This window comes from Pseudophryne corroboree, chromosome 12, assembly GCF_028390025.1.
Source record: "Pseudophryne corroboree isolate aPseCor3 chromosome 12, aPseCor3.hap2, whole genome shotgun sequence".
NCBI lineage: Eukaryota > Metazoa > Chordata > Amphibia > Anura > Myobatrachidae > Pseudophryne > Pseudophryne corroboree.
Window position 1 is genome coordinate 123,958,875 of NC_086455.1, and position 72,089 is coordinate 124,030,963.

The 72,089-nt window shown below is 44.5% G+C and overlaps 1 protein-coding gene across 1 annotated transcript; it reads left to right on the plus strand.

The window, feature by feature from the left end:
- Positions 1 to 8,836: 8,836 nt before the first annotated feature.
- LOC134980438 (KRAB-A domain-containing protein 2-like) lies at positions 8,837 to 25,963 on the plus strand. The gene is made up of 2 exons (XM_063947271.1): positions 8,837 to 9,105; positions 23,893 to 25,963. Exon 2 carries the CDS (start codon positions 23,980 to 23,982, stop codon positions 25,153 to 25,155), a length of 1,176 nt encoding a protein of 391 aa, XP_063803341.1. The 5' UTR covers positions 8,837 to 9,105; positions 23,893 to 23,979; the 3' UTR covers positions 25,156 to 25,963.
- Positions 25,964 to 72,089: the final 46,126 nt, after the last annotated feature.

A 72,089-nucleotide genomic window follows, 5' to 3' on the forward strand; every position in this document is an offset into this window, starting at 1 on the left:
TTTGCTTCTGGGTTGTTCCGGTCACGTGACCGCGATGTTCTCTCAGTGTAGGGGCTGCACCACAGACTATTACATTCATCCTTATTAACTTCAACAGAGCCTTAAGGTAGAGAAATACGAGGACGGGTGAAAAAGAACAGCCCCTACACTGAGAGAACATCGCGGTCACGTGACCGGAACGACCCGGAAGCAAAAGGAGGACAACATCGATGAGGAAGAACGGAGCAGGCCGCCGGCAAGAGGAGAACAGACGGAGCTACGAGGATAAGGTAAGGGACTCTGTAGGAGAGGAGAAGGCACGGCAGACAGCCCATTAGGGCTAGAAGCAGTTGTCTTCCTCCCTCTCCAAGACGGTGACCGCTTCCCAACTGCACGGATAACCACGGTGCGCTCACAAGAGCGACGCCGTGATTTATCGGAGCACAGGGGTGGACGGTATGTCCGGAGCCCTAATTACCTGACTAGTAGCCACGATCGGATCCCGTGCTGCCAGCAGCCCTCCAGGGGTACCCCTATTTAATTTGGGAAAATTTCTCTGACATAATATTGGACATCATAACGGACACCCCCCAGAAGCTCTGGTTATTACAGCAGGACAGTAGACACTACAGAGGTGGGACGCCACCTATCTGAGTGTTTTCACCACAGTGTGTTTTTGACCATAATTTTCACATTAACAGACTTGTCACTGTACCTCTAGGTACACGGACGTTATTTTCATCCCCCCCCCCAACCCCCTCCTTCTTCCTTTTAACTATAATCATTTTACTAGAACTGCATAAGTTCCTATATGCATGCAGCTGATGCATATACAACATCATTTTGAATAAATAATATAAATGGAAAATTACATGATTATTAGTCCGAATATTAATATTATTATATTAAGCATCTTTTGGTAATTGTTGTTAAAATGGACATATATACGATACCAGGAGGTGAGTGGGCTGAACTGTGCATGGTTCAGCACCACTATCCACAGACGGCCGTTTCACGTGGAGGTGGCTTGTTCACTGTGTAATGATAGTGGAAAATGCTGCCTTATTTAAGGTGGAGGTGGGGAAGTGGTCTCTTAATAATAACCACTCATAGGAGAGTGTTGGAGCATGAGGTATGGAAGCCGCGTCTAGCGTGTCACTTCCGGTTCCGGTAAATATGTAGAACCGGAAGTCGCGTCAAATCGCGTCACTTCCGCTTCCTGTGAGAGGCCGATCGCGGCTTCACATTAGCTGTAATAGATAGCCTTATTTAAGGTGGAGGTGGGGGAGTGGTCTCTTAACAACAACCACTCATAGGAGAGTGCTGGAGCATGACGTACGGAAGCCCTGTCTAGCGCGTCACTTCCAGTTCCGGTAAATACGTAGAACTGGAAGTCGTGTCAAATCGCGTCACTTCCGCTTCCTGTGAGAGGCCGATCACGGCTTCACATTAGCTGCAATAGATAGCAGCTTGAGTACCAGGGTATGTCACTAGGGCCGCGTCACTTCCGGATCCGGAAAAAAGAGCCAACGGCGGCCATTAGGGTTCGGCATCGAAGTCACGTGACCGTGTTTATGTTTAGGGTTGCCTGGTAACCGCATCCGTGTTCAGGCAGCATTTTCCACTATCATTACACAGTGAACAAGCTACCTCCCGGTGAAACGGCCGTCTGTGGATAGTGGTGCTGGGCCGTGCACAGTTCAGCCCACTCACCTCTTGGTATCGTATATATGCCCATTTGGGCTGCAAAATTGTTCATCATTTTCCTAATTTTCTATTGCTATGATTTACCTATAAGTTCAGAGACTTATGTTCTTATCTAAAGTGTACGTACTTCTGCACATACTACTGTTTCTCTCATATGAAATAAACTTTTTTGGAAGCAACTATGCATTGTTCAAGTATATTATCAGTATAAATCCACTGTTCTCAGAAACTGTCATATATTTACAGAAGTAGCAATGTTATAAATTCTTTGAACTACTGACACTTGCTGAATACCATTAGCATAAATCCCTTGCTCCAAAGTTTTACCATGTATACTCACTCCTTTAAGTAGCAATGCTATAAATGTATTCTATTATTTGAGTAATTAATCAATTTTTGCTGCACATAATTTTGTCTCTATCAACTGCTTCAATGAATACCTACCTCTTTTAGTGGATACGCTATATTTGAATTTAATATACGGCACTGGTTACTGATTGGTTTACCAATACTTAGGAAATTGTAAAAGTGCCAGTCTCATTGATATTACTTTCATACTTTCAAACTTACTTAAATTCAATAGGCCAAGGCAACCCGCCTCTCTCATCCACTGTCCGCTATATTCCTATATGACAGTAGACAGCAGAAGACGGACCCTGAACCTATACATTTCTTTGTATCAAATCCTTTTCAGTACTCTCTCATCCAAATGCCAGCCAACTATCTCTCTGGTATGCTAAGGTAACAGAGAATCTGTGCATAAATATTGGACAGCAGAAGTACCTCTTTTCTTGGTATGCGCCAATAACCACACACTCTCTCATTTACAACCCTTGAGTTATTACTGCCATATTTCACTGGCTATGGCCAATCTTGCCTTATCTTGGAAGCAAAGCAGTGAGACGCCCAATTAGTAACTAGATGGGAGACCACTAGGGAATATTGGGTGCAGTAAAAAACACCCTATATTCTATGTGAAAAGCAGAAGTGTTGGAGCAACCTTTGACCCTTACCTATTTCATCTATCCATCTAGACTATAGATTCTTTGACTACATATCTATATACAGCAAATCAGCTTCTAGATCATACACTTTTTGATTACAGATCTACAAATAGCAAATTAGCCCATACCAGGAGAAATTATTGCAGCTGGTATTTAATATTGGACTATTTCTACAGTCATGATTATTTCGATATATGCCACTGTTTTTTATCTTTGAATTTTTCTGTTATTTGTCTGAAATTTCTATTTCTGATATTTTCACCTCAGGTGCTACTGTCACCTAGAACATTTAGTTCTTGGAGAGTACTTACCTCTAGATTTTTGATTAAGAATTTACGATATCAGATGTGGAAGGGTAAACCTTGTAACCTTCCTTAGTGTATCGTTATGTGTGTTTGTTTGTGTACAATACTTTTATCAGAAATTAATTAAAAGTTAAGTTTTATTAAAAAAGAGTGCCCCAACACAGAGTCTCTCTTTTCTCTTTTGACATATCAATACGTACCATTGACTCTGGGTGCACCACCAACAATACCAATTCCTTGGATACCTATTTCAGGCATCTCTCATGTATATGCACTGTTGGTTTACAAGGGATATATTTTATAAGAGCGCGCTATAAAGATTACAAAAATAGTCCTGTGCGGTACCAAATTGAACCCCTTCAGACCCACGGAGTTGTCAGAGCATCTATCGCCATCACTTGTGGGTCCCTCGACCTGGAACAATACCGCTTGAGCTTCTTGTTGAGTCGAGTGGCCATCATGTCCACCATCGGAACACCTCCGAGTGAAGGCCCCACTCCGTCCTGGGTGCAGGTTGTGTCTGCTGAGGAAGTCTGCTTCCCAGTTGTTTACTCCCGGAATGAAGTCCGCTGACAACGCCACGGCGTGTTTTTCCGCCCAGAGGAGAATTCTTGACACCTCTGACATTGCGGCTCTGCTTTTCGTTCCGCCCTGTCAGTTTATGTACATCACTGCGCCACATTGTCTGACTAAACCTGAATGGCCTGATTCTGAAGAGGAGATGAGGCCTGCAGAAGGGCGTTCTAGATAGCCCTGAGTTCCAGGATGTTTATCGTAAGGATGACCTCCTGACTTGACCATCTTCCCTGAAACTGCACCCCCTGGGTGACTGCGCACCAACCTCTGAGGCTTGCGTCTGTGGTTAGCAGAATCCAATTCTGAATCCCGAACCTCCGACCCTCGACTAGGTGAGAAGTCTGTAGCCACCACAGGAGGGAGATCCTGGCTTTTGGTGACAGACGGATCTTCTGGTGCATGTGAAGATGCGATCCGGACCATTTGTCCAACAGATCCAGCTGGAAGGGCCTCACATGAAACCTTCCGTACTGAATCGCCTCGTAAGAGACCACCATTTTCTCCAGAAGGCGAATGCACAGATGCACCGAGATCCGAGTTGGCTTCAGGACAGCCCTAAACATCGACTGGATTACCACTGCCTTTTCCAAGGTAAGGAACACTTTCTGATACTCTGTGTCAAGTATCATTCCCAGGAATGGAAGCCTCTGTGTTGGTTCTAGGTGAGATTTTGGTAAGTTCAGAATCCACCCATGATCCTGGAGTAGTCTGGTTGAGAGTTTAATGCTGTCCAACAACCGCTCCCTGGACGGTGCCTTTATCAGAAGATCGTCCAGGTATGGAATTATGTTCACTCCTTGTTTGCGGAGTAGAAACATCATCTCTGCCATCACTTTGGTGAACACCCTTGTGACGTGGAGAGACCAAATGGCAGGGCCTGGAACTGGTAGTGACAGTCCTGCAGTGCAAACCGTAGATAAGCCTGATGAGTCGGCCAGATCGGAACGTGAAGGTACGTATCCTTGATATCCAGAGACACAAGGAAGTCCCCCTCCTCCAGACCTGAGATCACCACTCTCAGAGACTCCATCTTGAATTTGAACACTCGTAAGTACAGGTTCAACGACTTGAGGTTTAGAATCGGTCTTACCGAACCGTCCGGAATAGTTGGAATAGTACCCCTTGTTTTGCAGATGAGGTGGAACTGGAACAATTACCTGAGTCTGTACCAGTTTTTGAATTGCATCCTGTAAGTTATACTTGCCTCTTGGGAAACTGGTAAGCCTGATTTGAAGAATCTGTGAGGTGGGAGCTCCTGGAACTCCAGTCTGTAGCCCTGGGAAATAAGATCTATGACCAAGGGATCCTGGCATGAACTTGTCCAGATGTGACCGAAGAATTTTAGTCAGGCTTCCACCTGCCAGTCTTCCAGGCATCGCGGTCCACCGTCATGCTGAAGGTTTTGAGGAAGCAGAGCTTGAGCCCTGTTCCTGTGAACCGGCAGTTGATTGTTTGCCTGGTTTACCTCTAGCGCTTCTGGTGGCTGTAGAAAAACTTCTGGATTTGCCCCTAAACTTGGCAGTCTGAAAGGACTGTAAATTGGGACCTGAGTAGGCCTTCCTAGCTGGGGGAGCTGCAGAAGGAAGGCATGTGGACGTACCCGCAGTAGCTTTGGAGATCCATTTGTCTAGTTCATCTCCAAATAAGGCCTCACCTGTGAAAAGTAGGCCTTCCATGCCTTTCCTGGAGTCCGCATCTGCCGTCCACTGGCGTAGCCATAGATTTCTGCGTGCAGACACTGCAATAGCCGTAGTACGTGCATTAAGCAAGCCTATTTCTTTTATGGCTTCCACCATAACATTCACAGAGTCCTGTATATGCTGTAGGAACAAGATAAACTCCTCCTGAGGCAAGGTGTCTAACCCTTCAATCAGGTTACCTGACCGTTTGGCAATGGCTCTAGTAATCCACCCACAAGCTATAGTGGGTCTCTGCGCCACCCCAGCAGCTGTATACAAAGATTTCAGCGTAGCCTCAATTTTACGATCAGCCGTGTCTTTTAGGGAGGCTGCACCCAGGACAGGCAATACAATTTTTCTTGAAAGCCTGGATACTGATGCTTCCACTATTGGTGGATTTTCCCATTTTTTCCTATCCTCAGGAGGAAAAGGAAAGGATGATAACAACCATTTAGGGATTTTAAATTTCCTATCAGGACTTACCTACGTTTCTTCAAACAGGGTATTAAGTTCCTTTGACACAGGAAAAGTGGCTGAGGATTTCTTTTTTATATTAAAATAAGATTCCTCACTCTCCTTTGTCACCTTATCAGGGATTTTTAGAACTTCTCTGATAGCTTCTATGAGAGCCTCCATTCCCTGCGACAGAGTACCCACCCCCACCTCTGAGTCCACCTCACCTTCCTCCATTTCTGACTCCTCATCATCCGAGTCAGACTGCAGGATATTGGCCAAAGTGCGTTTTTGCGGACAAATGGCAGGGGACTGAGATGGTGGATTGGGTACTGAGTCTCTTTTCATAAACTCAGTCATAGATTATCTTAAGTATTGCATCTCTTTCTTGGTTCAAGATAACTTTGTAGAGATTGTGGAAATGATTCCTCTAATGGAGTCCAGCCATGCTGGTTCTGCCCCACTAGCATGGAAAGGGACACTACATTGAGCACCCACTATTGAACCCCCTGGGGAAGGGGAACACTGTGCCTTATATGAAACACACTCTTTGCCTGACATACTGTATAGTGACAGCACACACACACAGGAAAAAGTTAAACGCACAATTAACCCACAAAGAGCCCTTCCAGGGAGAATCAGAGGGAGTATGGAACCAGCACACGGCGCCCTTAATGCTAATGCCAAGCTTAGCCGGGTCGCAGACTAAGGTGGTAATTCCAAGTTGATCGCAGCAGGAAATTTTTTAGCAGTTGGGAAAAACCATGTCCACTGCAGGGGGGGTAGATATAACATTTGCAGAGAGAGTTAGATTTGGGTGGTTTATTTTGTTTCTGTGCAGGGTAAATACTGGCTGCTTTATTTTTACACTGCAATTTAGATTGCAGATTGAACTCACCACACCCAAATCTATCTCTCTCTGCACATGTTATATCTGCCTCCCCTGCAGTGCACATGGTTTTGCCCAATTGCTATCAAAAATCCTGCTGCGATCAACTTGGAATTACCCCCTAAGGGCCTAAGTCAGACCTGATCGCTCGCTAGCAGTTTTTTGCAGCGCTGCGATCACATAGTCGCTGCCTACAGGGGAGTGTATTTTAGCTGTGCAAGTTTGCGAACGCATGTGCAGACGAGCAGTACAAAAAGATATTTTGCAGTTTCTGAGTAGCTCAGTACTTACTTAGCCGCTGCAATCACTTTAGCCTGTCCGGGACCAGAATTGACATCAGACACCCGCCCTGCAAACGCTTGGACACGCCTGCATTTTTCCAACCACTCACAGAAAATGGTCAGTTGACTCCCACAAACGCCTTCTTTCTGTCAATCTCCTTGCGATCGCCCGTGCGAATGGATTCTTTGTAAAACCCATCGCACAGCAATGATCCGCTTTGTACCCGAGCGACACGCCTGCGCATTGTGGTGCATACGCATGTGCAGTTCTGACCTGATAGCAGCGCAGTGAAAAAAACTAGTGTGCGATCAGGTCTGATTCACCCCCTAAGTACCTAGATTAGGGATTTAGTACACTAATAAGCGCTTCCCCGTTGCTATGACCCCCTAGTACCGCTGAGGTAATCTGGAGTCTCTCCGGAGTAGCTGCGTGTCCCTGTCAGTCAGGGTCTGTGTCAGCCGCAGAGGGAAAATGGCGCTGGTGAGCTGCTGGATCCGCTCATAGTGAAGCTCCGCCCCTTCAATGGCGCACAGTCTTCCCGCTCTTTTTTATACTGGCTGTATGTGTCTAAGTGCATAAAATGGAGACAGACTCCTTTTATGGCTTTGTTGCCAGTCTGGGTACTGTGTCCGCTGTTCAGCGTCTGTGTCCTTACACAGCGGGAGACGCAGTCTGCCCCATTTAGAAGCCGTGCATCTCCATACCCTCATGCTGCCATAATAGCCGGCGATCCACTAACCGGTTTAGTACTCACCACTTTTCTTTCTTCTGGCTCTGTTAGGGGTGGCGGCGTGCTGCGGGAATGTACGCTCATCGTGGTGGGGCTTGCGTATAGTTCCCTCAGAAGCTAGTGTCCTATCAGCGGGGAACGGGACCATTAACCCTGAGAGAGATTGGGCCATTCCTCCCCCTAAGTCCCACGAAGCAGGCAGGCTGGTGTCTTCCCAGTCCTGCCTGAAAATAACAAACACAGAAAATAAATGCAGAAAACTCTTGAGGAGCTTCCAGAGACGTGACCGGCTCCTCCGGGCACATTTTCTAAACTGAGTCTAGTAGGAGGGGCTTAGAGGGAGGAGCCAGCACACTCTATCAATTTCTTAAAAGTGCCCATGGCTCCTAGTGGACCCATCTATACCCCCATGGTACTGAATGGATTCCCAGTATCCCTAGGATGTAAGAGAAATATTGATACTCTAGGGCAGTGGTTCTCAAACTCGGTCCTCAGGACCCCACACAGTGCATGTTTTGCAGGTAACCCAGCAAGTGCACAGGTGTATTCATTATTCACTGACACATTTTAAAAGGTCCACAAGTGGAGCAAATTATTTAACTTGTGATTCTGTGAGACCTGCAAAACATGCACTGTGTGGGGTCCTGAGGACCGAGTTTGAGAACCTGTGCTCTAGGGTGCAGTGATTTTAGAAAGCTGGGGAACTGCTGGTTTATAATGAATGAAAAAAGTAATGATCCAACATGAAGCAAACTAATAAACGAAGCAAACAAATAAACGAAGCAAACACTGGCCTTGTAATTTAGCTATAACAACAGCTTTTGTTACTAAGGTGTATTTGTTAAGCATACTCCTCAGGGTCAGTTTCTCATTGTAACAATAGTAAGCTATCGCTTTCCCCACTCCATAAATAATTAGCTAGATTGTGCTGAATAAATTAATTTGTGATATAACACATTTAACATGCTGAATTCACTATTAACTAGAAAATAAATGGGACTCATGTTACCATGACTTTATCATATTACATTTCTGACTTTTTTGTAATACTGCTTGGGGCATGTATGTATGTATCTATAAACTGTCCCACCTACAGCAGCCATTTTCTTGCAGCAGATTTCATAAGTGCACATATGATTTTATCCCCAGAAAAATGGCCGCTGTCGGTGAAAGCAGTGCATATAATAATCACTCGTGTATTTATAATAGCTAAATAAATAAAAAAAGAAATAGTTTCCTGTCTCGGGAAAGGAAGTGGTGTGCAGCCAGGGAGAGGCTTTGTGTGTGTGTCTGTGTGCTAGTATTATAGGCACAGGCAGCAGCGGACAGTTTAGCAAGCTGCACTCTCACCCCCCACCCCCCGATCAGGAGGAGTCTCTGCTTGCTGCTGCCTGTGTGTGGTCCTAGATTAGAACAATACAAGAAGATCTGTGTAACTGCATAGAGCAGTGATGTGATTTCAGGCTGGAACTAAGGAGCACAATGCTATTAGTGACTACAGGTAACAGCACTCATTTATTTACATGTATTCTTTAAATGAGATAACACACTGCTACCCTTAGTAAATCCTATGAAGTCATTTGCAAAAATATATATTTACTTTCTATTATTTACTGTACTGCACCTTGAGTTCTTCTTAAACAGAATAAAACTGTAAATGAGTATTATTATTTATACTCTCCCACAAATAAAACATGCTTTTTTGTTATGGTTTGGGCAGTAAGGTGGCCCTAGTTCTTTCTGTCTCTTTTTTTAGCTGTCGGTCGCTTTCTGACACCACTTTCATTGTATAAAAAAAGAGCAAGGACGCGCACCTGCACAATTCTTACCATCACCTAAATGTTCTTTTATTAAATAGGCATAAAACATATATACAGGTGCTAAATGCGAAAAGCAAAAGGTCTGCTGAGTAAAGACTATCAATCTTTGCCCCAACTAGGAAAGTTGCTTTTCATCATTCAGACCTTTATGTTTAATAACTGTAACCTAGAAAGGAGATTGCAGACATCCTCAATGTGCTTGCTTCAGAAGTGTTGGTTTATTTTATCCACTTAGAAACAGAATTTGACGCTTGATAAGTACCACTTTGCCTACCTAGTCTACCCATGTACAAAAAGCTCCTTATCCTCCAGATGATTGGTCCATTCCTACACTAAGCCTTAAAGAGGATCTGTTGGGGGGGTGTTCAGTTGTTAGCACCTGCAGCTGTCTTTATTGCGCGCCCGACGGAGCTATTCAATTTTTGCTTCTGTCGGTGCGACCAGCTGCTGGTGCTGACATTTCAGCTCCCTGGGGGTGGCAAGCTTAAATGTTCTAAAAGTGACTGTTTAGGCACCCAAACAGAACATTGCGCCCATTAGTTTAGTCGGTTTTAGCTGCTTTACGTGGCTAAACCCAACACTTATGTGTGCGATAACCAGAATCAATGGAATATCGCCCCTGCGATCTCCCATCACTTTAGATGGGAGATCAAGCGGCGATAACAATTGAATTTCCCTCTTTGACTGAGAAGGTCCTTTTTGGTGACTACAGACCATCCAAAAACCAATAGAGAGAGAGAGAGAGAGAGAGAGTGAGAGCGAATCCATTTCTTTGATTCGCTACAGTGAACACCTTGTCATGGTGAGTGCAAACTAAGCATTGTTCTGCTTCTATGTGTGTGTAATAAAAAAAAAAAATATATATATTATATATATATATATATATATATATATATATATAATATATACATATACAGGTTGAGTATCCCATATCCAAATATTCCGAAATACGGAATATTCCGAAATACGGACTTTTTTGAGCGAGAGTGAGATAGTGAAACCTTTGTTTTTTGATGGCTCAATGTATACAAACTTTGTTTAATACACAAAGTTATTAAAAATATTGTATTAAATGACCTTCAGGCTGTGTGTATAAGGTGTATATGAAACATAAATGAATTGTGTGTATGTACACACACTTTGTTCAATGCACAAAGTTACAAAAAACATTGGCTAAAATTACCTTCAGGCTGTGTGTATAGGGTGTATATGTAACATAAATGCATTCTGTGCTTAGATTTAGGTCCCAACACCATGATATCTCATTATGGTATGCAATTATTCCAAAATATGGAAAAATCCCTTATCCAAAATACCTCTGGTCCCAAGCATTTTGGATAAGGGATACTCAACCTGTATATATATATATATATATATATAGCCTCATTTCTCATGGTGTTGCAGACCAGAAGTTGCCCATGGCAACCAATCAGCTGCTCTGTATAATTTTATAGTATGCAAATTTTAAATGTTACGTCAGTGCTGATTGGTTGCCATGGGCAACTTCTCCACTGGCTCACTTCTCCATACTTTTCACTGCTTCATGAATAGACCCCTAGGTGGGGATCTGCTCCAACACACATTTTGTTGGGAGCACTGAGTAGACTTCTACCACAATTGTGTGCTGGTGCTGTAAGTATCTGTTTTTGGTGGATGGAGGTTGAAGAATAACATATAACATTGGGCAGTGAAGGGCAACAAGATACACTTCCCTTTAAACTTCAAAAGGGCTGCGCATTACCCTTAGTCATAATGCACAAAACATTTAATCAAAGAAACAGACATCACTTTATAATACTATATTAATAGGCATTTTATTACAAGATAAACAGTATAACGAGCAAAAACCAACACCTAATAATTGAATGAGACTCTGGGTTGTCGAGTTTTCCACCGGTTTTCTTGTAATCTGCTGGTGGGCCGCCTATTGTCGTCACTGGCGCAGGGTCACAATGGAGGGTTTATTTTTTTTTTTAAATATTCAAAATAATGATAATAGTGACGTCATACCTACTTAACTAAGCCAATGATCCAGTGCTAGTTTAAGAATTCAGCGACTCAGCTGATCCTGGGTAATTTTTTGAGTTTTATGCAAACAGGCAAAAAAGATTATTGAAACTGTTGCCTGAGCGACATGGACTACAAATGGCTGCTTTGTGCCCAGAATCTAGAGACCTTAGTACAGTGTTTCCTTAGCGCTACGCACATGCGACTGTATATTCTAACACCTAAGATGAGGCAGCAGTTGTTTCCCACCAATCCGATATTTAATCACATGTGCAGGGTCAGAAGTTGCCGGTGCGGATCTCCCAGGACCTGCAGCTCCAATCTCAGGTTCAGCGTTTGTTTGGTCTCGGTATTTGCTTCATAAACTCTTTGTTTCTTTCATATAGAACCGCTCTAGTCTTGTGCCAGGCACAACTCAACCTGGTATTAGAATTCCTTGGCAGCTTACAAAGTTGACTGTTTGCATATAGTGTAATGACCTAACAGGTAGCACAGAGGATGGTTTCACAGTCAGTGCAGAATCGGCTGGTTCTTCTGAACAGAATTGTCAAACATCTGCTGTTGGTGCGTCCATTCTCCTCATCCTAACAACAGCTGCTCAGCGATATTGGAGGATGGCGCTGAAACAGTGGGACGCCAACCTTGAGCATCCCGTTCAGAGATGTGCGCTCTGCAATTTTCTATTCTGTGGTTTGTTCTGTAAAAGTGGTAAAGGATGAGGTGAAACTAGAAAATATTGGCATACAGTGTGTGGCTAATCCTGCAGTGCATTTAGCAGCCATGAAGACCTGTGTTGATGACAGTCAATGGTTTGGGATATCCTTTTTTGTATGTACATGAGGTAAGACATTACAATAGAAAATAGATTAATTTTCAGCATTGCAGATAGTTGTTAATACTATCTCAAGGGCCTTTCGTGAGTTTAAAGTGGGTTCAATGATAGGTTTTACATTGGTATTTAGTGTGTCCGACTATGGTCAGTACTCCTATATTCTCTACTTACTTACCTGTTTTTGAGATGGACAGTGACGGCTTGATCTGCAGACAGGTTATCAGAAAGTGCACAGATCATCTAAGTCAGGGATGGGGAACCTTCGGCCCTCCAGCTGTTGTTGTGCTACACATCTCAGCATGCCCTGCAACAGTTTTAGCATGGCCAAATAGCAAAACTGTAGCAAGGCATGCTGGTATGTGTAGTTCAAGAACAGCTGGAGGGCCGAAGGTTCCCCATCCCTGATCTAAGTGAACGAATTAGCCAGTTGTGTGGCATACAAGGAGCTGTCCATTTGTGTGGTTCTGTACATCCCCATAGGACTTCATGTGACCTGGGCACTGTATTGGGAAGCTACAGTGAAAGCTCTAAGGTGATATGAATCTCCTGTCCAGCTGATGTGGCAAGCTAAGAAATGACTCTCATTCATCCATCCTGTATGAACACAACAACGAAGTCCCAGCGCTTCCAAGCCTCCAAGCTTAACCAATTTTTATATAATTATAATTGTAATTCCGCTCCCAGTTTAGCAGTACGGTCCTGCCAATAGTATACAAGAAAAAAATATAATAAAGATCAATTTATCAAGCGAGCGCATTAGCAATTTATTATATCCATAAATTTCCATAAAAATGACACCGTTTAAAATACACGCACAGTAAAAATGACATACAAAATTACTCTGTAATCGCAATAAAAACTATGGCTCCTATAATGAATAAGGAGAGGTTATAATCACCATTTGTTTATAAATTCCTTAATTCAGTTTGATCCAGTCCTTTTGATGTGCATAAAAGGGCTAATTGTTAAATGCTTGTAACAAACAGTATACCGCGTACTCTTACAACGAACTATCTAGTTTCACACAAGGTCTAGCGAAGCTTTTCAGTCGCAATGGCTGCCGCAGAGTGATTGACAGGAAGTGGGTGTTTCTGGGTGGTAACTGACCGTTTTCAGGGAGTGAGTGAAAAAATGCAGGCGTGCCAGATAAAAACGCAGGCGTGGCTGGCCAAACGCAGGGCGTGTTCGTGACGTCACAACAGGAACTAAATAGTCTGCAGTGATCGCAAGCTAGGAGTAGGTCTGAAGCTGCACAAAATTATTTTGTAGCCGCTCTGCGATCCTTTCGGTCGCACTTCTGCTAAGCTAAGATACACTCCCAGAGGGCGGCCTAGCGTGTGCAATGCTGCTAAAAGCACCTAGCGAGCGATCAACTCAGAATGAGGGCCTATATGTGATGAGGAGACACACAGTGTAGTACGATTCAAAGCCCTGATTGCGGTCAGATAATGGGGGTCATTCCGAGTTGTTCGCTCGCAAGCTGCTTTTAGCAGCTTTGCACACGCTAAGCCGCCGCCTACTGGGAGTGAATCTTCGCTTATCGAAATTGCGATCGAAAGATTAGCAAAATTGCGAATACACACTTCTTAGCAGTTTCTGAGTAGCTCCACACTTACTCGGCATCTGCGATCAGTTCAGTGCTTGTCGTTCCTGGTTTGACGTCACAAACACACCCAGCGTTCGGCCAGACACTCCTCCGTTTCTCCAGCCACTCCCGCGTTTTTCCCAGAAACGGTAGCGTTTTTTCGCACACACCCATAAAACGGCCTGTTTCCGCCCAGAAACACCCACTTCCTGTCAATCACATTACGATCACCAGAACGAAGAAAAAACCTTGTAATGCCGTGAGTAAAATACCTAACTGCATAGCAAATTTACTTGGCGCAGTCGCACTGCGGACATTGCGCATGCGCATTAGCGACTAATCGCTCCATTGCGAGAAAAAAAATAACGAGCGAACAACTCGGAATGACCCCCAATGTCTCTAAGAGGCAGAGCAGGGCGGACGCTGTAAGCGCTGGAAATTACAGCGTTATGCCTGACCCATCTCTGCAGAATGCCGCTGCACTTGTAATGTATAGGAGTTCAACGTATTACTTCCAACCGAGACTTCTTGGTTAAGTAATTTAGTGTACTTGCCGTTCCTTGGTTCGCCGGCGTGATGGTTGGGAAGAATGAACTCCAAAATACTCTGTGACCCGCTGAGAATAAGTTCAATGCAAGTCGAAAATGCCTATTTCTCTAACGTCCTAGTGGATGCTGGGGACTCCGAAAGGACCATGGGGAATAGCGGCTCCGCAGGAGACTGGGCACAAAGTAAAAGCTTTAGGACTAGCTGGTGTGCACTGGCTCCTCCCCCTATGACCCTCCTCCAAGCCTCAGTTAGATTTTGTGCCCGAACGAGAAGGGTGCAATCTAGGTGGCTCTCCTGAGCTGCTTAGAGTAAAAGTTTAAATAGGTTTTTTATTTTCAGTGAGACCTGCTGGCAACAGGCTCACTGCATCGAGGGACTTAGGGGAGAGAAACGAACTCACCTGCGTGCAGAGTGGATTGGGTTTCTTAGGCTATTGGACATTAGCTCCAGAGGGACGATCACAGGCCCAGCCATGGATGGGTCCCGGAGCCGCGCCGCCGGCCCCCTTACAGATGCTGAAGCAAGAAGAGGTCCATAAATCGGCGGCAGAAGACTTTCCTGTCTTCATAAGGTAGCGCACAGCACTGCAGCTGTGCGCCATTGCTCTCAGCACACTTCACACTCCGGTCACTGAGGGTGCAGGACGCTGGGGGAGGGGCGTCCTGGGAAGCAATGAATTTACCTTAGTTGGCGAAAAATACATCACATATAGCTCCTGGGCTATATGGATGTATTTAACCCCTGCCAGTTTTCCAGAAAAAAGCGGGAGAAGAGCACACAGCGCCATTTTCCCCACACAGCTCCGCTGGTAGGAAGGCTCCCAGAATCTCCCCTGCATCCTGCAACTACAGAAACAGGGTAAAAAAGAGAGGGGGGCACTTATTTGGCAAAATAACAGATATAAGCAGCTATAAGGGATAGACACTTATTGTAAGGTTGTCCCTATACATATATAGCGCTCTGGTGTGTGCTGGCAAACTCTCCCTCTGTCTCCCCAAAGGGCTAAGTGGGTCCTGTCCTCTATCAGAGCATTCCCTATGCGTGTGCTGGGTGTCGGTACGTGTGTGTCGACATGTATGAGGAGGAAAATGATGTGGAGGCGGAGCAATTGCCTATAATGGTGATGTCACCCCCTAGGGAGTCGACACCTGAATGGATGGCCGTAATTAAGGAATTACGTGACAGTGTCGGCACGTTACAGAAAACTGTTGACGACATGAGACAGCCGGCAGCTCAGTTAGTGCCTGTCCAGGCGTCTCAAACACCGTCAGGGGCTATTAAACGCCCGTTACCTCAGTGGGTCGACACGGACCCAGACACAGACACTGACTCCAGTGTCGACGGTGAAGAAACAAACGTATTTTCCAGTAGGGCCACACGTTACATGATCACGGCAATGAAGGAGGTTTTGCACATCTCTGATACTGCAAGTACCACAAAAAGGGGTATTATGTGGGGTGTGAAAAAACTACCCGTAGTTTTTCCTGAATCAGATGAATTGAATGAAGTGTGTGATGAAGCGTGGGTTACCCCCGACAGAAAACTGCTAATTTCTAAAAAATTATTGGCACTATATCCCTTCCCACCAGAGGTTAGAGCTCGTTGGGAAACACCCCCTAGGGTGGATAAGGCGCTCACACGCTTATCAAAACAAGTGGCGTTACCGTCTCCAGAAACGGCCGCCCTTAAGGAGCCAGCAGATAGGAGGCTGGAAAATATCCTTAAAAGTATATACACACATACTGGTGTTATACTGCGACCAGCAATCGCCTCAGCCTGGATGTGCAGTGCTGGGGTGGCTTGGTCGGATTCCCTGACTGAAAATATTGATACCCTGGACAGGGACAATATATTATTGACTATAGAGCATTTAAAGGATGCATTCCTATATATGCGAGATGCACAGAGAGACATTTGCACTCTGGCATCAAGAGTAAGTGCGATGTCCATTTCTGCCAGAAGAGGATTATGGACGCGACAGTGGTCAGGGGATGCGGATTCCAAACGGCATATGGAAGTATTGCCGTATAAAGGGGAGGAGTTATTTGGGGGCGGTCTATCGGACCTGGTGGCCACGGCAACGGCTGGAAAATCCACCTTTTTACCCCAAGTCACCTCGCAGCAGAAAAAGATACCGCCTTTTCAGGCTCAGTCCTTTCGTCCCCATAAGGGCAAGCGGGCAAAAGGCCACTCATATCTGCCCCGGGGCAGAGGAAGGGGAAAAAGACTACAACAGACAGCTTCTTCCCACGACCAGAAGCCCTCCCCCGCTTCTGCCAAGTCCTCAGCATGACGCTGGGGCCTTACAAGCAGACTCAGGCACGGTGGGGGCCCGTCTCAAGAATTTCAGCGCGCAGTGGGCTCACTCGCAAGTGGACCCCTGGATCCTGCAGGTAGTATCTCAGGGGTACAAATTGGAATTCGAGACGTCTCCCCCTCGCCGGTTCTTGAAGTCTGCTTTACCAACGTCTACCCCCGACAGGGAGGCGGTATTGGAAGCCATTCACAAGCTGTATTCCCAGCAAGTGATAATCAAGGTACCCCTCCTACAACAGGGAAAGGGGTATTACTCCACGCTGTTTGTGGTACCGAAGCCGGACGGCTCGGTGAGACCCATTTTAAATCTGAAAACCTTGAACACTTACATAAAAAGGTTCAAGTTCAAGATGGAGTCACTCAGAGCAGTGATAGCGAACCTGGAAGAAGGGGACTACATGGTGTCTCTGGACATCAAGGATGCTTACCTCCATGTCCCAATTTGCCCTTCTCACCAAGGGTACCTCAGGTTTGTGGTACAGAACTGTCACTATCAGTTTCAGACGCTGCCGTTTGGATTGTCCACGGCACCCCGGGTCTTTACCAAGGTAATGGCCGAAATGATGATTCTTCTTCGAAGAAAAGGCGTCTTAATTATCCCTTACTTGGACGATCTCCTGATAAGGGCACGGTCCAGAGAACAGTTAGAGGTCGGAGTAGCACTATCGCAAATAGTACTACGACAGCACGGATGGATTCTAAATATTCCAAAATCGCAGCTGATTCCGACGACACGTCTGCTGTTCCTAGGGATGATTCTGGACACAGTACAGAAAAAGGTGTTTCTCCCGGAAGAGAAAGCCAGGGAGTTATCCGACCTAGTCAGGAAACTCCTAAGACCAGGCCAGGTGTCATTGCATCAGTGCACAAGGGTCCTGGGAAAGATGGTGGCTTCTTACGAAGCGATTCCATTCGGCAGATTCCACGCAAGAACTTTTCAGTTGGATCTGCTAGACAAATGGTCCGGATCGCATCTTCAAATGCATCAGCGGATAACCCTGTCTCCAAGGACAAGGGTGTCTCTCCTGTGGTGGTTACAGAGTGCTCATCTCCTAGAGGGCCGCAGATTCGGCATTCAGGATTGGGTCCTGGTGACCACGGATGCCAGCCTGAGAGGCTGGGGAGCAGTCACACAGGGAAAAAATTTCCAGGGCTTGTGGTCAAGCATGGAAACGTCACTTCACATAAATATCCTGGAACTAAGGGCCATTTACAATGCCCTAAGTCAGGCAAGGCCTCTGCTTCAGGGTCAGCCAGTATTGATCCAGTCGGACAACATCACAGCAGTCGCCCACGTAAACAGACAGGGCGGCACAAGAAGCAGGAGGGCAAAGACGGAAGTGGCAAGGATTCTTCGCTGGGTGGAAAATCATGTGATAGCACTGTCAGCAGTGTTCATTCCGGGAGTGGACAACTGGGAAGCAGACTTCCTCAGCAGACACGATCTTCACCCGGGGGAGTGGGGACTTCACCCGGAAGTCTTCCACATGATTGTAAACCGTTGGGAAAAACCAAAGGTGGACATGATGGCGTCTCGCCTCAACAAAAAACTGGACAGATATTGTTCCAGGTCAAGGGACCCTCAGGCAATAGCTGTGGACGCTCTGGTAACACCGTGGGTGTACCGGTCAGTGTATGTGTTCCCTCCTCTTCCTCTCATACCAAAAGTACTGAGAATCATAAGAAGGAGAGGAGTAAAGACTATACTCGTGGCTCCGGATTGGCCAAGAAGGACTTGGTACCCGGAAATTCAAGAGATGCTCACGGAAGACCCGTGGCCTCTACCTCTAAGACAGGACCTGCTCCAGCAGGGACCATGTCTGTTCCAAGACATACCGCGGCTGCGTTTGACGGCATGGCGGTTGAACGCCGGATCCTGAAGGAAAAAGGCATTCCGGATGAAGTCATCCCTACCCTGATCAAAGCCAGGAAGGATGTAACCGTACAACATTATCACCGTATTTGGCGTAAATATGTTGCGTGGTGCGAGGCCAGGAAGGCCCCTACGGAGGAATTTCAACTGGGTCGATTCCTGCATTTCCTGCAAACAGGACTGTCTATGGGCCTCAAATTAGGGTCCATTAAGGTTCAAATTTCGGCCCTGTCGATATTCTTCCAAAAAGAACTAGCTTCTGTACCTGAAGTTCAGACGTTTGTCAAGGGAGTACTGCATATACAGCCTCCTTTTGTGCCTCCAGTGGCACCTTGGGATCTCAATGTAGTGTTGGGATTCCTAAAATCACATTGGTTTGAACCACTCACCACTGTGGACTTGAAGTATCTCACTTGGAAAGTGGTAATGCTGTTAGCCCTGGCTTCAGCCAGGCGTGTATCAGAATTGGCGGCTTTATCCTATAAAAGCCCTTACCTAATTTTTCATACGGACAGGGCAGAATTGAGGACTCGTCCTCAATTTCTCCCTAAGGTGGTTTCAGCATTTCACTTAAACCAACCTATCGTGGTGCCTGCGGCTACTAGGGACTTGGAGGATTCCAAGTTGCTGGACGTAGTCAGGGCCCTGAAAATATATGTTTCCAGGACGGCTGGAGTCAGAAAATCTGACTCGCTGTTTATCCTGTATGCACCCAACAAGCTGGGTGCTCCTGCTTCTAAGCAGACGATTGCTCGTTGGATTTGTAGTACAATTCAGCTTGCACATTCTGTGGCAGGCCTGCCACAGCCAAAATCTATAAAAGCCCATTCCACACGGAAAGTGGGCTCATCTTGGGCGGCTGCCCGAGGGGTCTCGGCTTTACAACTTTGCCGAGCAGCTACTTGGTCAGGGGCAAACACGTTTGCTAAATTCTACAAATTTGATACCCTGGCTGAGGAGGACCTGGAGTTCTCTCATTCGGTGCTGCAGAGTCATCCGCACTCTCCCGCCCGTTTGGGAGCTTTGGTATAATCCCCATGGTCCTTTCGGAGTCCCCAGCATCCACTAGGACGTTAGAGAAAATAAGAATTTACTTACCGATAATTCTATTTCTCATAGTCCGTAGTGGATGCTGGGCGCCCATCCCAAGTGCGGATTGTCTGCATTACTTGTACATAGTTATTGTTGCAAAAATCGGGTTATTGTTGTTGTGAGACATCTTTTCAGAGGCTCCTTCTGTTATCATGCTGTTAACTGGGTTCAGATCACAAGTTGTACGGTGTGATTGGTGTGGCTGGTAATGAGTCTTACCCGGGATTCAAAATCCTTCCTTATTGTGTACGCTCGTCCGGGCACAGTATCCTAACTGAGGCTTGGAGGAGGGTCATAGGGGGAGGAGCCAGTGCACACCAGCTAGTCCTAAAGCTTTTACTTTGTGCCCAGTCTCCTGCGGAGCCGCTATTCCCCATGGTCCTTTCGGAGTCCCCAGCATCCACTACGGACTATGAGAAATAGAATTATCGGTAAGTAAATTCTTATTTTCGCCTTCCTTACATGTTTCTCCGCCGATATGCAATGGGCGTTTCATCAGAGAATCTGATTTATTACCTAACCAAGAGGTCTGCAAATAAACTCATCTCCCAGCTGGAAGTAATACGTTGAACTCCTATACATGACAAGTGCAGCGGCATTCTGCAGAGATGGGTCAGGCATAACGCTGTAATTTCCAGCGCTTACAGCGTCCTCCCCGCCCTGTCTCTTAGAGACATTGGGGGTCATTCTGAGTTGATCGCTACCTGCCGTTCGCTGCGCAGCGATCAGGCTAAAAATCTGCACTTCTGCGCATGCGATGCAGTTTCACACAAGGTCTTGCGACTCTTTTCAATCGCTCTGCTGATCGGTGAGTGATTGACAGGAATGGGGCGTTTCTGGGAGGTAACTGACCGTTTTCCGGGAGTGTGCTAAAAATCGCAGTCGTGTCACATAAAAACGCAGGTGTGTCACATAAAAACGCAGGCATGCCTGGGGAAACGGGGGAGTGGCTGGCTGAACTCAGGGCGTGTATGTGACGTCAAAACAGGAACTAAATAGTCTGAAGTGATCGCAAGGTAGGAGTAGGTCTGTAGCTACTCAGAAACTGCATGAAAATATTTTGAAGCAGTTCAGCGAACCTTTCATTCGCACTTTTGCTAAGCTAAAATACATTCCCAGAGGGCGGTGGCTTAGCATTTGCATTGCTGCTAAAAGCAGCTAGCGAGTGATCAACTCGGAATGAAGGTCATTATCTGACCACAATCAGGGCTTTGAATCGTACTACACTGTGTGTTTCCTCATCACATATACGACTTCTGCACTGTTACCTGTGAAGGCGGGGTGGTCTTCAGGTAGCCGGCGGTCGGGGTCCCGGCGACCAGCATACCGGCGCCGGAATCCTGACCGCCGGCATACCGACATCTTTTTTTCCCTCTTGGGGGTCCACGACCCCCCTGGAGGGAGAATAGATAGCGCGTAGCGCGCCACCGTGCCCGCAAGGGGCTCATTTGCAATCGCCCAGCTGTCGGTATGCCGGCGGTCGGGATTCCGGCACCGGTATGCTGGTCGCCGGGACCCCGACCGCCGGCAAACCATACTACACCCGTGAAGGCGTTATAAGGTGGACAATGCTCATTGATTCTAGCTCCAAGGATTCAACTTGCCAATAACAGGTGTATCCTAAAGGAGACGTGGACGGTATACTGTTTGTTACAAGCATTTAACAATTAGCCCTTTTATGCACATCAAAAGGACTGGATCCAGCTGAATTAAGGAATTATAAATAAATGGTGATTATAACCACTCCTTATTCATTATAAGAGCCATAGTTTGTTTTATTGCCATTACAGAGTAATATTGTATGTAATTTTTACTGTGTGTGTATTTTAAACTGTGTAATTTTTATGGAAATTTATTGATAAAATAAATTGCTAATGTGCTCTCTTGATAAATTGATCTTATTTATTATATATTTTTTCTTGCATCCTGTATGAAGTCTGGCAGCGGGAACGCATTCAACTTTTGTCTCTTTCCATTACATGTGTTGGCATAATCTGTGAGCTATTATAGCAACATCTAACACTCCAGCTGCTTTACCATAAATAAACAACAGAAGCCGCATCTACTGTTTATATTGAGACATATTTGCATATGAAGATTTTGTAGCAGTTACAGATCACATGGTGCGTTCAAACATTAATAATAACCTTTAGGGGTGTAATTTCTCACATGGCTGTCACATGCCATTTTCATGTGAGTAAACAGAAATGCAACCCGCCCACCCCAGCTTTTACTGTAATCCAAAGATCGCCGTTTGTACAGTCTTTTAGGGCCTTCAACCACTTAACTGACTATTTATTTCATCGAAAACTGCTCCGAAATTTTCGGGTTTTTTTTGAGTGAATTAGGTGAAGAACATAACTACCCTATCCCAAATGATTTTAGTTAAAAAAAAAAAAAAAAAAAAAAAAAAAGGAAAAAAAAATATTTTTTCACATTTTTTCTTCTTCCATTTTTTTTTATCGAAACATTGATCGGAAACATCGGGACCATCGCGGCTTTCATTCTGAAAGCCGGGGCAGCCTGCAGGTATACAGGGGGAGTCTGGGGTTGGCTTGGGAGGGCTCATTTACTCTCCCCACCGGCTGTCATTGTCTGCAGCCGCTGGAGGGGGCGTATCCTGCCGTGCTGACCGATCAGCAGTGATCGGCAGACACAGGGGGAGAGTGCAGGGAGGCAGAGGGACCTTCCGGTCCCTCTGACAGCAGCAGCGGAGGGAAGTTTATCTTCCCTTCCGCTGCTAACACTCTCTATCTGACTGGTCGCATCCTGTGCGACCAGGTCAGATAGAGCACTTGCAGGCATGGTCGCATCTGATGCGACCATGCCAGGCAAGTGGTTAAGGGGTGTATATATACTAAAGGTGTGTTTTGTTTTGTTTTTCCATTGATTTCAAAACAATAAAAATCGATCCTAAATCAATGTTGTATTTCAGGCGCTAAAACACACATACACTAACATTCAAAAAATAATAAAAAAAATGATCTTTTAGTAAATGTGTGTTTTAGCCCCTGAAACAAAACATCGATTTAGATAGATTTTCATCTATTTGAATTAGATGAAAAATCGACCTTTAGTAAATATACCCCCTTAGTGTATTTTCAAACAAGGTCAAAGTCTTATCACTTAATTTAAACTGGCATCTATGTCATACTCATTTGGACATCTAATTCCACTTATAAAGTGCAACAGAATTTGTTGGCACAATATAAATAAGAGTTAATAAATAATAAAGTATTTTATTCTCTTCCACATTTTCAAAAGCTACAGAAACCCATTCACTTAATCTATTTCTACTACAGTTAAAAATATAAGTCCTATGGGGGACATTTACTAAGCAGTGATAAGAGCGGAGAAGTGAGTCACTGGAGAAATTTCCCCATCAACCAATCAGCAGCTCTGTATCATTTTATAGTATGCAAATGATAGATGTTACTTCAGTGCTGATTGGTTTGCCATGGGCAACTTCTCCACTGGCTCACTTCTCTGCTCTTATCACTGCTTACTAAATGTCCCTCTATGTGACTGACAGGCCTTGCCAGGGATTACTACAATACTGTAATTCCCAGAATATAACGTCTCCTTCCAGCTGTGATTTGCCATCATTGACATGGTGATCGTAAAAATCTGTATGAACTAAATATAAATGTTTATCCTGTTTGTTTTAACCAACATTTTAACATGTGCTTTTAGGTTCAGTTGTCTTTAAATAACTACAGGTTGAGTATCCCATATCCAAATATTCCGAAATACGGAATATTCCGACATACAGACTTTTTTGAGTAAGAGTGAGATAGTGAATCCTTTGTTTTTTGATGGCTCAGTATATAGAAACTTTGTTTAATACACAAAATTATTACAAATATTGTATTAAATGACCTTCAGGCTGTGTGTATAAGGTGTATATGAAACATAAATGAATTGTGTGAATGTACACACACTTTATTTAATGCACAAAGTTATAAAAAATATTGGCTAAAATGACCTTCAGGATGTGTGTATAAGGTGTACAGTATATGTAACATAAATGCATTCTGTGCTTAGACTTGGGTCCCATCACCATGATATCTCACTATGGTATGCACTTATTCCAAAATACGGAAAAATCCGATATCCAAAATACCTCTGGTCCCAAGCATTTTGGATAAGGGATACTCAACCTGTATTGTATTTCTAAACGAGGGAAGTATTAAACTAGGTCTTCTTCTTTGCAGATACAGTTATGGGACACGATTAGAAGCTCCCGGATTGAGAGAAAAGCCCCCTATTGATTACATGCATGGGCGCAGAAAGGCGTCGCCATGTCTGTTGTAGATAAACAGCTCTTCTATGACTGCTTTCAGAGTTTACTTTCCGAAAAGAGAGAAGATAATTCCATGTATCTGACAACTGAAAAGTACAGCGAAATAATCGAGCAGGTCAAAATTGCCAAACTTGAGAAGAAAAAGTCATCCCTTTCTTATCGCCGTCTGAAAAGATTTCAGATCTGTTGTGTTGGAGATAAAGAGAAGCTCATTGCTCCATTATCTGAAACTAGCACTAGCGTCCAGTACTATATAACTAACGAGGATATGTATGATGTCCTGCATGAAGCACATGTAAACACTGGGCATGGAGGAAAACACAGGATGCTGGCAGAATTGAAGAAAAGCTACAAAAACGTGACTCAGGAGGTGGTTCTATTGTTCCTCAAGTTGTGTCTCACCTGTCAGCAGAAGCTCAGTTCTCAAAAGAAAGCAATTGTTGTGAAACCTGTCAAATTCTCCGAGCTGGAGAGTCGATGTCAGGTGGATTTGATTGACATGCAGTCTCAGTCCGATAATCCGTTTCAGTTCATCCTGGTCTATCAAGACTATGTGACTAAATTTGTCCAGTTAAGACCGTTGACCTCTAAAGAACCCAGTGAAGTAGCAAAACAATTGTTAGACATATTTTGCATATTTGGAGCACCTTCCATTATACAGTCAGAAAGTGGTAGAGAGTTTGCTAACGGTTTAATATCTGAATTGAAGGCTTTGTGGCCTAACTTAAAAGTAGTTCACGGGAAGCTACCTGATGGGCAAAATCCATCTAGTGTGGAGACCACCCATCAGGATATCCAGAACATGCTCCTGGCCTGGATGGACATGGAGAAAAGTCCAAAATGGTCAGAGGGGCTTCGCTTTGTGCAAATAATGAAGAATACCGATTACCATGAAAGTATATACCAGTCGCCGTACCAAGCCATGTTTGGACGGAGTATTAAAATAGGACTGTCTACATCGCCACTTCCCAGCGACGCTGTGGAAGAACTAGAAACCGAGGAAGAGCTGGAAGAATTGCTGCACACTGTAAAGAACAGACGGTTTGAAATTCAAAGGCGAGAAAATGCAAATCTGGCCTCGGATCCTCCAGAGAATGAAATTATCACTTTTGACCTGGCCCCCGATGAGAATTCTAATGATAGAAAATTGACCAAAGATGAATTGATAAGTTAGGACTAATTTAACAGCTGCATCTGTGTGGGGGGCAATGGGCAGGTACCAAATGTACATGAAAAATTGCAAATTGTATTCTGTATTTAAAAAAAAAAAAAAAGTCCAAACAAGGAACCCCAGTTTGAGATATATATTAACAAGTTTAGAGCCCACGGGTGTTGTACATTATAGCACTTGACTCCACGTATGGATGCAATTAGTGACTTTTGGCAAACAGAGCTTGCACAGTTGTGAATATATGCCTATTTGCGTACCTCTAGGCAATTCTGCGTCAATCAGATCTTGACTGTTTTTATCAACCTGTGAACTTGGTGTTTCCGAGTTCTGTTGTGTGTATGATGAAGGGACAGTTTCAGATGGGTCTCTTGCCCCCCAGCAATGGGGTAGGTGTAAGCACCAATACTAAAGATGATTGTTGCAGCTGTGGACGGAAAACGATGGTCTTGAGAATACACTGATGAAGCTGTGGATAATTGACGATTTGGGAGTTACCAGTGATCTGACAGTCCCCATGGCGCTCTGAAGGCACTTTGCAAACATCTCTGAGACTCTGAAAATAGAATGCTCTGGACTTGCGCCTTCTTAGCAGGTGACTCAGAATCTTGCCCAACATTAGAACAACTTAGGGCCTAATTCAGAGGCGATCGCTGCTACAACAGTGATCGCACTCTGAAGCCCTTTACGCAGTGCGCACGCACGGCGGGTAAACTGCGCACGTGCACCAAGTGAGATACGAAAGCATCTCACTGGTGTGATGCCTCTAACCTGATTGACAGGCAGAGGCGGTTGCAGGGTGGGAGGGGGTGTGCCAACGGCATTGAAACGCTGATGGGGAGGGGGGGGGGGTGTCATTACGGACAATGCAGGGGTGTTCTTATCGTTGCAGGGGCGGGCCGTGGCGGCTGCGTGACGTTACACGCAGCCGCTGCGACCCCAGAATGTGGCAGATAGGGAGCTACTTGGCGGGTACAAAAGCATCGCCGCTGTGTGATGCTTTTGCACCTGTGCGGGAAAGGGGGAGGGGTAGGGCTTGACATACGGGGCGGACTAGCCCTGTGCTGGGCGTCCCCTTGCATGTCAGAGAAACTGATCGGAGATGTGCTAAATTTAGAACATCTATGATGAATCACCCCCTTACTTGTAGTAAATGGTTGCTTAAATCCACTGTAGTTAACTGTATCAAATGGCTCATGCTCATTGTACTTATGATTAGAGAGTTATAAAGCCAAGAACTAATGAGCAGTGCACACATGGCCACATTTTAACCAATGCCGTGTTGTACAATTGAGTGAAACATGGAAATACAATCGGAGTCAGAATCTGGACCTTGCAGCACTACAGACCCTGCCCAGACAAATGTACAATATACAGTAGGAGACTATAGGGGAACAAGCTGCCTCCCTAACACTGTGTGCCACACACAGTGCCGACGTCCATGTAGTTGAGCGATTACATTTCCACTGCGCATGCGCGAAAATCCCTGCAAAATGCCTATGACTCATGCCTTATAGAGTGTACACACAAGGACACTGTTGTGGTCGATGGGCACATTCTCTTGGTGAAGTGCTGGGTAATGACTGTGAGGTGGCTTAGCACACACACGGAGATGGTCAGTCTTATGGGTGTGTCGGTGAAAGTGACTGGATACACCAACGCCCAACCCCTCACATAGGAGGCCATACTGAGAAGGAGAAATGCACTTGCCATTGGATTGGTTATAGTGTTGATGGTGTGACTGACGGTGCATCTAAAGACTTACCAATCAGTAGCTCAGGGCCTGCAGATGCTGGCAGTGGCTGTCTCAGTCCTTTTACATGCCACCAACACAGGGCTCTACACCAGGGAGGAGCAGACGGACGACCATCAATAGACACAGCTGAGTCTCTATTAGAAAGTTCCTCTAACAATTTATTATGGATTTAATTTTTCTACTACAGGTTGAGTATCCCATATCCATATATTCCGAAATACGGAATATTCCGAAATACGGACTTTTTTGAGTGAGAGTGAGATAGTGAAACCTTTGTTTTCTGATGGCTCAATGTACACAAACTTTGTTTAATACACAAAGTTATTAATAATATTGTATTAAATGACCTTCAGGCTGTGCATATAAGGTGTATATGAAACATAAATGAATTGTGTGAATGTAGACACACTTTGTTTAATGCACAAAGTTATAAAAAATATTGGCTAAAATGATCTTCAGGCTGTGTGTATTAGATGTATATGTAACATAAATGCATTCTGTGCTTAGATTTAGGTCCCATCACCATGATATCTCATTATGGTATGCAATTATTCCAAAATACGGAAAAATCCAATATCCAAAATACCTCTGGTCCCAAGCATTTTGGATAAGGGAGACTCAACCTGTATAACAGTTACACTGTGGGGTTTATCCAAATAGCTGTGAGTCTGCTAACTTGCAGCTTTTTGTTCCCAGCCCCATAGGACTAAATCATGTCCATGGTGAGGAGGGTGCAGTATGGAGTGCCGTTGCCGGCATTTCCGCACCGTTACGATGACACTTCTCCCCACTTTTCCCTCATTGAATTTGACCCCTATTTGTCTAAAAACAAAAAATAATTTATTTGAATGTTGAGCTTAACTATTTACATAGATGGCCATTCCGTAAATCTGCCTTGATAACACATTGGCAATGCAGAGCTACAGATAAGTATTCTATTCTCAGAGATGTCTGCAACGTGCCCTTGGGGGCTGTCATTGGCAACTCTTAAATCGGCAATTATCCATAATATCCCAGAGAGGCGCAAAGGAAAACAAAAGATGTTGGTATACCGTAATTCTCATGTATATGCGAAGGTGAACATGGCGACAGCACATTGCCGAGAATTTAATTTCCCACAGAATAATCTTTTTATGGTTGTGTGTGTGTGTGTGTGTGTGTGTGTGTGTGTGTGTGTGTGTGTGTGTGTGTGTGTGTGTATATACACTTTGGACAAGTGTGTGAAATACAGTGGACACTACCCTTTGCCCAGTATACTTGGCTGTAGTTTGCGCCATAGCTTCACACAAGTCGCTTATTTTCTCCATTACAGTGTACGCTCTGAATAGAAAGTCATCTGCTTTTAAAAACCTTTCTATATACAGCAAAGAATGCGTATGATGTATTATTATGTCCTTGTGTTTTATTCTGTTTAATTTTACTCTGTTCTAAAGGCTTTTGAGATTTTATATCTGTGTATGTTACATTTTGGGTGCTCCCTCTTTTGCATACTGTACTTATTTTTGTATTGTGATGACATTGTTCCTAAACCTGTGTTCCTAATTCTGCTTGGGGTAAGTAGTCGCATACAGCTCACTTGGTGTATGAGGAGGCAGCTAATACAACCCTACTCTGAACAACTAGGTCAGTTCTTGCACTTTAACGGGCTCGGATTCTGCCATATTATGATATCGTTTTAATATTTCTCAGTGTAACAAAGTGTTCTCTCATATCAGTATTTTAGTATTGTTTTTAGTTTGACCTTTAAATAGCCTTTCAGAAAGTTGACAGGTCCTATCTAAAGCCTATGGGGATACGCCTACCCTCATCTCTGCTCATGCGGCAGAGGAACAGCTGAGAACTCCATTTGTGGATCAGTCGCTGATTGGCCTTTGCGCCCTATACTCCTGGTTTTAAAGCGCTGACAGGTACAGTAGAGAGGTCCCACCTCCTGGAATTCTCACCCTGCCATTGGACTTCTCTTCAGCCTGTAAATATTGAAACATTCTCTAAGATCCACTATGACCTACCAATTTACCACCTTGATACCCCTTTCACACTGCACAAATAACCCGGTATCGACTCGGCATATTGCCGGGTCGGCGTGCGGTGTGAAAGGGGCATAGCCAAAATCGCGGGTCGTCTGACACGGTAATTCAACCCGGGAATAAAGCAGTGTTATACCCGGGTTGAATACCGGGTCAGTGGCTGCGTAAACGGGCTCCCGGGTCGATGCGTCCCGGGACCTGTTTACTACAGCAGGGAGAGGCGGCGCGGAGATAATCTCCCAGCGCCGCCGCGGGCTCCGCCCCCCTGCTGCAGTGGCATCCCATCAGGCATATTGCCGGGTCGGGCAAGCCTGCAGCAGCGGCCAATGCCGGATCCCACCCGGGAAGGACCCGTTTCCAATTCCCCGGTGGGATCAGTCATTGGTAAGATTTCATGGAGAGGTAAGTTATACCCCTTTCACACTGCCAATCTACTGCCTAAAATACCTGTTCATGAAAGCCTACCAATCCACTAAGTCCATCAACATCCATAATATACCTCCCCTCACCATGTCACTCTCTCTTCTTTCATCTCCACTACCCAAGTTAGACTGTAAGCTCACCCAAGCAGAACCCTCCATTGTCCTTCATCTCCTCTTAATTGTTTACCCTAAACATCCTACAATCTAATTTTTGTTACGTGCAAGTAATTTGCTCCATACCTTAACCTGTTTTCTTTGTCTGTGTTTTCTGCTGCCCGTTTTATTTATTTTATTTGTTATGCCAGTTATGTTATACTATGTACAGCATGTCCTTTTATATTATGTCATCCCACTTTTCTCTTAGAGGATACTGGGGTTCTATTTAGTACCCTGGGGTATAGACGGGTCCACTAGGAGCCATGGGCACTTTAAGAATTTGATAGTGTGGGCTGCCTCCCTCAATGCCCCTCCTAACAGACTCAGTTTAGAAAATGTGCCCGGAGGAGCCGGCCACGCTGAAGGAAGCTCCTGAAGAGTTTTCTGCATTTATTTTATATGTTTGTTATTTTCAGGCAGGGCTAGTTGGCACCAGCCTGCCTGCTTCGTGGGACTTAGGCGGGGGAACGGCCCAACCTCTTGAAGGGTTAATGGTCCTGTTCCCCGCTGACAGGACACTGAGCTCCTGAGGGAACTATTCGCAAGCCCCACCACGGCAAGCGTACATTCCTGCAGCACGCTGCCACCCCTAACAGAGCCAGAAGAATTGAAGAGTGGTGAGTACTGAGCCGGTGTCCCAGTTAGCGGGGCGCCGGCCATTATGGCAGCACGAGGGTACGGAGACGCACGGCTTCTCAACGAGGCGGAATGCGTCTCCGGAGACACAGTGCACAACTGCGTCTCTGTACACTGTACACAGTACCCAGACTGTCAAACACAGCCTTAAAACAGTTCTCCATTTTAAGCACAAAAATTACCTCAGCCAGTGTAAAAAAAGTGCAAAGACTGCGTGCCACTGAAGGGGCGGGGCTTCACTATGAGAGGATCCAGCAGCTTACCAGCGCCATTTTCCCTCTGCAGTGGACAGACGCTGACTGACAGGGACGCCAAATGACCTCAGCGGTACCAGGGGGTCATAGCAGGGGGGCAGCGATTATTAGTGTACTATCAGTGTACTTGGTCTGCGACCCAGCTAAGCTTGGCATTAGCAGCGAGGGCGCGGTGGGGGTTGGCTCCAACAACTGTGTGTCTCCCTGAAGGGCTCTTTGTGGGTTAATTGTGCTTAACCTTTTCGTGTGTGTGTGTGTGCGCTGTCACATTTACATTATGTCAGGCAAAGAGTGAGTTTCATGTACAGCGGAGTGTATTTCCTCATCAGGGGGCTCACTACTGGGTACTCGGGGCAGTTCACCTTCCCAGAATAGCGGGGCTGAACCGGAGTTGGTTAATTCTCTTAAAGAAATGATCTCCACTCTTTCTACAAAATTGTCCCACAATGAGAAAGAGACACAATACTTAAAACAGACTGTGGATGAGTTTATAAACAGAGACTGTCCCCAAAACAGCGTCTCAATCCCCTCCCATTTGTCCACAAAAGCGAACTCTGGCCCATATCCCGCAGTATGACGCTGACAGGTCAGACATGGAGGAGGGGGAGGTGGACATGGAGTGGGGGGGGGGATATAGCTCTGTCACAGGGAATTGAGGCTCTTATAGAGGCTATCCGAGATGTTCTGCATATTCCTGATAAGGTGTCAGATGAGTGTGAGGAATCCTTATTTTAATGTAAAACAGAAGTCCTCAGTCACTTTTCCGCCGTCAAAGGAATTGAATACCATGGGTTAATCCTGATAAGAAATTTCAAATCCCTAAAAGGTTGCTCTCATCTTTTCCTTTTTCCTTTGGAATATAGGAAATGATGGGAAAATTCGCCCATAGTGGACGCATCAGTCTCTAGGCTGTCACAAAAGATTGTATTGCCTGTCCCTGGTGCAGCTTCTCTAAAAGACACTGCTGATCGTAAAATTGAGACTACACTCAAATCATTGTACACAGGTGATGGGGTGGCCCTAAGACCCACTATTGCATGTGCGTGGATCACAAAAGCCATTGTTAAATGGTCAGGTAACCTAATTGAGGGGTTAGATTCCTTGCCTAGGGGGGGATGTTTTACTCCTGCAGCATATACAGGACTCTGCGAACTTCATGGTGGAGGCCATAAAAGAGAGGGGCTTGTTTAACGCACGCACCACCGCTATGGCAGTGTCGGCACGCAGAGGCTTGTAACTACGCCAGTGGACTACTGACGCGGACTCCAGGAATAACGTGGAATGCCTACCATTCACGGGAGAGACCTTGTTTGGAGATGAACTAGACAAATGGATTTCCAAAGCTAATGCGGGTAAGTCTACGTATCTTCCTTCTGCAGCCCCACCAACCAAGAAGGCTTATTCAGCTTCTAAGTTGCAGTCCTTTCGGGCAGCCAAGTTCAAGGGCAAATCCAGAGATGCTTCTATGTCCTCCAGCGGCACAAGAGGTAAACCACGCAAACCAGCAACTGCAGGCGCCCAGTAACAGAGCTCAGGCTCTGCTTCCTCAAAGCCTTCAGCATGACTGTGGACCGCAATGCCTGGAAGGCTGTCAGGTGGGAGCCCGACTATGATTCTTCAGTCAGATCTGGTCAAGTTCGTGCCAGGATCTCTGGGTCATGGATCTTATTTCCCAGGGCTACAGACTGGAGTTCCAAGAGCTCCCACCTCACAGATTCTTCAAATCAGGCTTACCAGTTTCACAAATATAACTTTACAGCATGCCATCCAAAAACTGGTACAGACTCAAGTCATTGTTCCACTTCCACCTCATCTGCAAAACAAGGGGTACTATTCCAACCTGTTTGTAGTACTGAAGCCGGACGGTTCGGTAAGGTCGATTCTGAACCTCAAGTCGTTGAACCTGTACTTACGAGTGTTCAAATTTTAAGATGGAGTCTATGAGATTGGTGATCTCAGGTCTGGAGGAGGGGGAATTCCTAGTGCCTCTGGATATCAAGGATGCTTACCTTCACATTCCAATCTGTCCGCCTCACCAGGCTTACCTACGGTTTGCACTGCAGGACTGTCACTACCAGTTCCAGGCCCTGCCATTTGGTTTGTCCACGGCACCGAGGGTGTTCACCAAGGTGATGGCAGAGATGATGTTTCTACTCCGCAAACAGGGAGTGAACATAATTCCATACCTGGACGATCTCCTGATAAAAGCACCGTCCAGGGAGCGGTTGCTGGACAGCATTGGTCTCTCATCCAAACTCCTCCAGGATCATGGGTGGGTTCTGAACCTTCCAATATCTCACCTGGAGCCAACACGGAGGCTTCCATTCCTGGGGATGATACTGGACACAGTCGCAGAAAGTGTTCCTTCGGTTGGAAAAGGCAATGGTAATCCAGTCGATGGTTCGGGATGTCCTGAAGCCAACCCAGATATCAGTGCATCTATGCATTCGCCTTCTGGGGAAAATGGCTGCTTACGAGGCGCTTCAATATGGAAGGTTTCACGCAAGACCCTTCCAGCTCAATCGGTTGGACAAATGGTCCGGATCGCATCTTCAAATGCACCAGAGGATCCGTCTGTCGCCAAAAGCCAGGATCTCCCTTCTGTGGTGGCTACAGACTTCTCACCTCGTCGAGGGTCGCAGGTTCGGAATTCAGAACGGGATTCTGTTAACCACAGATGCAAGCCTCCGAGGTTGGGGAGCAGTCACCCAGGTTGTGCAGTTTCAAGGAAGATGTCCAAGTCAGGAAGTCATACTTTCCAATCAACATTCTGGAACTCAAGGCCATATACAACTCCCTTCTGCAGGCCTCACATCTTCAAGATCGGGCCATTCAGGTCCAGTCAGACAATGTGACGGTGGTGATGTACATAAAACGACAGGGCGGAACGAAAAGCAGAGCAGCAATGTCGGAGGTGTCAAGAATTCTCCTCTGGGCAGAAAAAAATGCTGTGGCATTGTCAGCGGTCTTCATTCCAGGAGTAGACAACTGGGAAGCAGACTTCTTCAGCAGACACGACCTGCACCGGGGGGAGTGGGGCCTTCACCCGGAAGTGTTCAGGTGCTTGACACGTCGATGGGGATATCCACAAATCAACATGATGGCCTCTCTTCTCAACAAGAAGCTCAGACGGTATTGTTCGAGGTCGAGAGACCCACAGACAGTGGCGGTAGACGCCCTGACGACTCCATGGGTCTATCAGATGGTGTATATGTTTCCTCCACTTCCTCTGATCCCAAGAATTCTAAAGCGAATAAAAAGGGAAAAGTTTCGAGCAATACTCATTGCTCCGGACTGGCCAAGAAGGGCCTGGTATGCGGACCTTCTGGAGATGCTCCTCTAAGATCCGTGGCCTCAACCTTTTCGCAAGGATCTTCTGCAACAAGGCCCGTTCGTCTATCAGGATTTACCGCGGCTACGTTTGACGGCATGGAAGTTGAACGGCTGATTCTAGCCAGGAAAGGGATCCCTAACAAGGTTATCCTGACTATGATCCAAGCCAGGAAGGGGGTAACATCTAAGCATTACCATTGTATTTGGAAGAAATACGTCTATTGGTGTGAGAGCAGAACTTATTCTGCGGTGGAATTTCATCTGGGACGTTTCCTGCTTTTTCTGCAGGCAGGTGTGGATGTGGGCCTACGTCTGAGCTCCATAAAAGTCTAGATTTCAGCCTTGTCCATTTTCTTTCAAAGACAACTGGCTTCTCTCCCTGAGGTCCATACGTTCTTGAAAGGTGTTCTGCACATCCAACCTCCCTTTGTGACTCCCACGGCACCTTGGGATCTCAATGTGGTGCTGCAGTTCCTCCAATGGGACTGGTTTGAACCGTTACAGGAGGTGGACATAAAATATCTTACGTGGAAGACTGTCACACCGTTGGCCTTGGCTTCAGCAAGACGTGTGTCGGATCTGGGGGCATTGTCTCACAAAAGTCCCTATTTAATTTTCCATGAGGACAGAGCTGAACTCAGAACTCGTCAGCAATTTCTTCCTAAAGTGGTGTCTGCATTTCACATCAACCAACCTATTGTGGTTCCGGTTGTTACCGACACCTCTGCTACTTCAAAGTCTTTGGATGTTCTGAGGGCTTTGAAGGTGTCATCACAGAAAATCGGACTCGCTGTTTGTTCTTAATGATCCCAATAAAATTGGGTGTCCTGCTTCAAAGCAGACAATTGCACGCTGGATCAGGCTTACTATCCAGCATGCTTATTCCACGGCAGGTTTGCCATGTCCAAAATCTGTACAGGCCCACTCTACTAGGTCAGTGGGTTCTTCCTGGGCCGCTGCCCGGGGTGTCTCGCCTTTACAGCTCTGCCGATCAGCTACTTGGTCTGGTTCAAACACGTTTGCTAAGTTCTACAAGTTCGATTCTTTGGCCTCTGAGGACCTTCAGTTTGGTCAATCAGTTCTGCAGGAACCTCAGCACTCTCCCACCCGGTTTGGGAGCTTTGGTACATCCCCATGGTACTAAATGGAACCCCAGTATCCTCTAGGACGTAAGAGAAAATAGGATTTTAATTACCTATGGGTAAACTCCTTTTGTCGTAGTCCGTAGAGGATACTGGGCGCACACCCGGTGCTTCGTTTTTCCTGCACTGTTACTTGGTTAAGTAATGTTGGTTCAGCCGTTACTGTTCCTGTTTCAAGTTTGGTTAGCTTGGCTTTCCTCTTGTGTATGCTGGTTCGGAATCTCACCACTATCCTTCTCTCAAAGTATGTCCGTCTCTTTGGGCACAGTTTCCTAGACTGAGTCTGGTAGGAGGGGCATAGAGGGAGGAACCAGCCCACACTATTAAATTCTTAAAGTGCCCATGGCTCCTAGTGGACCCTTCTATACCCCATGGTATTAAATGGAACCCCAGTATCCTCTACGGACTATGCGAAAAGGACTTACCGGTAGGTAATTAAAATCCTATTATTTTGTGTACCCTTCTTAGTATACCTACTATACAGCACTGCAAAACTTTTATGGCACTATATAAAGAATCTACAATAATAATTGTATAACTTGTGAGTGGCATGCTAGTCAGCCATTTACCATGGAAATTACTTGACTTACCGTAACCCCACGCTGACCAAACAGTATGGTAGGCTGAATTCTTCCCTCCCCCATAGGCTTTGAATATCATCTAATAGTAAAACTTCTCTTTAATATAGACCACATACACCAGTATCAATGAATTTTCAACATTATGTATTTTGTAGTATTTGCTTTATTCACAATACACGTACTGTATACACTATATTATGGGTTCATTGATATTAATAAAATCGTTCTACTTGTGGTTACACTTTTTTGCATTCTTCTCACTCTGAAAATTGTTCGTTTTCTGTACAGTGCATAACAAAATGATTTTCCTGCATGACACAAACAAAAGGAACTCTTTTGATGTATGGACTCCTAACTGTGTGCCAGATGAAATGACTGGTGGATGTTGGCAGACACACCCGGACACGTTTATCATAGACACTGTTACATAACATAAGTGTCTGGCTGCCAAGTCCTACATCATTTCTGTGCCAATGTTTTCTCTGAAAAAGATGAGTAAACACATCATTGGACAGTAGTGAAGACCAGCGCTCGAAATGTAAATTTGGGTAAAGTTCACTGGCTGACTAAGCTGGGGGGCTGCATCCCTTACCTTTGCCTAGCAGAAGCAGTGATATCGGTAAGGAATGAGGCATTTTTTGCTTCAGTCCTCAATGAGGTCACCAGTTTTTCATGACTTAATAGGCTGCATAGCCATTAATTTTGTTCCAGGCCTCAAATTTGCTCTGTAGGTAACAAGCTTTAATATACTGTTTATCAAAGTCTATGTACTGTTGGAAAATGATATATCTGGAGTAGTTGTTGCATTTATACTAGATTAAAACTGTATAATGTGTTACATGGTATTATTTTTTTATTTGCATTGCAATGAGCCAGAAGGGTTCCATAGCGCCATACAAGGGGATAACATTTACAACAGCGCTGGCCAAACCGGTCCTCGAGATCTACCAACAGTTCACATTTTCCAGACCACCTGGCTAGTGCACAGGTGTAGTCATTACTAATTAAGATGTGCTGCATTCATTCCTAACTGACAGTTCTACAGGTCTCCAGGAGGCCTGGAAAACACAAACTGTTGGTAGATCTCGAGAACCGGTTTGGCCAGCCCTGATTTACAAGATACGAAGTACAGACAGTATATAAATTCACATAGATAAATAATTACTTTAAGCAGTTAGCATAATTTTGTAGAGAAGACAAAGGGAAGAGCCCTGTTCATGTAAGGTTACAATCTGTAGAGGATATGGGTGGACACAATGGCAGAAGAGGGCGAGACTATTATTAGGTAGAAGAATGGTAAGCTTAGATGAAAAAAATAGTTTTGTGGGTAAGCTTGAAAGCAGGGAGGTAGGATGAGTCTAAGTCAGTGAAGGTGGACATGATATTAGCAGCATCCCGGGAGAAATCCTGAATGTGAGAATGGGAAGTGGTGATCATTGAGGTAGGGCAGCGGCAGTCATTAGAAGAGCGAAGATGGCGGAAGGTAGTGTGTGTGTGTGTGTGTGTGTGTGGAAATTAGGTTGGAGAAGTAGGGAGGAGCAAAGAGATTGAGAGCTAGGTGAGCTGGAGTAGTTTGAATTTAATTCTGAGGGGCCTCTTGGATGGAAACCACCCTATGCTGAGAAGAGGCTGCATCTGTACTGTGTGATCACACAGAGAAAAGTTGAGTATTGCTCTTGTTTGTTTGTTTGTTAGATATTTGTTACTTTGAAATAAAGTTCTTTCCTTCGATCAGAACAAAGAAAAACCTGCACAATACAGAGTGGTATATGGAGCCAGTGGAGCAGAGGGGGCCAGCAGAGGTATAGTGACGAGAGAGAAAAATGAGGCTGGCAGCAGAGAGACGATAGACCGAAGAGCGGCGAGGTAGGAGGTAGGCCAGAGAAGAACAGATTACAGTAATCAATGATGAGAGTATGAATGACGGTTTTTTTGTAGCTTCCAGGTTGAGCAAGGGTCTGATTCTGGAATGATGGTGGAGATAGAAATGGCAAATGGGATTGGGTGTGGAGAGAAGGGAAGGGTAGAGTTAAGGGAGACAGGGATTAGACTTGGAAAACGGATGAGATTGAGACATTGTCAACAGAGAACGATATGGTGGGAGTTACAGGGCCCTGGCTAGGGAAAAGGGCAATACGTTTTTAAAATTTTGAGTTCAGAAAGCATCGTGCCATCCAGGATGAGAAGGCCGGGTAAGAGAGGTAAATTTGGGTATTGTCTCCATAGAAATGGTAGCAAAGATCAAAGGAACGGATAAGCTTGGAAGGTCGTGTAGAGGGAGAAGAGAAAGGGGACAAAGACAGAACTATGCGCTGTATCACTGGCAGAGATTATTTACATTACTCTCAGATAAACGCAGCTTTGAAGTAGCAATCAACATAAACTGCTATTCCTAATGATGTAAGGACATTACTGAAAAGCACACATGGAAACCAAAGAGATAAAGCAATGTATTTAGTAAAACACATAGGCGCGGGCAAGTATTGTGATTTATTTTTCAGTAAGGGGTTGTTGGTTAAAAAATAAATAATTTACAGTATCCTAGATCCTCTTCATTATTGTGAGGAGTATCTCTATAGTACTCTGACTGAAATGAAACATGTCATACAGCGGGAGATACTTTGTCGTAACTGCACAATATAAATCCTGAGAGGAGATGCCATGTAAAGGTGGAAAACTCCTTTAAGACTTCTGAATCAGTACAAATAGAATAGCAAATATGGAACATCTAAACCACCCCGTGGCATTTGTCTCTTTATCCAGTTGTTTTGCTATAGTGTATTGTTCTGTCTGCTGTAGTTTATCACACTGTTTGATGAAAGAAAGTGTATTGTAAGGAGACCAGCTGTACATAGTCCAGACATCGGAGGCCTGTGTTCAGCACAGCCATGCAAGGAACCTAGAGGCGACTACAAACATCACCCGTACAACTGATTACTCTGTTTGCCAAGAAGGCAGATGCTGTTTTATGGGAAAAATGTCTCTTCCTCAGCTTGATGTCTGAGCACTGTGATTTCTGGCCAAAGACGGGAAACAAGCTGAATATAACAAGATATCCAAAACTAAATATTTTCTTTTTTTTTAGGTGTAAAGTAAAAACTAAAAATGATTATAAAGATTTTTTATTTTTTTTTATGCAATCTAGTATTGTATGTTTCTTTAACATCCTGCTAAACTGGTCCCATTTCTAATATTTATTTTTATAGAGCGAATTGTGAGTTTTCAGAATCCCTTATTTGAAATGTAATGTGTAATACATGCTATTGGGAACCACCTCTTTTGGGGTCTCCAACCAGTGAAACTCATATGTACTAAGCGGTGGTGTGTCTTCAGCTTAATTCACATTGCCATGGCCGGGTCACACCCGGGAATTGGATGCGGGTCCTTCCCTGGTGTGACCCAGCATTGGACCTGTGCAATGTGAATGGGGTGGCTTCCTGACCTGGCAATATGCTGCGTCAGGTTACCATCTGGGGGCGGGGCCAGAGGCAACATCGGGGGGTGGAGGTGGCACTGAAGATTACCTCATCTCCAGCACCGCCTCTCTCTATGCTGTGAACGGATCCCGGGTCGCATTGACCTGGGTAACCTGTTCACACTGCGTCTGACCCGGTAATAAGCCTTCTTTATTCCCGGGTAGAATTACTGGGTCAGGCGACCAGGGAATTCAGCAGTGACCCGTGTTGACCCGGAAAAATACCGGGTCGATACCGGTTTTTGGTGCAGTGTGAATGGGGTATAAATGATGAGGGCATGTGAGTATTACACCATCAAATGGACATGAACACGAGACATAACATTGCTTTTTGTAGAATTCCTTTAATAAACCTTAACTGTCAGAATATATATTGAGAATTGCAGACAGAAGAGAAATCATACTGTCCAGGTGTCCATAAATAATCAATGATGAAAATTGCACCAGTTAATTGGATATGTAATAATGTGTAATCTATTGCCACTTGATTGATCTATGAAAATATTGTGTGTAATCTGTTGGCACTTTATTAGGTACTCCTGTACCACTGCTCATTAAAGTAAATGCCTAATCAGCTAACCATGTGGCAGCAACTCAATACATCAAAGCATACACAAATGGTCAAGAGATTCAGTTATTGTTTAGAGCAAAATGGGAAAGAAAAGTTCTATAAGTGACTTTAACCATAAAATGATTGTCAAGGCCAGACGGTGTTTGTGTATCTCAGAAATTGCTGATCTCCTGGGATATTCACACACAAAATTCTCTAAAGTCTGCAGAGTATGTTGTACAAGGCAAAAAGCTTGTTATACCCCTTTTAGGCATAAACAAAAACTCGGGATATTGCCAGGGCACGACGAGTCGACCCGGGACATGCTTATGTCTGAAAGGGTCAGACCTGGGTTAAACGTCCCAGCTCCAAAACCCTGCAACTGACCCGGATTATTCCTGGGATTTGCATTCTGGGTTAGTGCCCCAGCTTGTGTGTGAAAGCTATGACCCGGGTCATGCCTAAAAGGAGTTAATTGGCAGGGACACTAGCAATTGAAGATGACATAATCTTCAAGTGTTCACTGTGAGATGGACAACCTGGGTCACTGGAAGACCTTGTTCCGGTGTGAATGGTGATGTCCCGGGAATAACCTGGGTCCATCAATTATGTGTGAATACTGAATACTTCTATTCTGTATCCAGGGTCCAAGCCGGGGTTTTTTATCTGAAAAGGGGTAAGAATGAGAACAGGCAGAGGAGAATACGCAGACTGGTTCAAGCTGACTGGAAGGCTTGTAGATAATTCACACATGCATGGCAGTGGTGGTATGCAGAAGAGCATCTGTAAGCACAGAACATGGAAGCTTGAAGTGGATGGGCTACAGCAGCAGAAGGTCTGACTGGGTTCCACTTCTGTCAGCTAAGAACTGGAAATGAAGGCTACAATGGGCAAAGACTTGCCAAAACTGGACTATTGAAGATTGCAAAAATATTGCCTGGTCTAACAAATGTCTCGCAGCACATCACTCTGTACTGAAGCCTCCTGAATATTCTTGAAATACTTTGGATGAGATCTCAGACATGCAGTACAAACAAGACTAAATAATATTTCCAAACTAGAACTGTTCTGCAAAGAAAAGTAGAGGAAAAATCCTAAGGCAAGACTAGAAAGTCTTCTACAAGAACGATTTGGAAGCCGTGATTTTGGTCAAAGGAGTTACTAAGTGCTGACTGACAGGTTCCCAGGCCTGTGCATTGCATAGATCATACCTCCCAATTGTCCTTATTTTCTTGTAACAATCCTGATGGATCGGACTGTCCTGATGTCCCATGTTTCATCGTTATTGGGAGAAGTTTGGCTGATTAGCTATATCCCTTTTCACAGGCATCAGAGGCAGTGGCCTCCAGTGTGTATGGGCAAGAATATGGGAAATCTCCAGTGAGGGAGGGTGGCCTAGCTCATTAAAAGTACTAAGCGTGCCCATTGGGGTTGATTATGCCCACTATGATGTGACTACACCCCCTGTGTGCTGCAGCAACACTCTCATTTCATGAGTCCCAATTTACTAATGTTGGGAGGTATGCATATCATTGTATCCACACAATTGATTTATTGTCATATCTAATGGCCCATATAGACGGGCCGATGCGGGAGAGATGTGTGCTGAGCGAACCGCTCAGCACACATCTCTCCCGCCGCTCAGCACAGCGCGATCTGTGCTGAGCGTGCGGGGGGAGACGGGGGGGGGGGGGGGGCGCTCATTTCACCCAGCGGGTGAAGTGAGCGACCCGCTAGATTGGCCAATCTAGCACCAGCGATAGCTATGCGCGGGGCTGCGCATCGCTATCGCTGTAGGGGGTAAACACGAAGCGATAATGCTCAAATTCTAAGCAATCTAGTCAGATTGCTTAGAATATCGCTCCGTGAGTACACCCCTTAAGAAAGAAAATAAACAGATCTGCCTTGAGAATAAAGATCTTTAAAGTAAAGTTCGCCTTCAAGCATAAAATAGATACACACAAGACTCAAAATGCTCAAACTGATGCTGCCATGTTGATTGACACGTCTCAAGCTTTCTATTGAGGTGTAAGTAGAACTCTAACCTCTGTTATCTTATTCTTGATGTTACCGCAATGATTTTATCACAACATAAAGTCGTTCCCCTGGGTTTTTTTTCTTTCAATTAGCATTATACAAGGTTCAATTTCAAAAATAGCAGGAAAATTGACATTTTGCATATGAGATGCAAATTTACGTATGCTATGATCACTGCTATCTATCTCAAGACATCAAGAAATGTACTTAATGACATATGCAGTTACAAATGACTTTATGAAAGGGCACATGTACTGGAGCAAATCATTAAAATGGATTTGTGGCATTTACACAAAGGATATTTCCTCACGGGAAATCAGGTGCATCACAAATGTATTTATTGACTGGCCTGACACTTAACCAAATCCTGAAAAAGAAACACGAATCTCAAAAGCAAGCAATCATGGCTCTGTACTGTTTTGCAGAATGAAACTATAGAGTCTATTGAACTTCAAGAAGTAGACTGGTTAATTCAGTCTTGCAGCACACAGCAATGTGTGCCAGAGCATCCTGCAAGCGTACTTTTCCTGTCAATAAAGTTGTGGATTCTGAAAAGTGATTCTTAACCAAACATACCTGAGTATTAACTATTTCTACTATACTATTAGGATTACATGGTAATACTTATTTATGGCCAATTATTTATATAGTGCACACATATTCTGTAGCGCTTTACAGAGAAAATGTGGTTAATTACATCAGCCCATGCCCAAGTGGAACTTACCATCTACATTCTCTACCACATGTACATGCACACACTTACACAAGTACACCTTAGTACTCTGAGACTGCATACCTCTCCAGGAGGGACCGAATGCTCTGCTCCTGGACTTCCCTCTTAATTTATGATTGCCATCACCTGTGCTGAAACATCGTTCTTATCCATTAACCTGTTCAGCACAGGTGCCGGCAATCGTACACTAAGAGAAAAGGCCAGAAGCAGAGCATTTTATCCCTCCTGGACAGGGTCATGTTAGGAAGTATGAGACTGTAGTGCTACCCATTACACTAATGGGCCCTACACACTGGCCGACATCACTCAAAGATATGAACGATCTCGTTCATTAATGAACAAGATACCGTTCATATCTTTGAGTGTGGAGTCACCAGCGATGAACGATGCGCGGCCCTGCGCTCGTTCATCGCTGGTGCCCCTTCAGCTGTACATGCAGGCCAATATGGACGATCTCGTCCATATTTGCCTGCACTGCTACGGAGCCGGGTGACGGGGGGAGTGAAGAAACTTCACTCCCCCCGTCACTGCCCCACCCCCCGCCGCCGGGTCACCCGTCGGCCGTATCCGCCATCGGGCAGCTTGGCGGCGGAACGGCCAATGTGTAGGGCCCATAACCGTGTTGCCTTATATGCAAATATTAGCTATCAATTCAGAAAGTATTAGTATTACTATTTATAAAACAATGTTATTACAAATCGTTGCACATTGAGGGCATAGTGGCCCAATCAAGTTGCATATATAAATCAGAAGGTAAACATAGTCCTGGCCAGATGAGCTTACAGTCTAAAGGCTGAAGCATAAGATAGTGGAATAACAATGTGGGGTAAGTGTGTGTGGGGCTATTGTAAGGCAGAAGCATTATCAGCCGCCAATAATTAAGCATCCACAGGTGAGTTGTCAGGGGTGTGATATAGTTGGAATGAAGAACACAGTGGTTGGTTGGGACACAAAACATGAACCAGTCACTGAAGAAATCTTAAAACAGTCATGTGATGGCATCCATACCTGTCCTTCACTGTTTATCCCATTGCACCTCCTTCCTCTGCTGGTTCTAGGAAAGGTATACACTTTTGTGCTGCACAGGTACTATTGTAGTTATTTGCAGAGTAGCTGTGCCTGGTGAATGGGGATTACCGCAGGCGAAACTGGTAACAGACATGACAGCTGAACTGAGAGGGTTCCAGTAGCACCCATAAACAACCCTCTCCATATTGTGATGACTCCTTTGTGCTACCATAATATTACGCTCTCCCTTTGCAAATCTTTATGGGTGTAATACAATTTATAGCGATGGCTGTGAAGCGCCTTCAGAAGGCACTTTGTAACTAGTATCTCCCCTGATTTCCAAAATTAGCATGGATTTTCAACTGTAATAGACAGTACGGTAATTGGTGCAGGTGGTCATCATGGTGATGTCATCACTATGAATTGAATTCCCCTTATACTGTTTTATATTTATTTAAAAGTTATTTCAGATTTACTTGAGCCAGTGTGTGTAGCCAAATGTATGTGCGTAATGTACTCACTATTATGGGGGAGATGTACTAAAGCCTAGGAGAGTGATAAAGTGGAGAAAATGCCAGCCTATCAGCTCCTAACTGCCGTGTTACAGGCTATGTTTGAAAAACAACAGGATCTGATTGGTTGGTACTTTTTCTCTCTCCACTTTATCACTCTACAAGGCTTTAGTACCTCTACCACTCCATGTAATGTGTGCTTTCAATTTTTTTTATTTTTTTTATTAAAATGTGACAGAGGTGTTATTTTTAAGTACGGGGTGTGGCAAAAAAATGAATACAAAAATCCCAGATTTTAAAGGTTAACAAAAGAGATATGGTATTCAAAATGTTAGTACATAATCTAAAAGTGCATTGAATTCAGTTTATTTTCAGCTGCTTTGGATATGATATAATCCATCTGGTGCTTTTCATTTATGCACATTTGTTGTCGATTTCTGACGTTTTACCTCACTCTTCGGGTCACTTCCAGCAGTATCGCTGCAGTATCCTGACAAAGCTGCCTTTTATTTGTTTGGCTATGTTATCCAGCAGAATTTTCATTACCATGCGGAAAACCGTTCTCATCCGCTTCATGAAAGGCCTGTACACAGCCAATGGGGCCACTTGAACGCTAAGGTCTACAAGAACCATTAATGAACTGGAGGCTGCTACTTTGCCAAGAAATTACTATATCATATTCAAAACCAATTGAAAATAATATGTACACCATGCACTTTTTAATTATGTACTAACATTTGTAATAGCATTTAACATGCCTTTTTTGTTAACCTTTAAAATCTGGAGGTTTTTTTTTTTTTTTGCCTCACCCTGTACAATGATGATGATGATGATGATGATTATTATTATCACTACCACCTTCCATTATCAGACCTATTCATATTGGTCCATAAACCTTATTTAGCTACTTACTCTTCTCAGCACTCATGGAGCATCATCATGTCATAAAAGGGATCCGGTCTTTAGGCCGACAGTAAGTCGACGCTGTCTAGGTTGACCACTATTGGTCGACAGTAAGTAGGTCAGCAAGGTCAATGGGTTGACAGGGACTCAAGGTCGACATGTTCTAGGTTGACATGACAAAAACAGAAAGACTATGCGCTCCCGACTTGATAAAGAAAGATTTAAAAACACACACAGATTTTCCAGCTGCTGTTTAAAAAAGGGATACTCAGCCCTTTTAAAAGTGCAAACAATCCAGAAACAATAAAACAGCGCTTCTTGAAAAAGGGTGTGGTTTTATTTCTGCACAATAATAACACTATTAACACATTTAGTACATATGACAATAAAAAATCACATTACAACACCGGCCGGTATTAAAATCAAAAGATTATACTTAAAAAATAGTCCATAGTCAATATCCACTGGATAAATTAATTATATAGATGTTATGGAATGCCAATGAATTAGTCAGGATTAATAAGCAGGGGTCCTTTATAAAGTGCTGGTTGGTTAGTATGTTGCTTTTTTCCAAATGTCAGTCAGAGTTAATAAACTTCAACACAATGCTATTAGTATGTTACTGGATAGCAATTTGCAGTTGCTGGCGAACCCATCAGTTATTATATCACTGATTAACAAAATACAGTCACTGGCAGACTAATAGAATCCAACACTGCTTTTGCACCTGTTGATTTTGCTGTTGTAATGGTTCCTCCCGGCTCCTAGTGCTTTCAACCTATTGATGGTGCCATATCTGGAGTGTCCATATCAATTAGCGGTGGTACTTACGAGTTTTCTTAGCTGTGAGAAAATATGTATACTGGTACTGGATATTGTGGGGCTACTGCTTACGCGTTTCTCCGCCTCTGTATATGTCAGTGGCTTCCTTAGAGAAGGTTCCTTGCCCGAAGCATGGCAAGCCATGCGAGGGGACAGGGTGCACTAATTGGGGTTCCCGGTCACTGTACGGAGAAAATGACACCAAAAAAGTAAAAGAACATCATGTCGACCTTTTTTCTTGTCGGCCTAGTACATGTCGACCTAGAGTCCCTGTCGACATAAAAACCATGTCGACCTACTTACTGTCGACAAATAGTGGTCAACCTAGACACTGTCGACCTAAGTCTAATCTACCTAACATACCACACCCGTCATATAAACCCTGTTACTGTCTCTCCCAGATTTATTGTCAGAGGAGGAATAATCTGCCAGGAGATCTTATTAGTTAGGCATTAGTTACTGATAATACAATCTATAGCTTGCCTTTAATCTTACCAGGACTGGTATTCTTTCTTTAATTGAGAAGGCGACATCTAAAACACAAGTATAACTAAGATCGGGTCTTTTGTAGGCTGGTTTGACACCTAAACTGATATGTTTAAAGAAAGAAAAGATTATCATAGGTAATGGCACAGCCCCCCTGCCTGGCCTCTCACACCCCTACATGCTACAATTTGAATTTTTAAAAGCCTATCAATAATTCAAGGACCTCATAAGTAGACTGGAGACCGTGCTGTGCAGCGTTAACTAAAAATGACTATGGTACATCATTAGCAAATTAAGGATACAGCTATTGTTTATTTTACTTTCATTTTGTCTTGCCTTTTTTTTTATTTTTTAGGCCTAAAATATATTGTTTTTAGGGCTAGTCAACATGTCTCTCTGTTTGTTTGTTCCTAAACTGCAATTTCCAGCATGCTCTTCTGAGATAGGTATTTTAGTAACAGCTGGAATGAGACAAGTTGTTTCCACTTGTTAGGGATCATCCAGGATCAACCATGATAACAGTATATATATTTATAGTTTCACTCAGCAGATACAAGGTTCTTTGAAAACCTAGGAATCTCACTGCCTAATTTGGACTTCCACTCTAGGTGGCTGCTGTAGGGACATACCTACCGGGCTCCATTTTCATGTTGCCTATTGACTGGAGTCATCATTTGGTCCCATGTAACCCAATCTGCCTCTACATATAAAGCCTTTAGTACAATAGTACAGACTGATAAAAAAAACATTCTTAATAATCTTTTTTTTTGTTATAAATATGACATGCATGTAGCTATCTGTATCTGTATCTGTATACATTGTAAGCTGTGTTGTTGCCCCATAGCAACAAGCGTGTCATCAAGCTTTATCGCCATAGTAGTGGAAACTGATAACTAACAAGCAGTCAAAGTTCCATCTATCTTCTGATCAACATGTCATCAATTAGTCCCGTTTTAGACCTACTTTAGCGGGTCACACCCGAAAGCCTGACACGGGAGCATCCCGGGCGCGACCCGCCTCAGGCCCCTTACCACCGCACTTTCCAACCCGCCATATTGCCGATTTGGTGATGTCAGCGCTGACGCGGCGGGGGCGGCACTTGAAGATCACATGATCTCCAAGTGTCGCCTGTACATACACTGAACGGGAGCCGGGTCGCCGTTTACACAGCACAACTTGCTGGGTGGAACCCATGTTCAACCCTGCAAACTACCTGAGTTGGAATACCGGGTCACTCGACCTGAATTATTCCAACTGGGCCCTTTTACACCAAACAGCAACACGGGCTATGTACGCTCATGTGCAATAACCCGTGTTACAAGCTGGCGGTGTAAAAGGGATAAAAATACAGTGTAATGTTTATATGTCCCGGCATTTTTAACACAAGTGTCGCATGTCCAAAATCACTGGGACACTATTAAGTTGCTAATGACAGCTTACCCAGCATACCCAGTCTGCCCATGTGGAAAGGAGAGAAAAAACTCCTTAAACTATAGTTATGTACACAGATGTTTATACACACATGGATACCAGTGCTGACAGGATGAAATAAACATATGTTAGGTAATGGCTCATAGCTTCCATGTAGGCAGATAAATAAGGTATCCATGTACACAATTCAGATTTTTTAGAATTTTGTTTTTTACTAACAAAGATCATGGCCGGGATGTAATGCCACCTGAGTTTGGCGCCGTGCGGGATTTTACAAGGCAAAACCATGGCTTGTAAGTTATTGACCCTTTAAGAAAAGTCAGAGTTCGGCCGGCATATCGCATGGCCACTAAATCGGACATGTCCAATAATAAATAACACCCACGCCACATTTAGCTGTCACCTACTGCTTATAAGACACCCCAATGGTTCCCAAACTTGGTCCTCAAGGACTCTCACAGTTTATGTATTCCAGGTCACCCAGCAGGTGCACTCATTAAACACTGACATATTTTAAAAGATCCACAGGTGGAGCAAATTATTTCACTTGTGATTCTGTGAGAAGACCTGGAAAACATGAACTGTTGGGGGTCCTGAGGACCGAGTTTGCAAACCACTGGGCTACACCATATAAGCAAATGCAGGTTCCTAGAGCTGGGTACACACCTCAGTTATCCAGTGACCCAGCATTAAGATGTATTGATATATTGTGTCCTTGTACACATTTTGGCCCTCATTCCGAGTTGATTGCACGTAGCAACTTTTTGCTGCTCGTGAGATCAACTTGACGCCGCCTATGGGGGAGTGTATTTTAGCATAGCAGGGCTGCGATCACTTGTTCAGCCCTGCTATGCTAAAAAAGTTTCCCACAAAGCAAGACCAGGGTCAGACTTACTTACCCTGTGCGACAGATCCAGCGACGAAGGTCCCGGGATTGACGTCAGACATCCACCCTCTAAACGCCTGGTCACACCTGCGTTCAGCTCTCCACGCCCGGAAAATGGTGAGTATCCGCCCCCCGGAACGCCTCCCCACTGTCAATCTTTTTGCGATCGCGCTAGCGATCACTTTCTTCTCTCCTGGTCACAGCCCGGCGACGGCTGTCACTGGGCAATGATGCACGTACGCATTGTGGGCGCCGCACATGGGCAGTTCTGACCCGTTCGCACCGCAGCGAAGAACCGCTGCATGCGAACGGGTCGGAATGACCCCCTTTATGTTCTGCCGTACAATGATGTGATATATCGGTACATTCTTAATGTAGCTACATCGTATTGTAGGTCGCATTGTCCTATGCAGCACATCAAATGGGATGCTGTTACCACACAATTCATCAAACAATGAAATATATGTACACACTACACATTGGTTGGGCAGAGTAGTTACAGGTACCAGGATTGCATGACAAATTGTTTAATGCAATGTTTCCCAACCTCGGTCGTTAAGGCACATTATTGGTCCAGGTTTTAAGGAAAGCCATACTTGAGCACAGGTGACTTACTTAGAACACAGAAAGAAAAAAAAGACTTGTGTTTGGGGGCATTCTTATCAACATATATTTGTTAAAACTTTATTTTTATTATTTCTATCATGAAAAAAACACACAAAATAAGCTTTCTCATGAAGAGAGCAATATTTAATAAGAGCGTATTAAGTCCTAATTCAAGGTTGAAAAGAACTTTTTCCTCTAATGGGCAACACCATGTGCAGTCAAGGGGGGAAATTTACTAAGCTCCCGATTTTGACCGAGATGCCGTTTTTTCATCAAAGTGTCATCTCGGTAATTTACTAAACACTAATCACGGCAGAGATGAGGGCATTCGTAATTTTTTGCAAGTCCAAGTAAAAAATTACGAATGAATACACCATCGGTCAAAACGCGGCTGTTTAAGTATGAATCTCGGTCATTTACTAAGAAGTGCAAAGCAAAAAACAAACAAACACTGCCGTGAAAAATTACAACTCGTAAAAAAGTGCTAAAAAAAAACAGACCTTTTTTTTTTATTCGTGATTAGATAGGCATGCACGGATCCATGAGATCCGTGCATGTATATCAGTGGGAAGGGGTGGGAAAGTGCTTATTTTTTCAAAAAAAATTGCGTGGGGTCCCCCCTCCTAAGCATAACCAGCCTCGGGCTCTTTGAGCCGATCCTGGTTGCAGAAATATGGGAAAAAAAATGACAGGGGTTCCCCCATATTTAAGCAACCAGCATCGGGCTCTGCGCCTGGTCCTGGTCCCAAAAATACGGGGGACAAAAAGAGTAGGGGTCCCCCGTATTTTTAAAACCAGCACCGGGCTCCACTAGCTGGACAGATAATGCCACAGCCGGGGGTCACTTTTATATAGTGCCCTGCGGCCGTGGCATCAAAAATCCAACTAGTCACTCCTGGCCGGGGTACCCTGGGGGAGTGGGGACCCCTTCAATCAAGGGGTCCCCCCCCCCAGCCACCCAAGGGCCAGGGGTGAAGCCCGAGGCTGTCCCCCCCATCCAATGGGCTGCGGATGGGGAGGCTGATAGCCTTTGTTGTAAAAGAAAAGATATTGTTTTTAGTAGCAGTACTACAAGGCCCAGCAAGCCTCCCCCGCATGCTGGTACTTGGAGAACCACAAGTACCAGCATGCGATGGAAAAACGGGCCCGCTGGTACCTGTAGTACTACTACTAAAAAAATACCCAAAAAAAGACAAGACACACACACCGTGAAACTATAATTTTATTACATACATACACACATACATACATACTTACCTTAAGTTCCCACGCAGGTCGGTCCTCTTCTCCAGTAGAATCCAAGGGGTACCTGTTGAAGAAATTATACTCACGAGATCCAGGGGTCCAGGCTCCTCGGGAAATCCAGGGGTAATCCACGTACTTGAAAAAAATAACAAAACGGTGTCCCGACCACGAACTGAAAGGGGACCCATGTTTGCACATGGGTCACCTTTCCACGAATGCCAGAAACCCACTTTGACTTCTGTCTAAGTGGGTTTCTTCAGCCAATCAGGGAGCGCCACGTTGTAGCACTCTCCTGATCAGCTGTGTGCTCCTGTCCTCACTGACAGGCAGCACACGGCAGTGTTACAATGTAGCGCCTATGCGCTACATTGTAACCAATGATGGGAACTTTCTGCCCTGCGGTTGACCTAAAGTGACGTCACCGCTGAGCAAGAAAGTTCCCAGCATTGGTTACAATGGAGCGCATAGGCGCTACATTGTAACACTGCCGTGTGCTGCCTGTCAGTTAGGACAGGAGCACACAGCCGATCAGGAGAGTGCTACAACGTGGCACTCCCTGATTGGCTGAAGAAACCCACTTAGACATCAGTCAGAGTGGGTTTCTGGCAGTCGGGAAAAGGGGATCCATGTGCAAACATGGGTCCCCTTTTAGTGCGTGGCTCGAGTGTCCGTTTTGTTATTTTTTTCAAGTACGTGGATTACACCTGGATTCCCCGAGGACCCTGGACCCCTGGATCTCGTGAGTATAATTTCTTCAACAGGTACCCCTTGGATTCTACTGGAGAAGAGGACCGACCTGCGTGGGAACATAAGGTAAGTATGTATGTATGTGTGTATGTATGTAATAAAATTATACTTTCACGGTGTGTGTGTCTTGTGTTTTTTTGGGTATTTTTTTAGTAGTAGTACTACAGGTACCAGCGGGCCCGTTTTTCCGCCGCATGCTGGTACTTGTGGTTCTCCAAGTACCAGCATGCGGGGGAGGCTTGCTGGGACTTGTAGTACTGCTACTAAAAACAATATCTTTTCTTTTACAACAAAGGCTATCAGCCTCCCCATCCGCAGCCCATTGGATGGGGGGGACAGCCTCGGGCTTCACCCCTGGCCCTTGGGTGGCTGGGGGGGGGGACCCTTGATTGAAGGGGTCCCCACTCCCCCAGGGTACCCCGGCCAGGAGTGACTAGTTGGATTTTTGATGCCACGGCCGCAGGGCACTATATAAAAGTGACCCCCGGCTGTGGCATTATCTGTCCAGCTAGTGGAGCCCGGTGCTGGTTTTAAAAATACGGGGGACCCCTACTCTTTTTGTCCCCCGTATTTTTGGAACCAGGACCAGGCGCAGAGCCCGATGCTGGTTGCTTAAATATGGGGGAACCCCTGTCAATTTTTTTCCCATATTTCGGCAACCAGGATCGGCTCAAAGAGCCCGAGGCTGGTTATGCTTAGGAGGGGGGACCCCACGCAATTTTTTTTTAAAATTTTACAGTGTTTAATTAATTAAAAAAAAAAAAAAATAGAACCCCAGCACGGATCACACAGATCCGGCCGAGATTAATTGTAAAAAAGTCGGCAGTGTTTTGCTAATCACTGCCGTAAAAAACACAAAAAAAACACGAATGACATCGACATCGGAAGAAAAGAAAAACCCGAATACGACAGCTTAGTAAATCCATCGTAACAAATTCAAAAAGTTGCAGTTTTACACTTTCGATGTCATTCGTGATTGAACTTTGACCTGAAACGGGAAAATACGAATCTTAGTAAATTTACCCCATGGTGGGGCAGATATAAAATGTGCAGAGAGGTAGATTTGGGTGGGGTGTGTTGAAACTGAAATCTAAATTGCAGTGTAAAAATAAAGCAGCCAGTATTTACCCTGCACAGAAACAATTTAACCCACCCAAATCTAACTATCTCTGCACATTATATCTGCCCCACCTGCAGTGCAACATGGTTTTGCCCATTAGAGGAAAATGTTGTTTTGCAATCAACCAATGAATTAGGCCCTAAACCAGTGAGGGATGAATATCCCATTGACACACCAGTCTATTGATGAACACATTGGATAGCCTCTGCTAAATACAGGTTGAGTATCCCTTATCCAAAATTCAAAATCCCACATTTGTGGTTACCCTACAGAGATTATGACACATATATAGGTATATTATATTTTATCTCTATATTGTACTCCTACTCTGAAGTCATCATTTCAGCGTTAGCAAGATATGGATATATCAATAATAAGTTATATACCATTGACTTAACACATACCATGTATTTAACAGTATGTAGCATCTGTTTTACTCTATCTCCAATTATACATTGAGGAGTATCAAATGGAGCATAACAGCTTTCCCTCAATTATACCAGCTCATACTGTATATCTATATAAAATATTTGTTGGTATAATTGAGGGAAGTATTGCATTTGATTATTGCTGTATATAGATCAGTTGGAAAAGCACATACATTTCATAGGAGTAGAGGACTGCTTTTAATCATCTGCCATCGAATAGGTTAATGCATACTTGCCTATCCCATAATGGGGGTAATTCCAAGTTGATCGCAGCAGGAAATTTTTTAGCAGTTGGGCAAAACCATGTGCACTGCAGGGGGGGCAGATATAACATGTGCAGAGAGAGATAGATTTGGGTGTGGTGAGTTCAATCTGCAATCTAAAGTGCAGTGTAAAAAATAAAGCAGCCAGTATTTACCCTGCACAGAAACAAAATAACCCACCCAAATCTAACTCTCATTGCAAATGTTATATCTGCCCCCCCCCCCCCCCCCCCTGCAGTGCACATGGTTTTGCCCAACTGCTAAAAATTTCCTGCTGCGATCAACTTGGAATTACCCCCAATGTCCGGGAGGCTCCCAAAAATTGGGTGCAACTCCCAGCCACCCAGAAAAGTGGGCAAGCTCCCACATCCAGTTTGCAACCCCTGCACCCCTCCATTTTCCCCTGCTCACCCCCAATGCCGCCCACTGCCATGAAATTGGACGAAACAGATGTAAATTTAATTTCTACCTAAATATTATTTTTGTATTGTAATCTGAGATATCTTTTTTGCATATGGAATAATAGATTTTCCCATATTGGACAACCCTTTTCATAATACATCCTTTTCCTTGCCAGAAACCTGAGAGCCACAAAATGATGAATTATAGTCATTTTGGGGAAATTAATTTGTGACATGCTGTCCATAGCACTAGTATAGAAGTCTATGGAAAGTCTTCTACAGACCTCTAAGGTAAGGGCAGCTATCAGCTTTAGGCCCTCATTCCGAGTTCATCGCTCGCTGACGTTTTTCGCAGCGCAGCGATCAAGTGAAAAAGCGGCAATTCTGCGCATGCGCATGGTACGCAGCGCACATGCGCTAAGTACTTTCACACAAAACTTTCTAGTTTTACCCAAGCTCGAGCGACGTTTTTCAGTCGCTCGAGTGTTCGTAGTATGATTGACAGGAAGTGGGTGTTTCTGGGCGGCAACTCAGCGTTTTCAGGGAGTGTGCTAAAAAACGCAGGCGTTCCAGGCAAAAACGCAGGAGTGGCTGGGGAAACGGGGGAGTGGCTGGCCGAACTCAGGGTGTGTTTGTGACGTCAAACCAGGAACTAAACAGACTGCAGTCATCGCAAGATAGGAGTAGGTCTGGAGCTACTCAGAAACGGCATAAAATTATTCCTGTGCAGTTCTGCTAATCTTTCGTTCGCACTTCTGCTAAGCTAAGATACACTCCCAGAGGGCGGCGGCTTAACGTTTGCACTGCTGCTAAAAGCAGCTAGCGAGCGATCAACTCGGAATGAGGGCCTTAGGCAACTGATGGGATGTCAATGGGGGAGGGGCCCCACCTGTTTGTCATACTTATGGACAAAGGTAAATAAGAAGGGGCTGTTCAACAATGGACCACAGTCATCATCATCATTGTGAGTTTATATGCTGCCGTAACATTCCGCAGCGCCGGACAGTTGGTATACAAATGTACAGGATTTGCAGTTGAAATTCCAATATGAGATGTACAGGTGCAATAACGTAGCACAACACAAATACAGATTCTGTATATGCAAGCTGAACCCAGCAGAATAATAAAAAGATAAAGCATGATATGTACAAGCAGAGTAGAGATGGGGCAGACATGAGACAGATGGTAGTGAGGGCCCCGCTCGTGAGAGTTTACAATCTCACACTTAAAATAAAGAACTGTTTATATAGATAAGAGTAAAAAAAACAAAAGAAAGGTAGCAAGACCTTTCTCTAGAAAAATAACCTGTTTTAAAAAAAACCCCTAAAAAAATGGTACATTAGATTTATAAATCTCTCACTCCCATCATGTCGTCCATTCTCTCAGAGATTCATGTCATCATTTAAATGGGCCTCTAAGCTAAGCTACATTTGGACAGAAATGTTGCTGTAGGTGGAAAAAAAAATGCACTTGCTGTCATTGTTATATTATGCCCGGCGTTCACTTTTAGTAGTTATTTACCACTGTCTTTACCTTACTGTTGCACGGAACAAATAAAAATGGCTGTGCCTGTTTATCTGACCTGATTGAGGAGACAGCGTTTGCTTTGGGACCAGTCAGACAAGTGCAGCCACTGCACACACAGAGTTGGGAGAGCATTGATTTTCTGGCACATGTGACTCCTCCAGATGAAATAGATGGTAAACTACAATATGTGAGTCAACTGTTCCCAGTGAGCAAACACAACCAGTAGGATGTCGGCTCATCACTGGAGAATTGTCAGCTGCTGTAAACAAAATCCTGAATGGAAGAAAAAATAGCCTTTAGCTGCTGCCAGGGAGGCTCGGATCTGAATTGGTGGTATCCACCGACCATAAGGAGTTAACCATTAAATACCCACAGCTGGGTGAGTCGCCTACAAAGAGAGATGTCACAAATCACAATAATCCTAAACTAAAATGATCTGTTGGGTAATAAACTAACACGCACTAAGGGGAGCACATCGTTCAGTCTTTACATCAATGCACGCTTTGGAGATACACTTCTAAAAAAAAAAAAATAATGTCTCATAATGGAAATGATTACTACAAATGAAACAGTAAACCTATTCTGAGAATGTACTTAAGTAATTGTCCGACACAGCAAGAACCCACAGATTGCCTACAGACATGCTTCTCCTTCCTGGTAAATCTCTTGGTTTATAAGGTCTCGCTTCTATGTAGCACATAATTTGCTTAAAAATTTAAATATTCTCTTAGGATAAAATTAACTCCTATGTGATCTATGACGATTGCTTGTGGCAGTGACACCTGCAAGCAGTGAAGGGCATTTGTGCTGTATATTATGCACAGAAACCCTTTATCTAGTCTTATATTTTCAGAGCTTTATTTTGTAGTTGCCAATTCAGTTTTCTTAAACCAGACAAAGGTAAAGTGGGCATTCTGGGGCATAGGTAGCTTTGAATCCAGTGCGAACTTATACCAAATATTGCTGGTAAATGTAATAGGGTGCGATAATGCCCATATTTTAAAGTGCCATTCATTTACAAGGCAAAACCAGGTTGGCCCATTTTCGACAATGCCGATCTGACTTTAAAAAAATGTCGGATCGGCATTGAAAATGGGCTAAACCTGTCGGAAATGCCCGGAAATTGAATACTGAACTGTCAGATGCTCTCTCTATATCTGAAAACAGGTGCATATAATTGCATCCATCACCTTTTCCAAATATATGATTCATATTCAATTAGAGAAATCCTTTGAGAGTGGCTGAAGGATTGCTACACCCCCTCTATGGGTGTAGTATGGCTGACCGGCGGTCTCCTGACCGCCGGTCAGCTTACTGACGCCGGGATCCCGGCAGCAAACCGACGCCGGGATCCCGGCGGGGAGGGGAGAGTGCAGCAAGCCCCTTGCGGGCTCGCTGCGCTCGCCACGCTGCGCTCACCACGCTGCGGGCTCGGTGGTGACCTGCCTGTTCCTACGGGTTCTATTCCCACTCTATGGGTGTTCGTGGACACCCACGAGTGGAAATAGTCCCTGTTGGTCGGCATGCCGACCATCGGGATACTGAGCCGGCGGGATGGTGGAGGAGGTCATGTGACTGTCGGTCAGCAGACCGCCGGTCACATGAATACCACCTGCCTCTATGCTTTCAGAACGTGCATTGAACCTATTTATTGTGATACAATGTCACACATATTATCGGGGAGACGCATCAAGCTTTCAATGGAGAAGTGGACAGGAGTAGACGTTGTCCATAGTAACCACTCAAGTACATTCTATAAAATGATAGGCAACTTCTCCACTTGTCCATTGTTTAGATTCAGCTCTCCCTTAATTCCTTAAGGAGGTACTCGCGGAGCGATCGCTGCTTAAAATCTAAGCAATCTGACTAGATTGCTTAGATTTTAATCCTGATCGCTCCGTGTGTACCCCCTACAGCGATATCGATGTGCAGCCCCGCGCATCGCTATCGCTGGTGCTAGATTGGCCTGCCGTGCAGGCCAATCTAGCGGGTTGCTCATTTCACCCGCTGGGTGAAGTGAGCGGCCTCCCCGTCACCCCCCGCACGCTCAGCACACATCGCGCTGTGGAGAGATGTGTGCTAAGAGGGGTACACATGGAGAGATGTATGCTTAATTTCTAAGCAATCTGACTAGATTGCTTTGAAATTTAGCACCGATCTCTCTGTGTGTATGCCCCATAGTGATAGCGATGCGCGGCCCCGTGCGTCACTATCGCCAGTTCTAGATTGGCCTGCATGCAGGCACAATCTAGTTACATCATTCACCCCTCCCCATTCCCTGCCCCCTTGCTCGGCACACATCACGCTGTGTGCTGAGTGGGGGGAGAGATGTGTGCTAAGCGTTCTGTGATAGATCGCTCAGCACACATCTCCCCTGTGTGTACTCCTCTTTACAGTACAGAGTTCTAGTATTATTAGAACTCTGTACTGTAATTTTTTATTAAGTTACTCATGTACTTATATCCAATTGGATTATTTCACTTCGGTGGAGTTTGAGAGTCTGGGATCACACCTCTCTCCTCTCCTTTTGTACCTCTTTGTGATAATGGTGGTCATTCGGAGTTGTTTGCTCGCTTGCAGTTTTTAGCAGCCGTGCAAATGCTATGCCGCCTCCCACTGGGAGTGTATTTTAGCTTAGCAGAAGTGCGAACGAAAGGATCGCAGAGCGGCAACAAAGTTTTTTTGTGCAGTTGTAGAGAAGCTCAAAACCTACTCAGCACTTGTGATCAGACTGTTCAGTTCCTGTTTTGACGTCACAAACACGCTCTGCGTTCGCCCAGCCACGCCTGCGTTTTTCCTGTCATGCCTGCGTTTTTCTAACACTCCCTGAAAACGGCCAGTTGACACCCAGAAACGCCCCCTTCATGTCAATCACTCTACGGCAAGCATTGCGATTAAAATGCATCGCTAGACCCTGTGTGAAATTACATCGTTCGTTGTAATAGTACGTCGCGCGTGCACATTGCGCTACATACGCATGCGCAGAAGTGCCTTTTTTTTTGCCTCATCGCTGCACAGCAAACGAATGCAGCTAGCGATCAACTCGGAATGACCACCAATAACTTTATCTCACAGTCCTATAATAATAACTCTGCATAGACCACAACACCCTCTCTGCACTCTGCCAATGTGGAAGTGCCCCGCTATAAACCAGTCCACATTTGTACCCACAAGCTACGGGTGATTTCAGTGAATGTGATTATATATATGTGTACATGCATGTAGTGGAATGTGGTTGCACTTCAGCTTCTGAACTGCTCCCTCCCCTATCAAATACAAATCTAAGCCCCTGCTAACACACAGTGGTGGATTGAGTGAAGGCATGGAGTTTAAAGGAATCATCCATGGATGAATAGAAAGTGGTAGAGGTCAGCATAATAGGGAAGTATATTTGGCACCAGATATGGATCTGCTCATACATTGTAGCCCAAAATTACTGTGCACATTGGTCTTGGCACTTGATGTTTATGTCAAGGTCAGGTTAAGGTGAGTATGTGGGTGTTTGGAAGGGAGGGGGAGGGTGACCGGTAGCCCCCACACGGGATCAGTCTGATCCTGCAATTGCTAGGGGCACTTGCTCCTGGGCGGGGGAACGCCAGTGGCGTAAATATCATATTCCTTCCTCACATATAAGACTATCTACCACTCTTATAATGCTCTGGACACTGCCAAACAAACATATTTTCAAACTCTCATCTCTACTCAAGCCTCTATCCCCAAACAACCTTTTAATACATTTAAATCACTTCTTAACCCTCCTTCACCCAACCCACCAGCCACTATCAAGGTGCAAGAATTTGCTTCCTACTTCAAGGACAAGATTGACAAGATCCAAGATAAAATGGTATGCTCTTCCTAAAGCAGTGACCTACTCAATTCCCTACCTGAACCCTCTAGCACTTTCTCTTCATTTGATCCCACAAATGAAGATGAAGTACTGTATCAACACTCTTCTCATCCTCCTACTCTACTACATCTCCTCTTGATCCTATACCCTCACAAATAAGTAAAGCTTTGTCTCCTGTGCTCATCCCAACCTTAACTAACATCTGTAATCTCTCTCTCTCTCTACTGGTATCTTTCCTTCACTGTTCAAGCATGCAGTGATTACTCCCATTCTGAAAAAAACAAAATTCTGACCCTAACTCTCTCTTAAACTACCGTCCCATCTCTCAGCTCCCATGTCTCTCCAAGCTACTTGAGAAACTTGCCTACACTCGTCTCACACACTTTCCTACCTCATACAACTTATTAGACCCACATCAATCAGGCTTTCACTCCCAACACTCCGCTCCCAACACTCCACTGACTAAAGTAGTGAATGATGTCGTCACTGCAAAGTCTAAAGGCCATTACTCGCTACTTATTCTTCTAGATCTATCTGCTGCTTTTGACACTGTTGACCACTCTCTTCTCATACAAACACTGCAATCCCTAGGTCTTCAGGACACGGCCCTCTCTTGGTTCCTATCCTACCTATATAATCGCTCTTTCAGTGTCCATTTCTCTGAATCTACCTCCTCTTCGCTACTTCTTTCAGTTGGAGTACCCAGGGCTCAGTCCTAGGTCCTCTGCTTTTCTCAATCTATACCTCATCTCTTGGAAAACTAAACAGCTCTTTTGGATTTCATTATCACCTGTACGCAGATGATACTCAAATCTACCTATCCTTTCCTGATTTGTCACCATCTGTATTGGGCCGGGTCGCTGAATGCCTCTCTGCCGTTTCATCTTGGATGTCATCTCACCACCTCAAACTTAATATTTCCAAAACAGAGTTAATTATATTTCCACTGGCCAATAACAGTTACCAACCTGATATTTCTATCACTGTTGAGAGCTCTACAATCAACCCTACACCACAAGCTCGCTGCCTAGGTGTCATACTTGACTCAGAACGGTCCTTTGCTCCACACATTCAATCTGTCTCAAAATCATGTTACATGCATCTAAGAAACATATCCAAAATATGATCATACCTTACACAAGACACTGCTAAAACCCTAATACATGCTCTCATTATCTCCCGCATTGATTATTGCAATAGTCTTCTTACTGGTCTTACTAAGAAGAGACTCTCACCTTTACAATCCATTCTGAATGCAGCTGCAAGGCTAATATTCCTCGCTAGACGTTCGTCATCTGCAGACCCACTATGTCAGTCCCTCCATTGGCTACCTGTATTCTACCGTATGCAATATAAAATACTGTTGTTTACACACAAGACTATTAACCATACTACACCAACATACATCTCTTCACTCATCTCAAAATATCTCCCAACCAGACCCCTTCGCTCTTCACAAGATCTACGTCTCTCATCCACACTCATTACTTGCGCCCATGTATGATTACAGAACTTTCTTCGGGCTGCACCCACTCTGTGGAATGCCCTACCACGTACAATAAGACTCTCCTCTAGTCTTCAAACCTTCAAGCGTTCCCTGAAAACTCACCTATTCAGACAAGCTTATCAAATTCCAGAACTGCTCACATTACCTTCATAGTTTTCCTATCCAATTATATCCCCACAGTACAGTCCACACATCCCCCACATATTTTCTTTCTTCACTCTCCCGTCCTCCTGACCCTGGTTCATCACTGCTGTGATGTGATATCACGCAGCCCACCAAGAACCTTTACAATCTGGTGGACAACTATGCAATAAATAGCACCTATCCTTGTGTATCAATGCCTATTTTCCCATAGATTGTAAGCTTGTGAGCAGGGCCCTCCTACCTCTATGACTGTTTGTTTTTACCCAGTTTTGTCATCTAATTGTGTACAGTTGTAAAGTGCAACGGAATTTGCTGCGCTATATAAGAAACTGTTAATAAATAATAAATAAATAATAATATTTATATATTGCTCCTTGTCCAATAGGATTCAAGGTGCTTAACAGATTGAATGAACATAATACAGTACAGAAAGAATGAAGTACAGAAAAGCTTTTCAGAAAATACAGAGAGCATGGAGATACTAAAGGGACATTATGGAAATGCTTGGGATCTGCTTCGGAATCTGCTCTGTGCTGTAAGCATGCTATGGGAGGTGGGTACTTGGGGAGCACGGGGGGACACTGTGTAGCATACCCCCCACAAGCCATACTCTGGCCCTGATGTCTGTGCAGACACACTCGAAGAATTAAATAATTTACTTGTTTTGGTCCCACATCCTCGTAGGTTTCACTCCTAATTTAAAACATAGTTTATGAGGCAGATTTAATTCAGTTGTATGTCGCTCAATGTGTGACTCAAACTTGTTTTTTCTGGCACCGCTATGCAGACTTTTGATTCAGTCATTGCTTACTTTATGGCAGTTATTATCTAGGATTATTATTTTTGCAAATTGTCTCGAGACCGTGGTTCTCAACCATGTGATCCTCAGGGAGAGCAGTGTCATAGGGAGACCTAATATCCTAGTGTAATCAAGTCTGCTGCCAAAGAGGACTTCATATTACAAAGACATAGAACTGGTAACTTATCTACTAGTTATTCTAGATTTGCCTATTATCATATCTAATATGGGCTAAAGGTCAATAAACCTAAAGACCAGTGGCGGCGCTGGAGCTCCGACCACACATTGCAGGGGGAGCCGGGCATATTATAAACATACATTGCTTGTAATATTTGTGCTGACTTGCCTTACCGAGGTATCAGTAGCCGCCACTGTGACTGCCACTGACCTGCCCCTGCCAGCTGCCACAGTGCGGGAGACAGCACACTGCTTGTCTATCATTTTCTATAAGCCCAACTCTGACTCATGTGAGCCAGTGGGAGTCCGGGGGCAGACTTTATATGTGCTGACCGCCTCCGCCCTGCAAAGTGTGGTTGGAGCTGCAGCCCAGGGGCAACAGCCACCACTGCTAAAGACTTCATACCCCCAGGTTGAATTTTCAGGTATCCATCTACGTTATATTTAGGTGAACTGTTTGGCTATTTCGGAATCATTTTATGCATGTGCAGTATTCCACGTTTTTAATATTTATTTCATTAATAAATGGCCTTTTTTAGCTCTGATCTGCTTAATCTTCAATATTATTCATAGTGTATACAGTATATTTTGATTGCTCTGTTACTGTATACATAATCACTTTGTGTTTTTATGGGGTACCTACCCCTGGGAATAACTGCCATATATTGGAACAGCACAATGATAGCGCTTGATGGTATGAATATGCCTTTTTCTGACCACTGCTGTTCCTGGCAAAAGAATATTGGTCCTCATTCCGAGTTGATCGCACATAGAAACATTTTGCTGCTGCTGCGATCAACTTGACGCCGCCTATGGGGGAGTGTATTTTAGCATAGCAGGGCTGCGATCGCTTGTGCAGCCCTGCTATGCTAAAAAAGTTTCCTGCAAAACAAGACCAGGGTCAGATTTACTTACCCTGTGCGACGGATCCAGCGACGAAGGTCCCGGTATTGACGTCAGACATCCGCCCTCAAAATGCCTGGACACGCCTACGTTCGGATCTCCGCGCCCGGAAAACGGTGAGTATCCGCCCCGGAACGCCACCCCGCTGTCAATCTTCTTGCGATCGCGCTAGCAATCACTTTCTTCTCTCTTCTGGTTGTTGCCCGGCGGTGGCTGTCGCCATGCAACGACACGCGTGCTCATTGTGGGTGCCGTGCATGGGCAGTTCCGACCCGTTCGCACCACAGCGAAGAATCGCTGCGTGCCTACGGGTTGGAATGACCCCCATTATTATCTCTAATTAGTGAAATCCAGATAATTTGTGACATAGCACCATTAACATTAGAACTTGCACCATGACATCAGCCTGTAATAATTCATATCAATATATGTTTTAAAAGAATCTAGCTGAGTCATAATAATAAAGGTATAAAAACAATATAGGGGTCTATGGGGTCTATTTACAAAGCCTTGGAGAGAGATAAAGTGGTCAGAGATAAAGTATCAGCCAATCGGCTCCTAAATGCCATGTTACAGGCTGTGTTTGAAAAATGACAGGAGCTGGTTGGTTGGTACTTCATCTCCGCCCCCTCTTATCTATCTCCAAGGCTTAGTACACAAGCCCCATAGACTTATATGATCATCAAAGTTAAAAAATGAAAAAGTTTACCCTGTAATTGTTAGATCATAGCTTTAAAAAATACTAAGAGGTCAATTAAACAAATATTGTGAGCAGTGATTATTGGAGCAGGGTGTAAAAAATTGCAGTCATATAGGGGGTCATTCCGACCTGATCGCACGCTGCCGTTTTTCGCAGTGCAGCGATCAGGTCACTACTGCGCATGCGTATGTACCGCAATGCGCAGGCACGTCGCACGGGTACAAAGCGGATTGTTGCTGGGTGATGGATTTAACGAAGAATCCATTCGCACAGCCGATAGCAAGAAGATTGACAGGAAGAAGGCGTTTATGGGTGTCAACTGACCGTTTTTCAGGGAGTGGTTGGAAAAACGCAGGCGTGTCCAAGCGTTTGCAGAGGGGGTGTCTGATGTCAATTCCGGGACCGGACAGGCTGAAGTGATCGCAGCGGCTGAGTACCTACTCAGAAACTGCACAAACTATTTTTGTAGTCGGCTGCACAGGCGTTCGCACACTTGCAAAGCTAAAATACACTCCTCCAGTGGGTGGCGACTATGCGTTTGCATGGCTGCAAAAGTAGCTAGCGAGCGATCAACATGGAATGACCCCCATAGTCAATAAGCTGCAATGGCCATGCCATATAAAAATGGCATTAGCTAACAGGGCTAACCTCCAAAAGCAAAGCTTAGTGAATACAACTTTTTTGCAGTCCCCATAGACAACTATAGGGAGTGCTCTGCAGTTGTACCCCTTTAGTAAATAGCCCTAATACTATAAAATACAGCTAACCTCTGAAACAGCCATTTCTGGAAGATTTACCAATTTGTAGTTTGATAAATTATCCCCTAAGAATGCAGATGTGAACTATAGGTTTATTGTCAATGTAAATGTATTTTCTTAAGCTGTAATATGTGAGAAATATAATAATATCACCAATTCATTATATTCTTGTGTTCTTTTTTAAAAACTTGTTTATATAGCACATTTAATGCTTTGATCTACACCTAAACGTTCTATCTAATAGCAATTAGATCAATTACAAATGTTTAAATTTGCAAATGTTGCGGGGACAAATAATGCAAATGGTCTGACTCATGTAAAAAAAATGAAAGAGAACCACTTTCTTTAGATAGTATTTACCACTCTTGCCATGTTATATGTCTATTGATTTACACGTGGTTTTGTAGAATTGCGACAATATTTTACGTGAGTGTGTGTTTGCTAATACATGCTGGAGGGGATGCGGTCAATTTACCTACACTCAAAATCCCGACGGTCAAAATCCCGACAACCATTGACTGATGGACAAAATCCCGACAAGGTCAAAATACCGACATTTAAAATGTCAACAAGTCGACATGAGCTTTTCATGATTTTTTCATTCAAACCGACTTGTTCATATTTTACCATCCCAGTGAACCTGGAGGGGGAATATAACACCGTGCCCGAAGCATGGCGAGCACAGCGAGCCACGTGAGGGGACGCGGTACAGTTATACAGTGTCCATGTCGACCTATGTCGACATATGCACAAAACAATGAAAGCCTTGTGTCGACTTTTTGACCTGTCGACATTTTAAATGTCGGTATTTTGACCTTGTCTGTATTTTAAATGTCGGTATTTTGGCCATCGGTTAATTGTTGTCGGGATTTTGATTGTCGGCATTTCATACTAAACCCTGCTGGATAATTAGGGGGCGTATTAATAGCCTATTTGTGGACTTGCCGTAAAATGTTGGTCTAGTTCATTAAAGTATTTAATTTCACTTATTCAAGTCCTTACTATGCTTCTGTCTTATCTTTGCTTTGTCCTTCATAACTATATACTTGTAACAGAAACTAAAGACGTAACGTTATTATTTTGTTCTCTGAAAATGTGGATATTTAGCATTTAATTCACTCGGTGCCACTTAGGTGTATCAAGTTAGTGTGCAATCAAATAACAATAAATTGTGTATGCATTCATTTACTTTTTTAGTACCTATACCCAACTTGAAACATTGAATTGATTTTAATTATTTCGCTCAAGGGATTGCTTCTTATTTAAACTTGTGGTCTTGTTGCAGACGCTTCTTTTTTAATAACATGACCACCAGTATACAGACAGCCACTTCGTTCAGCTCTTGTGTGCTTATGCCAAAAATTCCTCAGCCACCCACTGCTTTTACTGCTGCCCATCACTGCTTCCCTAACTCCTCCCCTGCAATTAAGCAAAGTCAACATAGCAATCAGTACAGTAGCCCTGAGGTACCTGCAGCTATCAACAGTGCAGAATCACAGACTTGATGAACATGTTCTGCTTATTCAATGCACCACTACCTCAATTAAGGAAGCAATTTAACGCAAACAACATAGATGAGGCTGATAACTTCTACACACGTTTAAAGCAACGGAGGAAAAAAAAAAAATTCCTAGCAGCGAGATACAGGAGCTTAGGAGCTTTCACTCAGGGATGTTTGCAACCACCAAGTAATTTTCAGTTACCATGCCTACTGGATCCGATGCTGAAGAATGTGCTGGCTGCTACACAGCACTCAATGAAATAGATGAAGAGAATTTGCAGGGCACTAGTATTTTGGCAAAGGTTAGAAGAGAAGCTAAAGCACTGCACTGCCGATATTAGGAAACCTCACTGCATTTCATTGACAAACATGCCAGTTGGACAGTGTCTGCCAGACAGTGTGGAATTCAGAGATCTTGGGATACGAAGAAGGGAAATGACAAAAAATAAAATAAAATTGCATATTAATTTATACTGACATTCTGGAAAGAAAGCAACTTCAAAAAAGTTCGATAAAAAGGTAAAAATGAAACGAAACATGACCTACAACATAAATTAAAAATAAATGAGTGCAACAGAAAATGGCAATGTTTTGTACACCCTATTGAATCTACATTATTTAACGGTTATTATGACTTTGTTTATCAATAAATTAAGTAATAAAACTGTAACCACATAAGTTCAGTTCATATACTGTTCCTTCTAAACTGAGCAATCTAAACATAATACAAAGAAATTAACTGGTTTAGATATTTGGAAAAACTCCATTGTCCAGGTTACACATATTTTCCTTCAGGGCATACTTCTCATTAGCTTAATCTTTTAACTCCAAAGGAGGGTACAGACGGAGCGATGTTCAGCTAAAGGGCCCTACACACTGGCAGATAATACTGCACGATATGAACGTTCTCGTTCATATAATGCAGTGTGTAGGCACCAATAATGAATGATGCGCGGCCCGCGCTAGTTCATCATTGGTGTCCCGTCGCTTATGCATGCAGGTCAATATGGGCGAGATTGTCCATATTAGCATGCATTGCTATGGCGCCGGGTGACTAGGGGGAGTGAAGAAACTTCACTCCCCCGTCATTTCCCCACCACCGGGTTGCCCGTCTGACGTATCGGCGGTCGGGCACCTCGGCGGCGGGCCGCCCAATCTGTAGGGCCCTTTATTTGTAAGCAATCTGACTAGATTGCTTAGAAATTAGCTGAACATTGTTCCATGTGTAGGGGTGCCGGCGACAGTGATGCGCGGTCCCGCTCGTCGCTATTGCCGGTGCTAGATCGGCCTGCATGCAGGCAATATCTAACAGGTCGCTCATTTCACCGCTTGGTGAAATGAGTGGCCCCCACGTCCGTCCCCCTCCCCTCGCTCAGCACATCGCGCTGTGCTGAGCGGGGGGAGAGATGTGTGCTGAACGGTCTGTGCTAGACCGCTCAGCACACATTTCTGTGGAAATCTCCCCGTCAGTATGACCCTTTAGTTTCCAGATCTCCCATCTCAGTGTAGACTGACTAATGTATGTGGATTACGCTGAAGCAGTGATACATCTCAAGTGCTTGGCTTTATATGTGCAGTATGTGACATGTGGTGTGGTGAGGCAGGTGAGGCAGAGCCTTTCCTGTCATACTTACGTTTAAACCAGAGTTTTGATTGAATATATTGTAATTGGCAGAAAAAGGGCCATAGTTGTGACAGTGGTAAGCAAAACAAAGGCTTTGGCTGTATTCAGGGAGGTCAGGCTGTATAAAGGTGTTTGGGTGTGCAAGTTACTTTAGGTGGAACCTGACTGCTGACTCAAACAGTAATCTACTAATAACAGCCCTTGTGATTACCATCAGAGTCTCCAAGAGGAATGGTGGGTCATGATGTGGCTGTTACATGTGTCTTCCCACAGATCACATTCAATATGCGATCCATGATAAATGTGCCCCATAACCCTCTTAGGATCGGTGTGCAGGTTGGGCAAAAGTCAGTGCTGCACATGCAGCCGGGGAAGGGTGTGACCATGGGTACCCTCACCATGCCAGTGTTACTATATACAGTGACTGGTGACACTGTGCCTTATCCTCACCCTGTCTATGTTACTATATATAGTGACCGGTGACACCGTGCCTTATTCTCACCCTGCCTGTGTTACTATATATAGTGACCAGTGACACCGTGCCTTATCCTCACCCTACCTGTGTTACTATATATAGTGACTGGGTACACTGTGCCTTATCCTCACCCTGCCTGTGTTACTATATATAGTGACCGGTGACACTGTGCCTTATCTTCACCCTGCCTGTGTTACTATATATAGTGACCGGTGACACTGTGCCTTATCCTCACCCTGCCTGTGTTACTATATATATAGTGACCGGTGACACTGTGCCTTATCCTCACCCTACCTGTGTTACTACATATAGTGACTGGTGACACCGTGCCTTATCCTCACCCTGCCTGTGTTACTATATATATAGTGACCGGTGACACTGTGCCTTATCCTCACCCTACCTGTGTTACTACATATAGTGACTGGTGACACCGTGCCTTATTCTCACCCTGCCTGTGTTACTATATATAGTGACTGGGTACACTGTGCCTTATCTTCACCCTGCCTGTGTTACTATATATAGTGACTGGTGACACCATGCCTTATCTTCACCCTGCCTGTGTTACTATATATAGTGACTGGTGACACCATGCCTTATCCTCACCCTGCCTGTGTTACTATATATAGTGACTGGTGACACCGTGCCTTATCTTCACCCTGCCTGTGTTACTGTATATACTGACTGGTGACACCGTGCCTTATCTTCACCCTGCCTGTGTTACTATATATAGTGACTGGTGACACTGTGCCTTATCCTCACCCTGCCTGTGACAGTGTTACTATATATAGTGACTGGTGACACCGTGCCTTATCTTCACCCTGCCTGTGTTACTATATATAGTGACTGGTGACACCGTGCCTTATTCTCACCCTGCCTGTGTTACTATATATAGTGACCAGTGACACCGTGCCTTATCCTCACCCTACCTGTGTTACTATATATAGTGACTGGGTACACTGTGCCTTATCCTCACCCTGCCTGTGTTACTATATATATAGTGACCGGTGACACTGTGCCTTATCCTCACCCTACCTGTGTTACTACATATAGTGACTGGTGACACCGTGCCTTATTCTCACCCTGCCTGTGTTACTATATATAGTGACTGGGTACACTGTGCCTTATCTTCACCCTGCCTGTGTTACTATATATAGTGACTGGTGACACCATGCCTTATCTTCACCCTGCCTGTGTTACTATATATAGTGACTGGTGACACCATGCCTTATCCTCACCCTGCCTGTGTTACTATATATAGTGACTGGTGACACCGTGCCTTATCTTCACCCTGCCTGTGTTACTATATATACTGACTGGTGACACCGTGCCTTATCTTCACCCTGCCTGTGTTACTATATATAGTGACTGGTGACACTGTGCCTTATCCTCACCCTACCTGTGACAGTGTTACTATATATAGTGACTGGTGACACCGTGCCTTATCTTCACCCTGCCTGTGTTACTATATATACTGACTGGTGACACGGTGCCTTATCCTCACCCTGCCTGTGTTATTATATATAGTGATTGGTGACACTGTGCCTTATCCTCACCCTGCCGGTGTTGCTATATATAATGACCGGTGACACTGTGCCTTATCCTCACCCTGCCTGTGTTACTATATATAGTGACTGGTGACACCGTGCCTTATCCTCACCCTGCCTGTGTTACTATATATAGTGACTGGTGACACCGTGCGTGTGTTACTATATATAGTGACCGGTGACACTGTGCCTTATCCTCACCCTGCCTGTGTTACTATATATATTAACTGGTGTCACCATGCCTTATCATCACCCTGCCTGTGTTACTATATATAGTGACTGGTGACACTGTGCCTTATCCTCACCCTGCCTGTGTTACTATATATAGTGACTGGTGACACTGTGCCTTATCCTTCCTCACCCTGCCTGTGTTACTATATATAGTGACTGGGTACACTGTGCCTTATCCTCACCCTGCCTGTGTTACTATATATAGTGATTGGGGACACTGTGCCTTATCCTCACCCTGCCTGTGTTACTATATATAGTGACTGGTGACACTGTGCCTTATCCTCACCCTGCCTATGTTACTATATATAGTGACTGGTGACACTGTGCCTAATCCTCACCCTGCCTGTGTTACTATATATAGTGATTGGTGACACTGTGCCTTATCCTCACCCTGCCTGTGTTACTATATATAGTGACTGGTGACACCGTGCCTTATCCTCACCCTGCCTGTGTTACTATATATAGTGACCGGTGACACCATGCCTTATCTTCACCCTGCCTGTGTTACTATATACAGTGACTGGTGACACCGTGCCTTATCCTCACCCTGCCTGTGTTACTATATATAGTGACCGGTGACACCATGCCTTATCTTCACCCTGCCTGTGTTACTATATACAGTGACTGGTGACACCGTGCCTTATCCTCACCCTGCCTGTGTTACTATATATAGTGACCGGTGACACCGTGCCTTATCTTCACCCTGCCTGTGTTACTATATATAGTAACTGGTGACACCGTGCCTTATCCTCACCCTGCCTGTGTTCCTATATATAGTGACCGGTGACACCGTGCCTTATCCTTACCCTGCCTATGACACTATATATAGTGACTGGTGACACCGTGCCTTATCCTCACCCTGCCTGTGCTATTATATATACTGACTGGTGACACCGTGCCTTATCCTCACCCTGCCTGTGTTACTATATATAGTGACTGGTGACACTGTGCCTTATCCTCACCCTGCCTGTGTTACTATATATAGTGACCGGTGACACTGTGCCTTATCCTCACCCTGCCTATGTTACTATATATAGTGACTGGTGACACTGTGCCTTATCTTCACCCTGCCTATGTTACTATATATGCAGTAGTGACCGGTGACACTGTGCCTTATCCTCACCCTGCCTATGTTACTAAATTTAGTGACTGGTGACACTGTGCCTTATCCTCACCCTGCCTATGTTACTATATATGCAGTAGTGACCGGTGACACTGTGCCTTATCCTCACCCTGCCTGTGTTACTATATATAGTGACCGGTGACACTGTGCCTTATCTTCACCCTGCCTGTGTTACTATATATAGTGACCGGTGACACTGTGCCTTATCCTCACCCTGCCTGTGTTACTATATATAGTGACCGGTGACACTGTGCCTTATCCTCACCCTGCCTATGTTACTATATATGCAGTAGTGACTGGTGATACTGTGCCTTATCTTCGCCCTGCCAATGTTACTATATATAGTGACTGGTGACACTGTGCCTTATCTTCACCCTGCCTGTGTTACTATATATAGTGATTGGTGACACCGTGCCTTATCCTCACCCTGCCTGTGTTACTATATATTGTGACTGGGTACACTGTGCCTTATCCTCACCCTGCCTATGTTACTATATATAGTGACTGGTGACACTGTGCCTTATCCTCACCCTGCCTGTTGTACTATATATATAGTGACTGGTGACACTGTGCCTTATCTTCACCCTGCCTGTGTTACTATATACAGTGACTGGTGACACCGTGCCTTATCCTCACCCTGCCTGTGTTACTATATATAGTGACTGGTGACACCGTGCCTTATCCTCACCCTGCCTGTGTTACTATATATAGTGACTGGGTACACTGTGCCTTATCCTCACCCTGCCTGTGTTACTATATATAGTGACCGGTGACACCGTGCCTTATCTTCACCCTGCCTGTGTTACTGTATATAGTGACTGTTGACACTGTGCCTTATCCTCACCCTGCCTGTTGTACTATATATAGTGACTGGTGACACCGTGCCTTATCTTCACCCTGCCTGTGTTACTATATGTAGTGACCGGTGACACCGTGCCTTATCCTCACCCTGCCTGTGTTACTATATATAGTGACTGAGTACACTGTGCCTTATCTTCACCCTGCCTGTTGTACTATATATATAGTGAGCGGTGAATCTGCACTTATCCCCACCCTGCCTGTGTTACTGTATATAGTGACAGGTACAGTATAATTATGCCTTATCCTCACCCTTAGGGCAGTAGAGAGTCTGACTGGGCCCAGGTACGTTACAGGGGACATGGTCTAATTATAGGAGGTGTGGTCATGCACCCTTAGAAAAACTAAATAAAATAAAATAGTACTTTAAGTGCCTCCCTGGCCGCACTGCATGTGTATCCTCCAGTATTCGGACTATAGATCTACACTAAAAAGGTCTACAGTCAATAGGTCTATCACTAATGGCAGACATGCATTAGGTTGACAAGATGAAAAGGTCGACATGTAAAAGGCAGACAGTTCAACAGGTCGACAGCGTTAAAAGGGCAACATGTAAAAGGTAGACAGTTCAACAGGTCGACAGGGTTAAAAGGTCGACATGACAATGGTCAACACACGTGGTAGATATTATTTATTTTTCTTTTTTTCAACTTTTTCATACTTTACCATCCACGTGGACTATGATTGTCAATAGGTACCTGTGCCGAGCGCAGCAGTGGCAGAGCGAGGCACCTTGCTTGAAGCATGGCAAGCAAAGCGAGCCATGTGAGGGGACACGAGCCATGTGAGGGGTGGCAGAAAATTGACAAAACACCCCCAAAAAATAAAAAATAAATTCTGTCTACCTTTTTTGTGTCGACGATTTCCATGTCAACATTTTGACCCTGTCGACCATTCCTGTCTACCTATCCTATGCCGACCTTTTGACCGTGCCAACCTAAAGCATGTCTACCATTAGCGGTAGACCTATTGACTGTATACCCTTTTAGTGTAGATCTCATAATGTACACCCATGCAGGACAAAAATGAAAACATGAGAGACAAAGTATTCCATAAATCTGTGGAAGCAAAAGCTGGTATAGATGATCAGCTCATGTTCATAGGACTACTCTCTGCTCGCAATTGCTGCTGTATTGATTGCCTCTCTCAATATGGTTCTTGAAAGAGCTTAGCATCTTTCAACAAGTATAATTCCAACACACTGAGAGAGCTTTACAGACAAGCTATAAAAATACAGAGCAACTAAATATGACACAGTGCAT

Excerpts from the sequence above, each read along its gene's own strand:
- LOC134980438 (XM_063947271.1), top strand. The coding sequence starts at position 23,980 with ATGTCTGTTGTAGATAAACAGCTCTTCTATGACTGCTTTCAGAGTTTA.